This window comes from Dipodomys spectabilis, unplaced genomic scaffold (assembly GCF_019054845.1).
Source record: "Dipodomys spectabilis isolate Male_0828 unplaced genomic scaffold, ASM1905484v1 ptg000148l, whole genome shotgun sequence".
Taxonomy (NCBI): domain Eukaryota; kingdom Metazoa; phylum Chordata; class Mammalia; order Rodentia; family Heteromyidae; genus Dipodomys; species Dipodomys spectabilis.
The window spans coordinates 1,906,473-1,976,439 of NW_024870825.1; the positions used below are offsets into that span (position 1 = coordinate 1,906,473).

General features: G+C 55.4%; 1 protein-coding gene across 2 annotated transcripts; it reads right to left on the reverse strand.

Annotated features, from left to right (window-relative positions):
* Positions 1–11,680: 11,680 nt before the first annotated feature.
* Positions 11,681–38,157, reverse strand: Atp1a1 (ATPase Na+/K+ transporting subunit alpha 1). 2 transcript variants are annotated; one of them, XM_042692283.1, is made up of 23 exons: positions 37,925–38,157; positions 28,665–28,775; positions 27,848–27,907; positions 26,892–27,095; positions 26,442–26,555; positions 25,828–25,962; positions 25,631–25,748; positions 25,133–25,401; positions 24,456–24,654; positions 23,909–24,018; positions 22,231–22,365; positions 21,457–21,649; positions 19,607–19,782; positions 18,385–18,521; positions 17,676–17,826; positions 17,331–17,499; positions 17,066–17,220; positions 16,204–16,327; positions 14,917–15,062; positions 14,671–14,801; positions 14,146–14,247; positions 12,602–12,693; positions 11,681–12,023 (listed from the first exon to the last, which is right to left on the reverse strand). In XM_042692283.1, exons 1-23 carry the CDS (start codon positions 37,934–37,936, stop codon positions 11,995–11,997), a joined length of 3,072 nt encoding a protein of 1,023 aa, XP_042548217.1. In that variant the 5' UTR covers positions 37,937–38,157; the 3' UTR covers positions 11,681–11,994. The 2 variants fall into 2 exon arrangements, with proteins under 2 accessions (XP_042548217.1, XP_042548218.1); XM_042692284.1 differs by having other exon boundaries at positions 25,631–25,745; positions 25,825–25,962.
* Positions 38,158–69,967: the final 31,810 nt, after the last annotated feature.

The window sequence follows — 69,967 nt, forward strand, 5'->3', positions numbered from 1 at the left end:
CCCTGCTGGGGACGACACTGGATAGGCCAGAGCCGCTGGACATCACCTGTCCAGGCCCACATCCACCTTTGAGACTTAGCCTTCCACCACCAGCCTTTCAGTTCACGCTTCCTACTCAAACTGTAAGTGGGTCATTTGTGTTGTTTTTTTTTTGGGGGGGGGTCTGGTCGTGGGGCCTGAACTCTGGGCCTGGGCGCTGTCCCGAGCCACAGCACCACTTCCGGCTTTTTTCTTTTTGCTTATGTGGTGCTGAGGAATCAAACCCAGGGCCTCAGGCATGCAAAGCAAGCGCCCTACCACTGAGCCACCTTCCCAGTCCCGGTCATTTGTGTTTTTGTGCTGGTACTGGGACTTGAACTCAGCTCCCTTTGCTTTTTTGCTCTGCCACTGGAGCCACACCAGCACTTCCGGCTTTTTGCTGATAAACTGGAAACAAGACTCTCCCAGACTTCTCTGTCCAGGCTGGTTTCAAACCTCAATCCTCAGATCTCAGCCTCCTGAGTAGCTAGGATGACAGGCGTGAGCACGGATGCCTGACCTAAAGGCCTGAGAAGAGCAGACGGAGCTCTGGTGTCACCATGAGCTGCCCCAAGTTGGGCACCTGTGGGGTGACATCGGCAGGACTCGTGTCTGCTCACCTGGTGCCTTTCTGGGCTGGGGGCCGGCTGCGGGGCCACACAGGCACTGGCTCCTTCAGCATCTTATTCTCTTCTAAGCAAGCATCCCGCAGCTCACATCTTCTCCTCTGAGGCTGCCATGTGTGCACAGGTGAGATTGGAACCCTGTGTCTAGGAAGGGAGGGAGGGAGGGAGGGAGGGAAAAAGGGAGGGAAAGGAGGGAGGGAAGGACCCCATGAAGCTGGGATTGCAGGCATGCACCACTATACCCAGGCTGTTGGTTGAGATTGGGGTCCTATTGCTAACTTTCTGCTTAGAGCCAGGCCTTAAATCACACGCCTCCCGATCTTCCTTGTAGCTGGGATTCTAGGCACTAGAATTCCATGTAGCTGGGATTCTAGGACTACTGTGCTGGGCTTTCTTCTGCCTTTTGGTGTTGCCGGCCTTGTGCACGCTGCCTTCCTTGCCCTCTTTGGGTGGAGACATCCACGTGAAGGACACGTGTCTTGAGTGGTGGGAAGGGCATCCACACAGCCTCCTGAGGGCCAGGGAGGGGCACACGGCCCCGCCCAGCCTCAGCCCTTGCGGGTGAGGGCTGCACAGCTGACCCCTCCCACCCAGGTTCCGGCGGGCACTTGATTAGGCACAATCCCCTGGCAGGAGCGGCACACTCATGGTGGCCGAGGGGTGGGGGGGACCGGGCAGGCACCCAGGTGCAGGGCCCTGGCCCCACCTTTGACCTCTGGACCTGCCCCGCCCAGCCTCACCTACAAACTCCCTCCTGGCAGCTGTGGGGGGAGGGGAGGTGTGTTCCTGGGAGCTCGATCCCTGGGGAGCCAGCGCTCTGCTCTGCTCTGCTCTGCAGGGAGGGGCTGGGCCAGGGAGCCGGAGGACTTCATGATGCGGCAGAGGGGTGTAAACATGCTCTGGAACAACCTCCCCCGAAAACCCACACTTCTGAGAAAATGAGGGGCCTTTTTAATGGAAGAGTAAAGGCAGCAGACATAAAATCACCCAGCCACAGCCAAAACATATACACAGTAGAGAAGGTGGCCTGGAGGGAGGGCAGGGGTGGAAAGAACTCAGTACCCAGAACCTGATTCTCGCAACTGTCACTCCTCACTCCTGGGGATTGAACTCAGGGCCTGAGCACTGTCCCTGAGCTTCTTTTGCTCAAGGCTAGTGCTCTACTGCTTGAGCCACAGTGTCACTTTCTGTGTATGTGGTACTGAGGAATGGAACCCAGGGCTTCATGCATGCAAAGCAAACACTCTACCACTGAGCCACCTTCCCAGCCCTGTACATCACTTTTATAATAATACATTAAAAAAAAATTAAATTGGGGGAAAAAAAGATGGCCTCTTCAACAAATAGTTTTGGGAAACCTTTTATCTACATGCAGGAGACTAAAAAATGGGCACAGGAGGCTCATGTCCGTAATCCCAGCTACTAAGGAAGCTGAGATCTGAGAATCGAGGCTCAAAGCCAGCTGGGAGAGGAAAGCCTGTGAGACTCTTATCTCCAATTAATCACCAAAAAGCCAGAAGTGTTTGCCTGTAATCCTAGCGACTCAGGAGGCTGAGATCTGAGGATCATGGTTCAAAGCCATTCGGGGCAGGAAAGTCTGTGACCAAAAAAGCCAGAAGTGGAGCTGTGGCTCAAGTGGTAGAGCACTTGAGCCTTGAGCAAAAAGGCTCAGGGACAGCGATCAGGTCCTGAGTGCAAGCCCTAGGACCAGCACACACAACACACACACACACACACACACACATACACACACACACACACACCCCTCAACCTAAAAATAGAATGACCCAATGATCTAGCAATAATCAGGCAATTTCCCAAAGGACTGCAAGTCAGGATACAATAAAGGCACTGGAACACCCAGGTTCATTGAAGCACTCTAGCCCAGAACCAAGATCTGGAAACAGCCCAGGGGCCCCACACCTGATAAGAAAATGTCACACACACACACACACACACACACACACACACACACACACACACACACGGTAGAGTATTATTCAACCATAAAGAAGAATAAAACCATGCCCCATGCAGGGAAATAGATGATCTATAAAACATCCTCCAAAGTGAAGGAAGCCAGGCTCTGAAAGCAACTGACACATTTCCCCTCACCTGTGGGCGCCCGACCTAAAGTATAAACTCATGTAGCGCAGGGCACACGGCTCTGTTTTCACGGATGAGGTGCGCTTGCAGATTTTCTGCTCCTAGGCACTTTGCTGGCAAGGGGGAGAGGGGGGTCACTTGGGCACCTCAGCCTGACCCTTGCTAAGTTCCAGCAGCTTCCCTGGGGTCCTGGGAGTCAGGCCTGCCCCGCCTGGGGGGAGCTGGGAGCACCTGGAGGTGGGGAGGGGGTGCTGCACGGCTCCATTCCGAGGGCCACCAGCGGAGCTTCTCTGGGGCGGCAGCGCTGTCCTGCAAGGCATGCCCCGCAGAGGCGGCCATGCGGTGGCTGCAGGGATCTCTCCAGGGAGCCCTGCCTGTGTGCTTCTTGGAAGCTCTGTTGTCTTTGCACGCTGACTTTTCTTACGTTCTCAGTCCCAGTTTGTTTCCCAAATTTATAATAATGACCCAGCAGATGGAGGCCTCGCGGCCTTGAGTGGAGGTGGTGGTGGTGGTCCTGAGGTTGAACTCGGGGCCTGGGCGCTGTCCCTGAACTTCTTTTGCTCAAGGCCAGCGCTCTACCACTTGAGCCACAGCGTCACTTCAGGTTTTCTGGTGGTTTGTTGGAGATAAGAGTCTCATGGACTTTCCTGCATCAGGAAGGGCGGGTGGAGGTCATTTGTACCCGGCCTTCCGTCCCGCTGCGGGTGGGGGGGCCGTGTACTCGTTTGCACCGCTTCTGTAACAAACGCGCTCAGGGCTTACGGCTCCAGCTGGGATCTGACCCAGGGGCGGCGGCGGTCCGCGCAGCCCGGGGCCTCGCGGGCTGGGCCTCGGCGGCCGCCGTAGTGCAGACCCCTGGGGCGCCCCCGCGCACGCGCAGACCTGGGCTCGGTTCGCCCCGGCGCTCCGCCAGCGACCCTTGGCGGCGGCTGTGCGCGGGTCCCCGTACGGCCTGCTCCGGGGTCGTCCGCGCCCGCGCCGCCCGCCCCGCGGGCCGCCTGGTCCTTGATCACGGGGCCGGGGGAGGCCGGGGGAGGCCGGGGCCGCGAGGCCGGGGGAGGCCGGGGCCGCGAGGCCGGGGAGGCCGGGGGAGGCCGGGGAGGCCGGGGGAGGCCGGGGAGGCCGGGGGAGGCCGGGGCCGCGAGGCCGGGGGAGGCCAGGGGAGGCCGGGGCCGCGAGGCCGGGGAGGCCGGAGGAGGCCGGGGCCGCGAGGCCGGGGAGGCCGGGGGAGGCCGGGGGAGGCCGGGGAGGCCGGGGGAGGCCGGGGCCGCGAGGCCGGGGGAGGCCGGGGGAGGCCGGGGAGGCCGGGGGAGGCCGGGGAGGCCGGGGGAGGCCGGGGCCGCGAGGCCGGGGGAGGCCGGGGGAGGCCGGGGCCGCGAGGCCGGGGAGGCCGGAGGAGGCCGGGGCCGCGAGGCCGGGGAGGCCGGGGGAGGCCGGGGGAGGCCGGGGAGGCCGGGGGAGGCCGGGGCCGCGAGGCCGGGGGAGGCCGGGGGAGGCCGGGGAGGCCGGGGGAGGCCGGGGAGGCCGGGGGAGGCCGGGGCCGCGAGGCCGGGGGAGGCCGGGGGAGGCCGGGGAGGCCGGGGGAGGCCGGGGAGGCCGGGGGAGGCCGGGGCCGCGAGGCCGGGGGAGGCCGGGGGAGGCCGGGGCCGCGAGGCCGGGGGAGGCCGGGGCCGCGAGGCCGGGGAGGCGGGGGAGGCCGGGGCCGCGAGGCCGGGGAGGCCGGGGCCGCGAGGCCGGGGAGGCGGGGGAGGCCGGGGCCGCGAGGCCGGGGGAGGTCGGGGCCGCGAGGCCGGGGGAGGCCGGGTGCAGTCACCGGGAGGGGCGGGGATCGGCCGCGTCCACAGACAGCCTGACCTGACCAAGCAAAGCAGCACAACCCAGGCAGCTGCCTGCACCCTACACGCCCCGCCTGCACCTCACACGCCCCGCCTGCACCCCACACGCCCCGCCTGCACCCCACACGCCCCGCCTGCACCCCACAGCCCGGCCTGACCCCACAGCCCACCTGCACCCACAGCCCGCCTGCACCCCACAGCCCGCCTGCACCCCACAGCCCGCCTGCACCCCACAGCCCGCCTGCACCCACAGCCCGCCTGCACCCCACAGCCAGCCTGCACCCCACAGCCAGGCCTGACCCCACCGCCCGCCTGCACCCCACAGCCCGCATGCACCCTACAGCCAGCCTGCACCCCACAGCCCCGCCTGCACCCCACAGCCCCGCCTGCATCCCACAGCCCGGCCTGCACCCCACAGCCCCTCCTGCACCCCACCTGCCTGGCCTGCATCCCACAGCCCCGCCTGCACCCCACAGCCAGCCTGCACCCCCCCACACCCCGCCTGCACCCCACACGCTCCGCCTGCACCCCACAGCCCGCATGTACCCCACAGCCCCCTGCACCCCACACACCCCGCCTGCACCCCACAGCCCGGCCTGACCCCACAGCCCACCTGCACCCACAGCCCGCCTGCACCCCACAGCCAGCCTGCACCCCACAGCCAGGCCTGACCCCACCGCCCGCCTGCACCCCACAGCCCGCATGCACCCTACAGCCAGCCTGCACCCCACAGCCCCGCCTGCACCCCACAGCCCCGCCTGCATCCCACAGCCCGGCCTGCACCCCACAGCCCCTCCTGCACCCCACCTGCCTGGCCTGCATCCCACAGCCCCGCCTGCACCCCACACACCCCGCCTGCACCCCACAGCCAGCCTGCACCCCCCCACACCCCGCCTGCACCCCACACGCTCCGCCTGCACCCCACAGCCCGCATGTACCCCACAGCCCGCCTGCACCCCACACACCCCGCCTGCACCCCACAGCCCAGCCTGCACCCCACAGCCCACCTGCACCCACAGCCCCGCCTGCACCCCACCTGCCTGGCCTGCATCCCACAGCCCGCCTGCACCCCACACACCCCGCCTGCACCCCACAGCCAGCCTGCACCCCCCCACACCCCGCCTGCACCCCACCTGCCTGGCCTGCACCCCACAGCCAGCCTGCACCCCCCACACACCCCGCCTGCACCCCACACACCCTGCCTGCACCCCACAGCCCACCTGCACCCACAGCCCCGCCTGCACCCCACAGCCCCGCCTGCACCCACAGCCCGCCTGCACCCCACAGCCAAGCCTGACCCCACAGCCCGCCTGCACCCCACAGCCAAGCCTGACCCCACAGCCCGCCTGCACCCCACAGCCAGCCTGCACCCCACAGCCAGGCCTGACCCCACTGCCCGCCTGCACCCCACCGCCCGCCTGCATCCCACAGCCCGCATGCACCCTACAGCCAGCCTGCACCCCACAGCCCGCCTGCACCCACAGCCGGCCTGCACCCTACAGCCCGCCTGCACCCACAGCCCGCCTGTACCCCACAGCCCGCCTGCACCCCACAGCCCCGCCTGCACCCCACAGCCCCGCCTGCACCCCACAGCCCGCCTGCACCCCACAGCCCTGCCTGCACCCCACACACCCCGCCTGCACCCCCCACACACTCCGCCTGTACCCCACAGCCCTGCCTGCACCCCACACACCCCGCCTGCACCTCACCTGCCCGGTCTGCAGCCCTGTGCACCCCACATGCCCAGCCTGCTGGCAGGTGAAGGTGTCAGGACTTCCTGGGCCCCGCCACGCTGAGCTGGCCCAGTCCCTCCTGTCCAGTCACTGGACTTCGCACTTGGAATTCCGTCAGCGGCCTTGGGCAAGCCTGCCTCGGCAGCCCTGGTGCTGAGTGCTCAGCCCCCTCACTCCATCCTTAGTGCGCCTGCAGTGCTCCTGCAGTCTTCATTTTGGAGGAGGAGGACTGGGAGGCGCGAGCACTGCCGGAGGCAGCTCAGCTCCACGTGACCCCGGGTTGATGTGACTGAGCAGCGCGCTCTCACGGATGCCTGTGTGCTCCCCGTGTTTGCTTCTTTGGGGACAATCACTGATTTGCAGTCTCTAACGACACATTTTTGGAGCCAGAGGCCTGTGGCTCGTGTCTGCCTTCCCAACTACTTGGGAGGCGGAAAACTGAGGATCATGGTTCAAAGCCAGTCTGGCAGACAAGCCTGAGAGACTTACTTCCAATTAACCACTCAAAAGCTGAAAGTAGAATTGAGCCTCAAGCGGTAAAGTGCCAGCCTTGAGAGAGAAAGCTAAGCAAGAGTGTGAGGCCAAGTTGAAGCCCCAGGACTGACACCCATGTGCACACACACACCCTTTCTGGGGAGCGTATTTTCTAGATACCCCAGCGTCCATCCCTTCAGTGCCAGCCTCACCGCCGGGGCAGAAGACTCAGCCCCGACCCACAGGAAATGCCCGCTCCTGTCCTTGGCCGGTGACTGGGGTGGGAAACGTCACATGCTGTGGCCCTTATGTGACTCCAGATGCAGTGAAATAGTGAAGCAGAAATGTCACCAGCTGGTGTGTGTGTGTGCATGTGTGCACGCACAGCTGCAAACGGGCTGCAGTCTGCCTGTGCCTGGAATCCAGGGTGCCATATGCCCACGTTTCCAGGGGCTCCTGACGTTATGTAACCGCCCCAAGGCCTGGGGCAGCAGGAGAGACCTTTCCAAAGATGAATGCTGAGGTCAGGCTGACCTGGAGAAGCTGGGGTGTGCCAGGCTGTAGACCACGTCCAGCCTCGCTAAGCCTTAACACACAGACACCGCACCAGAAAGCAAGGGGTCTGGGTGTCCACTCCATCTGGGGGCTCAGCCGGTTGAGCCCTCAGCCTGAGAGGCATGGGATGTTGAGTATAGAGCCAGCCCCGCTGCCAGGCCAGGACATGTAATCCTCCCGGCCATCTCTCATTAGCAGACTCGAGGCCCATGGCCTCCCCAGGGCCGTGTGGTATGAGCTCACAGGTCTGGTCTCCTGGGCACCGAACAGGGCAGCAGAAAGGCATCTTGGGAGAGCTGTGGGAGGAGGCCACAAAGGCTTATCAAAGCTTGCTCTGTGCTGGTCCCCGGGGGAGGGAGGTATCTGATGGGCCCAGACCCACCACCGAGGGCCCTTGTGCGCTTCCAGCCTAGACGGCCTCTCCTGGCTGGCCTCCGCTCCTTCCTGGGCTGAAGCAAGGCTGGTGCTTCCTCCGCCCGCTTCCCACATTGCAGACTTAAAGGAGCACTTTCCAAACCGTGCTCCTGACTGTCAGCAGCTGGTGGAATTAATGTAGTGGGTATTAAAAAGCCAGGTGCTGTTTGGGCCCATGTGAATCCAAGAGCCTCGCCTCTCCAATTTAAAATAAAGCTGGAAGTGGAGGTGTGGCTCAAGTGGTAGAGCACCAGACTTGAGCAAGCCCCAATACCAGCACACACATGCATAACCACACACACACACACACACACACACACACACACTCAAACACAAAACAATACCCATGCTGCAAAGAGCATGTGGAACAGGACTATGGTTATTTTGCTTTCTGTTAGAGCTTTGGAATGTCTGGGGACAACGTCCACTGTCACAACTTGGAGAAGGGCTGAACTCCTCTGTTGTCCACCTGAGTGGGTGAGAGGCAGCTGGATTAGTACAGTGGGGTTTCAGTGTGTCTCTGAAGCTGTTGTGTGCACATGCGTGTGCACATGTGCATGTGAAGAGCCACGTTGAATGTGAATGGCACCGTCTCATAGGCTGGGGGCCAGTGGAATAGAAGGGAAGACGCAAGAGGAGGAGGAGGCGGAGGAGGCCACACCAGCCCTAGGGCAGCTCTGCTGCTTCCTGGCCTCCATGAAGGGAGCAGCTTCCTCCGAGACCTCCTCCCGCCATGATGTTCAACCTCCCCACAGATCCACACACGGAAGGGGCCTGCCTTGGACTGGACCCTCTGCCACTTTCCTCCCATGGGGGTGTTGGTCTCAGTTGATTCACACAGGTGATGGGCTTCTGCCAGGGCTGCCACCACACAGCCTGCAAATAGGACTCGATCCACCCTGACAAAGAATCATGCTCTGGACCTCATGACCCACAGGACTCCTCCCCCGCCCCTCTCCCCATCCTCCTCCCTTTCCCTCTGCCCCTCAGACCCTGGCTTGAAACATCAGGGGCCTGTGGAGGCCCACTAGATGCCGGCGATTGTGTGGTGAACCTGAGGCCGCCGCCCCTGTGCACCATGCTGCCTGTCGGCAATCCCCCTGGTGTTCTCCACGGGTGTGTGAGGGATGGCGGCTCCTGTGGCATGCCTCCCTGGCCTCTCCCAATTTCACACTACCAAAGCAGAGTTAGTGGGCTTGCAAGATCCCTACATTATTCAGCCCGGAGCCGGCACACGGGCACTGGCTGCCGCCCCGCCCGGCCTGGCATCTGCCTTCCTCGTCCTCTCGGGCTGCATGGGGAGCCCCTTGCCACGCCCCAGTGTGGCACGCATGGAGTCCCAGCAGGATTCCCTGGCTCTGCTCCACGCAGTCTCACGGCCCAGGCCCTTCCGCTCCCTTCCCTCGAGGGACAGGGTCCTCGGACTTCGTGTGCCACGCGGTCCCTGCAGTCTCCCCAGGGCCTGGGATGCAGCCTGGAGTGTTTTCTGGCAGGTTCCTTCCTCGCAGGCGGCGGGGCAACCTTGTGTCCCTTGCTGAGGGGGTGGCTGACCTGCCGATCCCAAGCCGGACAGCGCTTCTCCGGAGTCTGCGGCGTGGGGATGCTAGGGTCCTTGTGATTTCAGCACACACCGAGGGGGCCCCTCCCCAGGCTGGCTCACCAGGCCCCCATGGCCTGCACCTCCCCAAGGGAGGCGCATGCATACCTTTGCACCCTGAGGCTTCGAGGGAGGCAGCTCCATGTGGAGGAAAGACCAAGGCTTTCCCATCTCAGATGAGGGCTTCTGCAACCACTCTACCCCACACCGCCTTTTTTTTTGGACGCCATTACTAGGGCTTCAACTCAGGGCCTGGGCGCTGTTCCTGAGCTTTTTCACTCAAGGATAGTGTCTACCACTTGAAACACATTTCCACTTCTTTTTGCTGGCTGATTGGAGATAAAGAGTCTCCCAGACTTTCCCACCCAGGCTGGTTTCGACCTGTGATCCTCAGATCTCAGCCTCCTGAGTAGCTAGGATGACATGAATGAGCCACTGGTGTCCAGTGTCCAGCAATTGTGCATACTAAAGAGGATTCTATTTCTAGTCCGTTCACTACTGAAATCTCTTTAAAAAAAAATTCTACTTTCAGTGGCACTGTGGGTCAAAACGAGAGAGTACTGGCTCTGAGCAAAAGAGCTGTGCCTAAGCCGTTAGTTCAAATCCTAAGATCATCAACAACAAGCTGTACTTTTCTAAGTACAAATGAACTCTATTGGGTGCCTTAGATTCAGGAAGAGGAGGGAAGATGAGGGGAGGGGAAAGGGTAGGGGAGGAGGGAGGAGGAAGAGGAAGGAAAGGGAAGAGGGGCTGGGAGGGGGAGAGGGATCTTTGCTGTTTGAAGGCAGGTCTGAGGACAGCCCTGAGACATCTGAGCACAGTGCAGGTTTCCCTGTGCCCACCTTGCCAGCTGTGCCGGCGGCCCTGGCACTGATGGGCGTGTGGCCGCTGCCCTAGGCTGACACGGTGCTGGCTTTGCAGCCTGGGACCGGCTGGCTTCCTTGTTCTACAAGTTGCAGCCTGACAGTCCCAGGCTCCGGAGGGCAAACTCATCTGCATAGCTGTCCAATGGCTTGTGCTTCGCTTCCAGGAAACTTTCCATGATCTTCTGTCTGAACACCAGCCTCAACCTCCGCCATTGTTCGGCACAAACCCGTCACCCTTCTCCAGGTCCTGGCCCAGCTCTCGCCGTCCGCCTGCCTGCCCGCACTGCCTCTGCAGCACTGTAGTCACCCCTACCACTGATGAGCTGGGACATCAAGCCCCTCCACTGTGCGTGTGTGTGTGCACGCCAGTACTGGCTTCAACTCAGGCCTGGGTGCTTTCCTGTAGTCTTTGCTCACGGCTGGTACTCTTTCACTGAAAGGCACAGTTCCACATCTAGCTTTTTGGTGATTAACTGGAGTCTTGGGTTTGACTGACCGGGCTGGCTTTGAACCATGATCCTCAGAGTGCAGCCTTCTGAATCGCTAGGATTACAGGCGTGGGATCTGCCTGACTACAATCCTCCTCTCCCCCCAAGATAAATGATCATCAAACAGAAAAGGGCAGAAATGTCCTGGTAGACAAGGGCTGGAGGTTCCATCTCCCCACTGTGGTTTCCTAGCCCAGGGCTTCTTAGAACATTCCAGAAGGGCAGCTCTCTTAACAGTCCCCCCCCAGGGTTCAAGGCCTCAGGCTTCAGATCCTCACACCAGAACTGTGACCACCCTGACAGCACTTGTCAGCTCTCTAGGTGTGGGAGGCGGAGGCTGGGCTGGGTAGGAGGCCTGTGGCCTCTAGCACACAGCCTCCCTCCTGTCCGGTCAGGTCAGTCTCAGCCCCTACAGCCCCGAAGTCTTCCTTCTGTCGCCTCCTTCCTTGGCACGGCCGCCACAGCACTGGAGGCTGCTGCCTTCTGCGAGTGCCCATCACAGCAGAGCGCGGAGGGAGACGACAGGAAGTGGGCGGAGGCAGAAGAGGAGGGCGCCGCGTGACGGCCCCGCTGTGCCTGAGGGCTGACTGGCATTTTTGGAGAAAACACAGGTGCCCGTGGAGCACGCGGTGGGCACTGTCTTGGGAGAAGCCGGCAGAAGAGCAGGAAGCATGGCTTAGGGACAAGAGCTAACCTAGAACCTGGGCCTCCTCAGTGCAGGTGCGGGGTCCCCACGGTAGGAAGCGGGGAAGGAAGAGGGACACCAGCCCGCCCCGGGGACTGGACTGGAAGGTGGCGTGCAGGTGAGTCCCTCCCCGGGGGCTGATTAAGCTTAGGGCCGAGGCTCTCGGGGCAGGGCTGGCGTCCCTAACAGGCCACTAGAGGATGCGGGTGAGGGGTTGCCTTAACGACCGCACCCTGGGAGACAGAGGCCTCCCACCCACAAATCCACCGCACCACAGACCAACTCCACTGATACCATCTTTATTGTAAAAATCCAGATATAAAATGTATTCTTTCAGCCTTCCCAGGTTTTCCTTTTTTACAAAAACAAAAAGGCACGTGAGATCCTTCCCTGCTCTCGTCGCTCCCGGCTCCGGTGTTTTATTTGTTTTTCAGGCACCCTCCCCCCGCCCCCCATTGCGGTGACATGCTGCATTCCCGGACGTCCAGCTCCCACATGCTCCGGTGCTCCGACCGGGTGATCCCGAGTTCCCAGACTGAGCGCACAGGGGTTGCGGATGCAGAGGGCGGCCCGGCGCTCCGGGCGTGCAGGACAAGACTAGTAGTAGGTTTCTTTCTCCACCCAGCCTGTAGGCAGCAGAGAAGAGGCATGGATCAGGGTCCAGTCCCAGTGCCCCCGGGGGGGGGGGGGAACATGGGGAGAAGGCAGGGTGGGGCGGGTGCTACCCCAAACTCAACACGGGACCCCTCTCTTTTAATCTGGGAAGATGGTCTGTGTTTGTCTTTTTGGTGCTAGTGTGGGGCCTTGAACTCAGCCCTCTCACTGTCCCTTAGGCTTTTGACACAAGGCCAGTGCTCTACTACTGGAGCCACAGCTCCACTTCCAGCGTTCGGCTGGAGATCAGAGTCTCCTGGACTTTTCTTTGCCCAGGCTGGCCTGGAAGCACAGCCCTTCCGGCAGCTAGGATTACAGGCGAGAGCCGCCTCTCTGAGATGGTTAAGGTGCTGATGAGGCTCAACACTGTCCGGTCTGAATACTAAAATCTACAATATGACCTGTAACTCAACCTGTGCAATGCTCCACCCTGGGTAAGGCCGGCAGTCTGACTCACACCAGCCTCGGACACCAAGAGCAAAGCCAACCAAAGCCCAGAGAGCCCAGGTTCCGCACCCCCTCCTCCCCCCTCCAGCCCCAACCCAATTACCCCCGGGGCGACGTCTGATGATGAGCTTCCGGACTTCATCGTACACGAAGATGAGGAGGGAGTAGGGGAAGGCACAAAACCACCAGGTGGGCCTGCAGGGAGAGGTGGGCACCGATTCAGATCCACGAAGCCCACCCAGAGAAAGACATGCTGTGGGGAGCTCACCACCCATCACAGTCCACGCTGGGTCTAGGGGCAGATGGTTGCCTCTCGGGCTGGCAGGCCTGGGATGGGTGATCCATCCTGTCTGGCTTGCAAGGGAGGAGGGCACATTACACGTGCCAACTGTGGACTGCCTGCACATTTCCTTTCTTCCCTTTCTCAAGTGCTTAAGATCTTTCTCTTTTTTTGGGACTGGTACTGGGTTGACCACAGGCCTGGTGCTCTACCGCTTGAGCCATACTTCCACTTCCAGCTCTGTGACCTTTCCTGCCCCTGTTGGTTTCAAACCCATGTCCTCAGTTATCAGCTTCCTGAGTAGCTAGGATTACAGGCCGCAGCGCCAGCACTTGGCCTGAAAGTGCTTCGGCTTTTCGGTGCCTGTCTCACGTCCTGGCACAGTTCCCGGTGGGAGTACCGCCAGGGTGGGTCCAGGCTGGCCATGCAGCACTTGAGCTTAGTTTCTGGCAATGGAGTTTGGGGCAGCCTGCTGTGCATTCCAAGTCCCAGACCCGGGAACTGAAAAAAGCGGAGCCCCAACTGTCAGCCGAGGCCTGCATGAGCCCCGAGGCCCCAGCCTGGAGACAGGCTCCCTGGCGGAAGGGCGTGTACCTGGTGACAGCTCCCAGGGCTCCGTGAGGACTGGCCGTGCTCCTCCTATTTCTACACCATTATGTCCCCACTCAACCTCCTCCCCACACAGCAGAGGAGCAGAGGTCAGGAGCTGAGCCCTGTGCGACTTTGTGACCCCTTGATAAGCAAGGTCAACGATATTCAACTCAGTCACATCTTCTGTGTGGTGCAAACCTGCTCTGCAGGGGGCACTGGGGACAGAGACGCATGGCCATGCCACGCCGGCCTGCCATGGAGACAGGGAGGTGCCTGAGACGCCCAGGCAGCACGGCAGGACAGCCGGGCGGGAGGGGGTCCGGCACCCAGAAAGGAATGTGTCCTCACGTCCACAGGCAGAGGAATACTGCTGGACCCGTACACTGCTGTGGAAGGCACTCGGTGAGGCTCATGGACAACTTGGGGTACGGAGTGTGGACGCCACCCTAACCACACTCAATGACCCAAGGGCTCCCAGTAAGTCCCACTAAACTAGCAAAGAAAAGGGGCCCTGGAGCGACCTCACACCCTTCCTCCTTTGGGAAGGGAATCGGAGCCTGGGACGGTGGAGGCTGACACAGCAGTCCAAACACACAGTCTGGTCTGAACCAGACCCTGACTCCAGGACAGCTGGGCACTGGCTGTGAGTGCTAGCGCTCGCCCGGCCACCTCCCTCACAAGCCAACTTCCCTCCCGTTCCTGGCCACGGGATCCCTGCACACACCACCCAGAAAGCACAGCGTGTGCGCCCACGCCACAGCCCGAGGACCACTCACTTGAGGGGGTACATCCTGAGCGCCACACCCATGCCGGGACAGTAGGACAGGAAGGCCGCCAGGGCCGTCTCCTCAAAGAGGCCAAATATCAAGATCTTGTTCCTGAAACACAACGGGGAAAGGAGCTTACAACGCACAAATAGAGGTTTAGCTTTTCTTCTTTTGTGCCAGTCATGGAGCTTGAACTCCAGGCCTGGCACTGTTCCTGAGCTTTCTGCTCAAAGCTAGCGCTCAACCACCTGAGCCACAACACCACTTCCGGATTTTTGGTGGATTCACTGGAGCTAAGAGTCTCACAGACTTTCCTGCCCCGACTGGTTTTGAGCCTCGATCCTCAGATCTCAGCTTCCTGAGTAGTTTGGATGACAGGCAAGACCAACACCTGACTGTAAATGCTATTTTTTCCAATCAAATTTCTAATTATGGAAACCTGGCCTTGTGTGTGACATTTTTTGGGGGTGGTGGTGGTGGCAGAGTGTTGCTTAACCATCTCTGCAGCTCCCTAGGTGCGGCGCCAGCCCTTACTTCATGCCCTGCTGGAAGACGGAGTTCCTCCGTGTCTTGCAGATGACCAGGTCAGCCCACTGCACCACCACAATGCTCACGAAGAACGCCGTGTGGCAGGTGAACTCCACGATCTTTCTCTGCTCGTAGGTCTGAAAGGCAAGGCAGACGTGGCTGGGGGCGGGGCGGCCAAGGTCTTGGGGTGGGGGCAACTGGAGGGGCAGCTTGGGCCTGGGTCACAGGTCATGGGGTCAGGCCATCACTCACCCACTGCTGCCCATAGCTGTCCTCCACGTCGTTGATCCATCGGTCATCCCAGTCCACCCGGATGCCCAGCAGGTGAATCGGGAGAAACCCGTTCTCAGCCAAAATCACGAAATAGGTGAAGAAGCCGCCCAGGGCCTGGATCATGCCTAGAAAGATGGGGGCTTCCTGAGTGGGACCTGGCAAGGCCTGCCAAGCCCTGTCACCTGATTGGTGGCTGCGGCGCTGGCGCTGGCGCTGGCGCTGGCGCTGGTTGGGGAAGGCTGGGGGATGGGGGGAGAGGAGGGAGGCGTGGAGACTCCCAGGCAGGCTCTACTTCTTGAGTTCCTTTTTAAGAGCTTAAAAGAAGACAGAAGCACCTTGCTCTTAGAACACACCGTTTCCCATACTTCATCAGGCCACGAGCCTTCTGAGAAATCAGCCTGCCTGATTTTGTGTCTGTGCTGGTCCTGGGGCTTGAACCCAGTCAGCGCCTCACACTTATGGCCTGGCATTTTGTTCAAGGCTGGTGCTCCACCCCTGAGCCTCAGCACAGCTCCAATTCCAGCTCTTTGCTGATTTGTCGGAGACAACAAAGGCTTTTCTGCCCCAGCTACCGTTGAATCCTCAGATCTCAGCCTCCTAAGCAGCTATGATGGAGGTGTGGGCTGCACGCCTCCAGCAGTGGGCTACCTTCTCTCCTTTTAATCTAAAAAACTCCAAGCTCTGGTCTCAGAGTTTTCGCATGCTGCCATCTTGCTCCTCCCCAAGGCACTGGTGCTTCCCCCACAGTTTCAGGATCCCTGCCCCTCTGGCATCCAATGTGAGGGGAACACCCCGAGTTCCCAGAGACAAGATCTCATCTACACAACCGAGAGGTCTCCCTGGAGGTCACCCGAGGCCACCAGCGATGACTGCAGACGGCAACCCTGTGCTGAGTCACCTCAGCAACTGCGGCTGCCCCTCGCTGCCACAGCGGCAGTACCTTATCTGCCCACAGCACTGCTCCTGGCAGGAGTCCAGCCCAGGACCCAGGCATGGGCAAGGCTGCATGCAGGACTGTGCTTTGGTGGGCACCAAATGCCAATTGCTAAAGCCTCAAGTTTCCTAATGCTCTAATCCTGGGGTTCGGCAGGACAGCGTGAGACAAAAGACGCGGAGCTGCACGCAAAAGCCAGTGGGCAGGCAGCCGCACTAGCTGGCTTCTCACAGGGCGGAGAACTTGGATCTGTGCCAGCAGCACCCCCCCCCCCCAAGCCAGGCGTGTCCACGCGCGCCCCTTGAAGCTGCCTGCATGGGGCTGCGGCTCACCGATCTGCCCGTAGGCCATGCTGATCAGCCGCTCGTTCACAAGCTTGTCAGTCTTGGGATTTCTGGGCTGTCTCTTCATGATGTCGCTCTCGGCTTGCTCGTAAGCAAGGGAGATGGCGGGAACCTGGGGGCGGGGAGGAAATGGTATTTATTGAGATTTTTTTGGTAGTTGTTCAGTAATGGACTTTCCTGCCCAGACTGGCTTTGAACTACAATCCTGAGATCTCAGCCTGAGTAGGGAGGATTACTTGTGTGAATGAACCTTCTGATAATTCCCACCTCTTCCCCTTTAAACTGGTCTTATCTCATGAGACTGTGTTATAGACACCATTTAAAAAAGAAGAACTGCAGAACGTGCGATTCGGAGGTGGTAAGCGGGCATGCGCTGCTGCCTGGCATGCCAGCATGCTCTTTTTATTTTGGTCCAGTTGTGAGGCCTGAACTCTGGGCCTGTCCCTCAGAGCTGTCCCTCAGCTCTTCAGCTCAAGGCTAGCTCTCTACCACTTAAGCCACAGCACCACTTCCGGCTTTTTTTTTTTCCTGCTTATGTGGTGCTGAGGAATCGAACCCAGGGCCTCATGCATGCAAGGCAAGCACTCTACTACTGAGCCACCTTCCCAGCCCCATGCCAGCATGTTCTTGTGTTGTGTGTCAGTCCCAAGCTGGAACTCGGGGCCTGGGCCCTGTACCTTAGCTCCTCTACTCAAGGCTGGTGCTCTACCGCTTGAGCTACACTTCTACTTCCCGTGTTTTGGTGGTTAATGGGAGGTAAGAGTCTCACAGACTTTTCTACCTGGGCTGGCTTTGAACTGTGACCCTGGGAGACCGGCCCGGCCCGGCCTGGCGCGAGGGGTCTGCTCACCATGTCGGTGCCCAAGTCGATGCACAGGATGGTGACCGTTCCCAGCGGCAGTGGAATGTTGGCAATAATAAATATCAGGAAGGGGGTGATTTCTGGAATGTTGCTGGTCAGGGTGTACGCGATGGATTTCTTCAAGTTATCAAAGATCAGACGGCCTAGGAAAGCAAGATTTGGCTGCTGGGTGTGGAGACAGGCACCCCCGAAACAGCAGGGCCGCCACGGATGGACTGCCAGCGGCAAGGATGCCTCCCCACGTGGCGCTCACCTTCCTCCACCCCCGTCACGATGGACGCGAAGTTGTCGTCCAGCAGGATCATGTCCGCGGCCTGCTTGGACACGTCAGAGCCGGCAATGCCCATGGCTACCCCAATGTCCGCTTTCTTCAAAGCCGGAGAATCGTTGACGCCGTCTCCCGTCACGGCCACAATGGCACCCTATGGGGAAGGAGGGAGGCGGGCTCTCATAACCTTGCCTTTTCCCCTTTGGTTGGTACTGGGGCTTGAACTCAGGTTCAAGCTCTCAGGTTTTTCACACTAAGGCTGGTGCATTACCGGGTGAGCCACACCTCCACTTCCAGTGGAGACAGCCTCCTCGCCTCTTGCTCACTGACCTGGCGCTGGCAGCCTTCCACGATGATGAGCTTCTGTTGGGGCGAGGTCCTGGCAAACACGATCTCTGTGTGGTACTTCAAGATGTCGTCCAGCTGCTCAGAGGTCATGTCCTTCAGATCGCTGCCATGAACCACGCAGGCCTTGGCGTCTCTGAAGTCAGGAACCAAGAAGAAAATGAACAGGCGGCCATCCGCCACGCCACCAGCATGCTGTCACTTCAAGGGGGTGCGCGACACAGGACACTGGAAGCTGGGGGCCGTGGCTCACACCCACTATCCCAGCTACTCAGGAGGCTGAGAGCTAAGAACAGCAGTTCAAAGCCAGCCTGGGCAAGAAAAGTTGGTGAGAGTCTTATCTCCAATTAATCAGCAAAAAGCCGCATGTGGAGGTGTGGCTCAAGTGGCAGAGTACAATGTTGAGTGAAAAAGTTCAAGGGCAGCTGCCAGATCTGAGTGCAAGCCCCAGTAGCAGCACACACACACAGAAGACCCCCAGATCACTGCCTCAAGAGTGCCTCCTGACTTTCACTGGCTCTGGGGCACCTGAGCCTCTGTAAACCCCAGCTTCCCAGAAACAAACCAGAATCACCCCCATTTCTGCTCCTCCACAAGCCCACAAGGCAGGTGTGTTCTGGCCTGGGGAGTAGGCCCAGAACGAATCCATCCCAGAACCTGTGATTCTGCCACCAGAGCTCCCAGCCGGCCGTACCTGGGGTTCACCTGGTTCACTGGGATGTTGAGGCGCGCAGCGATGTCTTCCACCGTCTCATTGCCCTCTGAAATGATGCCCACACCTTTGGCGATGGCTTTGGCTGTGATTGGATGGTCTCCTGTCACCATGATGACCTGTTGGGAGGGATGATATTGAGGCGGCCTCCAAGCCAATGGCCGCACACAAGACGATCACATGCACATACCGGGCTCTCCAGCCCGGAACACCAGAGGAAAAGAACACTAGTAGTAATGAGAAGCATCTGCTTGTGAAATCAAATGCCCATACCAGCAACACTCAGATTTTATCCTTATTCATGAGAACAGTAAGTGGCAGACATAAGTGTCTATTTTTCTTTTATCAATACATATACTTAGTAAAATTGACAAAGAAAAAAAAGGTCTGATTATGGTGGACTGTATGGACATTTCATACTGTGGTTGGTTTTTCTATACTGGCCTGATCTTTAGGGACCGTGATGTGAAGTCAAAACGCAAATCTGTTACACAAGATTTTTTTGGTGCTGGTCACTGGTCATGGGGGTTTGAACTCAGGGCCTGGGCACCGACCCTTGAACCTCTCTGTGCTCAAGGCTAGTGCTCTACCACTTGAGCCACAGCGCCACTTCTGGCTTTTTCTGTGTATATAGTGCTAAGGAATCGAACCCAGGGCTTCATGCATGCTAGGCAAGCACTCTGCCACTGAGCCACCTTCCCAGCCATACTTTATATTTCTTTAGTTAAAAAGTAGAGATGCGGGGCTAGGAAGGTGGCTCAGTGGTAGAATGCTTGCCTAGCATGCATGAAGCCCTGGGTTCGATTCCTCAGCACCACATAAGCAAAAAGAAAAAAGTCGGAAATACTGCTGTGGCTCAAGTGGTAGAGCACTTGCCTTGCATGCCTGAGGCTCTGGGTTCAATTCCTTAGCATCACATAAGCAAAAAGAAAAAAGCCAGAAGTGGCACTGTGGCTCAAGTGGTAGAGCGCTAGCCTTGAGCTGAAGAGCTGAGGGACAGCGCCCAGGCCCAGAGTTCAGACCCCATGACCGCGCCCCCTCCCCCCAAAAAAGTAGAGATGCTCCTTCCCCATTAGCTATTCAATTCCTAGTACTAACTGATCAAGTAAAGCAAGAAATGAGAGAGTGAGCCAGAACCCGGACCTGGGTGCCACCCCATATCCCTGCAAGATGAATCCAGCAATGGAGACTGCGGGCGCCTTACCTTAATCCCAGCGCTCCGGCACTTGCCCACGGCATCAGGAACAGCTGCCCGGGGAGGGTCGATCATAGAGATGAGCCCCACAAAGCAGAGATTATCCACGGGGAAATTCACTTCATCCGTGTCAAACTGGAACCCCTCGGGAAACTGCTCATCTGGCAGAAGAAGGTGGCAGAAACCTGGGAGGAGGAGGGTGGGGCCACGTGAGCCGGCAGAGCCCGCTCGCCACCTGGCTCCACGTGCCACTTTCATCTGGAATATTCTTTTACAAGTGTATAGTTTTGACAGCCAGGCACTGGTGGCTCATGCCTAATAATCCTAGTTACTCGGGAGGCTGAGATCTGAGGATCACAGTTCCAAGCAAGCCTGGGCAGCAAAGTGAGATGGAGGTGTGGTTCAAGTGGTAGAGTGCTGGCCTCCAGGTAAAGTCAAGCAAGAGCATGAGGCCCCGAGCTCAAGCCTGAGTACTAACACATGTCTCACAAGTCTAGTTTTGTGAACAGGTTGTGATCCAGCCTCCAGGAGGCTGAGGCTCAAGGATTGTCCAGTTCTAGGCCAGCCTTGGTCCTAACAAGACCCTGGGTCTCAAGGTAAGTGGCATCTGAAAGACAGAATTCATTTCCTCGCCTGACCAAGGAGCAAGAAGTGTGCAGTGTAATCGCGATGTGGCCGGAGCAGCGCCTGCCATGCGTGTCTGCCCGGAGCTGCACTTCATGCGAGGCCAGGCCTCTGCAATTCTGCATTTTCTATAAGCAAATGCCTCCTCAGAGGCAAGCGCAGACCACAGACGCTCTGCGGAGCGCCTGTCACCGCTCCCCCCCCCCCCCAACACTCAGGACGGTCAGGCCACTCCTTCCACGTGCCCTGAGGTCACTTAAGGCTTGGCTGGGTGCTCTCCCTTAGCCCTCACTCAAGGGCGATGCTCTACCAGTTGAGCCAGGTCTATTTCTGGCTTTTCACTGGCTCACTGGAGATGAAGTGTCCTACAGATTTGACTGCCTGAGCTGGCTTTGAACCATGACCCTCAGATCTCGACCTCCTGAGCAGTCAAAGTTACAGGCACAAGCTATTAACATCTGCCAAGAGGCCACTTTAACGTGGGTGGAGAAGGCAGCATGACTGCAGGGGGGCAGCGGCCTCTGGCGGACAGATGGATGGATGGACAGACAGAGGCTTGGGGTCAGATGTTGGGGAAAGCTGTGACTCAGTCTGGGAACAACCGGTTCTGACTGCCTTCAGCTAACGGGAATAGGAAGAACCATCCATGATTTGTATTCAACCCACAACATATTACACAAAGGCCAAATTCCCAAGTGCACTGGACAGTGGAAGATGAACTTTCAAGTAGGTGAAGTGGCGGAGAGGAGGCGCGCTCCTCCCTCGAGGCTGGGTGAGCAGAGCTCTGGCTCTAAGGACAGCAGAGGAAAGGCGTGGCTCCAGACACACCAAGAGTTAGCTGGGTTAAGAGGCAGGGCAGGCTGTGGCCTGAACAACAGGTGTCTGCAGGGGCTGGAACTCAATCAAGGCCTTGTACTTGGGCTTTTCCCCCTCAAGGCTAGTACTTGACCACATGAAACACAACCCTGATAGCTTCCTGCTGGCTAACTGCAGGTAAGCCTCACAGACTCTTCTTCCTGAAGTGACTCTGAACCATGATCCCACTGGTGGCCCCCACAGAGGACCCTGGGTCTAAGAAGTCTGAATCAAAATCTCCAGGATGGCTTCCCAGGGCCCAGGGCACAAACATTTCTCCAGCACTGATTTCAAAATAGGCAGCAAAGAAAGCATTTCCCCTGCAGGCGAAAGGAAGGCCCATGGGACCAGGCGCGACCCCACCACGGGGCCCAGCGTACCCAGCACGCGCTCCCCAAGGCCGCCCAGCTCCAGGTAGGCATTCTGGAAGGCATCCTTCAGCTCCTCATCCAGGGGCTGCTCCTTGCCCTGGAGGAGGATGGTGCTGCAGCGGTCCAAGATCCTTTCCGGGGCACCTTTCATCACCAGCAGGTGCCGTGGCTCGGCTGTATTGGCGTTCTTGTGGATGGACAGCTGGAAGAGTCACAGGAGGGGGTCACTGGGCGGCTGCACCCACTGGTCACCTGGCACCGCACATGCCAGGACTGCCTGCCTTGCTGGATATGAACGCTACGATGAGCTGACAAAACACACGGAGAGGCCTGGGAACGCACCCTCGAAGCTCCCCAGTGAACCCCAACGATTTATTTTTGGGTGCCAGTTACTGGGGCTTGAACTTGGGGCCTGGACGCTGTCCTTTAGCTTTCTCACTCAAGCCCTGGTGCTCTACCACTTGAGCCACTGCTCCACTTGGAGCTGTTTTCATGTGCAGGTTAATTGGAGATGAGTCTCATCTCAGACTTTTCTGTCTGAACCGTGATCCTCAGATCTCAGCTTCCTATGTAGCTAGGATGACAGGCAGGAGCCACCAGCGCCCGCCTTCCCATATAGCTGTGTGTGCAGTGGGTCCCGCAGGAAATGTGTGAACAAGGGATGGGCTCACACTTGTACATGTGTGTCCCCCACCCCCAAACCATTTACAAGGGTCGAGCACTGTTCAGAAGAGACTCATCTTGAGAGTGGCAGCCGCCACCGTGGGGGAAGGCGCCGCACACCTGGTACTTGTTGGTGGAGTTGAAGGGGATCTCCACGATCTTGGTGTACCTCTCCCGCATCTCCTTCACCGAGCCGCAGCACACCTCGATGCACTTGAGGAGCGCCGACTCCGAGGCGTCCCCTGCCACCGCACGCTGGGGACAGACACACCAGCTGTTGGTCACGGACACCCCACCCCAGGTACTGCCGAGGGAGGGATCCATTCCAACATCACCAGACAGCCCAGCTTCCTCCGGTACCCTCTGCCCTAGGCGGTGCCCACCTCCCACCCACCTCCTCCGGCTGCTATCCCCCCAGAATCACTTCTCCAAACCAAAGGGGATTCTCGGCTGCACACTTGGCTGGCTGAGACCCCACCACAGAGTAAACTCTGTAGTCTCCTGTGCTCACTGCCTAAGAATGGGAAGAGAGCGGCTCAGGGCCCCGGGACTGGGCAAAGCAGAGCAGCTACTAGACAAAGCAGCCGGGACTGAGGACGTCATTGGTGTGAAGCGGGGGCAGCCTGAGATCGCGGCCGGTGCACACGTGTGTGCAGTCTGCATACTAGGCCACCCCTGCAAGGACACACACCAGACAGCAACCCACGAAATAAATGGAGTTGTGTAAGCCAGTATTAGGACTTGAACCCAGGGCCAGGGCACCGTCCTGTTTATAGTCTTTTAGCTCAAGGCTGGGGCTCCTAAAACTTGAGCCACAACTCTGGATTTTTGGCGAGAAAAGTCACATGGATTTTCCTGCCTGAGCTGGCTTCGAACCATGATCCTTAGATACCAGTCTCCCGAGCTGTGAGGGTTACAGGCGTGAGCTCCCAGTGCCTGGTAAAGTCTCAAAGATTGGAAAACTTCCATTTTGAGGTAAGGAGAAACATGGAGCAGACACGTCATATCTAACCCCTTCCCCCCACCCAAGATAAACAACATCATCTTTAAATCAACACTGATCCGAGGCCAAGACAACCATGTGTGAGATCAAGCAAGCTGGCATCTCCATGACCACCTGTCCGCACGTGCCCTGGCAATTTGGTATGAGCCGAGTACCAGGTCAGTAGGCCTGGCAGGGCGGGAGTGGGGCCCAATAGGGGCTCAGAGCTCAGTGGGCCTACATTACTCTGTCCTTCTGGAACGTTCTACGTTCCATCTGGAAGAACCACTCCACTTGGGCAATGCAGCCAAATCACAGTCATTTCAGACTGTGGGAGGATTCCAAGAGGCTGCGATGCTTTCTGCTACAATCTTATTTTCACATCATTAATAAACAAGCTAGAGACAAATAAGAGAAACTTCTGGGCTGTTTTAAGAAAACCAGTGGCCTGAGAGTATAGCCTGACATGCAAATGTGATCATGCAGCCAAGCAGCCCTGTCTGGCCACTGTGTTTATTGATGCCTAGGAGGGCAGCTGAGTAAAACCGGTCTGACCAGTCTGTCCCCCACACAAGAACTGTCACTTCTCTGGCCTGGACCTGGCTTGGGACAAATTTCTCCTTCATCTCCCATGGCACACTGAAAGATGTAGGCAAGACAATTCTACACACAGGGAACCTGTCACGCAAGCAGGGTGCTATCTGAAGCAAAGCTCGGTGGGGCTGGGGGTAGGGGGGGGCAGTGTGGCCTAAGTGGAGAGATCCTGAGTTCAAATCCCAGTCCTGATGGCAGTGTTTGAGGGGCTCTGGAGCGTACCTTAAGGATGGGGAGGTTTTCCTGGTTAGCCTGGAACACAGCTCTGTTACAAAGACCTGCAATTCTGGACAGAGCAAGCCAGGTGGCTGAGGTCTTGTCGAAAGAGACACCTGGAGGCGACAGAACAAGACAGACAAGGACGCATTAACTCAACACGACGCTGCGTTCCTAGCTCTTCTAGTCCCACCACAAGCTCCAATGTTATTCATGTATTTGTTCGTTTAATTTATTGTGACAGTACCAAGTCTTGAACTCAGGGCCTGGGTGCTGTCCCTTAGCTTTCTGTTCAAGACTAGTACTCTACTACTACTTAAACCACAGCTCTACTGTCTTTGTCCAGCCTGAATTTGAATCATGATCCTCAGAGATGAGCCTCCTGAGCAGCTAGGATTACAGGTGTGAGCCACCAGCACCCGCTGGTATCTTGCTTAATAAAACTAATTCCAGTCCATATGTACAAGATGGATTTCTCTATTAACTTCAGCATTTTTTAACAAATGGTGGAAATTAAGAGAGCCTCTGAGGTGGGTGGGTAGGTGGTGCTTACCGCTCTGGTTCTCAGTTGTGTCAGCCTCGTGGATCTGATTGTCGAACCACATGTGGGCCACTGTCATCCGGTTCTGGGTCAGGGTTCCGGTCTTGTCGGAGCAGATGGTGGAGGTGGAGCCCAGAGTCTCCACGGCCTCCAGGTTCTTCACTAAGCAGTTCTTTCGAGCCATGCGCTTGGCGGTCAGCGTCAGACAGACCTGGAACCCCATGGTGCCACTCAGCCAGATTGCCATTCCCCCAAATCCTGCTAAACCTGACCCTAACTCTCCCTCTGTCCAGCCTTCTCTGAGATCTGAGTATAAATGAGGGCCACAGACATGGGGCTCCTGCACCTCCAGTGGGTGCTACCAAGAAAAATAACACTAGCCACGACTCTGCCCATTCTATCCCCTGCCCGTTCTGCTGCATGACCCGCCACCTTCTGAGCCAGGCTTTTATTTGGTGTCCATCCTGAGGTTTGAGCTCAGGGCCTCATGCTTTCTCTTGGCTTTTTCAGGCAAGGCCAGTGCTCTACCACTTGAGTCACAGCTCTAAGTCCAGCTTGTGGTTGATTGCAGATAGTCTCCCAGACATACCCGCTGAGCTGGCTTCCAACTTGGAGCCTCCCACCTCAGCCTCAAGCAGCTAGGATCACAGGTGTGAGCCACTGCGCCCGGCTCCTCCCAAGCCGCTCACCGTGACAGTAGCCAGCAGGCCTTCTGGCACATTGGCCACGATGATGCCGATGAGGAAGATGACGGCCTCCAGCCAGGTGTACTCGAGGATGAGGGACAGGATGAAGAAGGACACCCCCAGGAACACGGCCACACCCGTAATGAGGTGGATGAAGTGCTCGATTTCAGCGGCGATGGGGGTCTGGCCGCCTTCCAGTCCCGAAGCCAGTGTGGCGATCCTCCCCATCACCGTGCGGTCCCCGGTATACACCACAATGCCGCGGGCGGTGCCTGGGGGCACAGCAGGGCATGGCTGCCATGTGCAGTCTCATACCAGCAAAGGGACGCCCGCACGTGTGTGCAGTGGCAGGCCAGCCCCACAATGCTGGGCAGGCCTGGCGTGGGAGGGGAGAGTGGATGGACAGCCGGGCCGCGCCCACCTCCATGCTGCGCAGAGGAAACAGCCACATGGCCCATGAGAAGGGCCAGGCCCCGCCGGGAGTGCCCTCGAGTGGCCTACCTTCCACGCAGTTGGTGGAAAAGAAGGCGATGTTCCTCGTCTCCAGGGGGTTCTCGTTGGTGAAGTCCGGAGACCTCGTCTGCGGCTCCGACTCGCCGGTGAGGGAGGAGTTGTCCACCTGTGGGGATCAGCAGGGAGGTAAGGCTGTGGCACCTCCAGCACTGCCTGGGCCTCGAGCGGCTCTGCTCAAAATCTACCTTGCAGCCGTTTGCAGATATGATTCTGAGGTCTGCAGGGATGCGGTCTCCGCCCTTCACCTCCACTAGGTCCCCAACGACAACCTCTTCCGCATTGATGCTCATTTTCTCCCCATTGCGAATCACCAGGGCTTGCTGTGGAAGGAGAAGCGTTTTACACCATTTAATGGTGCCGAGGAAAGCGTGCAGCTCAAGAGAACCAGAGGACCGGTGACCTACTAGTTATAAAGAGTACACAGATAAGACAGTGCTCAGCTTCTGACCAGACATAAAAGGCTGCTCAACTTAATTAAGTTACTTTTCTTACTGTGCTTGCTCTGTGGCTGGCACATTTCTTTTCCGGTGCGGTACCGGTTCTTGACCTCAGGGCCTCAAGCTCACTTGGCTTTTCAAAAGCTCAAGGCTGGAGCTCTACCACTTCTAGCCTTTTGCTGGTCAACTGGAGCCTCACAGACTTCCCTGCCCAGGTTAGCTCTGAACCACAATCCTCCAGATCTTAGTGCCCTGAGTAGCTGAGATTACACTGGTGCCCAGACTAAAATTTAGAAAACTGCAACCCCACATTATTTCCCATTTTGAGAGTGGGAAGGAAGGAGAACCACTGTGACAAGTACCTGAGGAACCATGTTTTTGAAGGACTCCATGATCTTTGAGCTTTTGGCTTCTTGGTAGTAGGAGAAGCAACCGGTTATGATGACCACCGCAGAGAGTACCACGCCAAGATACAGCTGTGGGGGAAGGACAGTTAGAATACAGCCAGGAGAAGGGAGAGTTAGTGATACAGCTGGGGGCTGGGGGAGGAAAGGCGGGGGGGGGGGGGGGGGTGAGGGGGAGTTACACAGAGATAGAGCTGGGGGAGGGGAGAGCTAGGCCTCAGGACAGAGACAGAGCATTCAGGTGCTTCCTGGCTGAGAAAAACCAGGTATGCAAGCAAGATCAAAGCTTCCAAAAAGGAGACTGACCAGAAGAGAAGAGGAAAAGACACCCCGTGTGGAGGAGAAGCAGGGGCAGAGGCTGAGGGGCCCTACGCGCCCACCAACCCATGCCACCACGACGTGGCTCACGTTATCATTCTGAGGCTCCTCTTCCGTAGCAGCCTGGATGCCGTAAGCCAAGAAACAAAGGATCGCCCCGATCCACAGCAACATGGAGAAGCCCCCAAAGAGCTGCCGGCAAAACTTAACCCACTCGGGGGTGGTGGGTGGGGGGGTGAGGGCGTTGGGGCCATCCCTGGCCAGAATCTCAGCGGCGCGTGCAGTTGTTAAGCCCTGAGGAAAATACACAAGGCCGAGGCTGGCTGTGTTCACAAGCTACTACTCAGCAATTACAACCAAACAAAACCAGTGATAAAAGGTGTCCCGAGCTGTAGAGCCAAGGAAGCACCAGTGGGTTCCTAGGCGCACAACTCCCATGATGCTCTGCCTCCACAGGTCCCATAAGCTCAAACTCCCCCACAAATAAACTCAGGGCCTGGGTGCTGCCCCTGAGCTTTTCTGTTCAAGGCTAACGCTCTACCACTTTGAGCCACAGGCACCACTTGTGGTTATCTGGTGGTTAGTTGGCGTCTCGGACTCTCCTGTCCGGGCTGGCTTTGAAGCCTATCCCCCATCTCTCCTGGGTTGCTAGGGTTACAGGTGCGAGCCGCCAGCATCCAGCACCTCTGGATTTTACACAAAGGTTTTAAGTAGATGATTCAACCACCAACGTTCCGACACACAGCAGTGAGCCAGGCCGGGAAACATATGAAGAAATGACTGCTGAAGACTCAACCGACTAAAGGGGGCGCCTCCATTATCCCCAGAGGAGACAGGTGATCTTGGAGACAATTGGGCTGCCTCAGAGACGTGACAGGGAGACGCCTGCTCGGGAGCCCCTGTGAAAGCCCAGGCCAGGTGCACTGTCCCTGGTAAGACACTCAGATGGTGGCTGTCTCTAGGGCCCCCCAGAGGCCCCCAGGGCAGATCTGAGGGGGCATGGAGGCAACGTGAGATCGGGTGCAGAGTTTCAAAGGAGAACATACTCGGCTCAAGTCTGTTCCATACTTCCGGTGGAGCTCATCCAGGCTAAGTTTATGGTCATCCTAAGGGGCAACAGAAACAATGAAATACTATAACATTAAAAAGAACAAAAACTCCATCCACACCAGGTGTCCTGTCCTGACTGGTCTGTTCTCCACAGTTGTCCAACAGCTCACACCATTTCCCGGAGTTTTCTGTCAGGGGTGGCTAATGGGTGCTGCCACACTAAGTCATAGAAACCCCAGGCACTTAGTGACCTCAGTCAGGATGGAGGGGCCTCTCTGCCCAGGTAGGTTTTTTGGTTATGGAGCTTGAACTCAGGGCCTGGGCACTGTCCCTGAACTCTTTTTGCTCAAGGTTGGTGCTCTACCACTTCTGTTTTTTGAGTGGTTAACTGGAGATAAGAGTCACAGACTTTCTGGCCCTGCTGGCTTTGAATTGCAGTCCTCAGATCTCAGCCTCCTAGGATGTCAGGTGGGAGCCGCCAGCACCTGGCTTGCCCAGGTGATTTTAATCCAGAGAACATCAGCCTCAGCTCTTTCTGCAAGCCTCTGGTGAAGCCAGTGCAAACAAAAAACTAACAACTCTCTAGCACCACTGTGTGTCAATCCTGGGACTTGAACTCTGGGCTTTGGGATCTTGCTTGGCTTTTTTGCTCAACGCTGGTGCTCTACCACTTGAATCACAGCTCACTTCTGCATGTTGCTTGTTATTTGGAATTAAAGAATCCCTCGGGTTTTCTGCAATTATTTTTTAAAGCAAAATCTCTCCCTCCCTCTCTCTCTCCCCCCCCCCCCTCCCACACACTGCAGTACGTACCATAGAAACTTCCTTCTTAAGTTCATCCATGTCCCTGTCTTTCTTGGCCTTTTTCCCCTTTTTGTCTCCATGTTCAGAAATGGCAGCGGGTTCATATTTATCACGTCCAGCCTACGAGAGAACATGGGAAACAAAGGCCATGAGCTCTGCACAGCTACAGAAACTGAAGGTTTTCTGGGGTCAAGGTGGCTTTAGGGACAGCAGCTATCTGGAAGGGTCACAGAGTGTAATACGGGGACAGCCCTTATGCACACGTTCACATTTATGCCACACACCACACCAAGCTGTGAGCATAGATCCCGCCCTGGGTAGAGGCAGGCCTCAGCCGGCCTCACTCCCATGAGCAGAGCACGGGACAAGCCGTGCAGGCACAGATCCCTGTCCCGTACCCTCCCATGTTCACACCAAGAGGATCAAACCATCCTTGCCAGGCGCAGACTTGTTCTTCCCCTGTGCCCCCTGCTCACACAGCTTGCACATCTTGGCTCCAACACAGGCCAGCGTTCCTCCAGTAAGTCAGTAACTCTCAAGTTTGTTTCCCCTTCAGAAGCACACAGATACAAACTCTGCACTTTGGGGAAGGAGTAAATGCTCATTGCAAGCACATCATGTGTTGTTGCAATGACACTAACCAGTTCATCTTCTTGGATGAGCTTAGAGACCCTAAAATTCTTCAAGAACCACCCCCCACCACACACACCACGCAAAAAATGGGAGTCCCTAAAATCTTTCCAAATGAAAGTCACTGGAAATGTTTTGACTTAGGCAAGATGTCAGAAGAGCATGTGCCTCGCTGTGCAATTCACAGGATCCACCCACGCCTCTCCAGAGCCACAAGAATTTTGAGAGCATTTTTAGAGCAAATGTTGCCTCCTTACTTTAAATTTAGATAACTCCACTCCCCCAGCCTGATTTAAGACGCCTGAGCTTATCTCCATGAAGCCGAACTCGGTCCCAAAGTCAAGTCGGGAGACCAGGCCCCTGATGCCAGGCTCCTCCCCCAGCTAGCTTGGAGGGATACAAGGTGGCATCAGCAATTGTCTTCATATGTGGCTCTCAGCCATTTCTGGCTTCCAGAGGTACATCAAGAATGCCTACAGCAATGCTTAGGAACGTGTGTCCAGACGGCACTGTGCGGTGCTGACGTGCAAACCTGCCCCCAAAGCGACATGCAACAGTCACAACCCCTGCAGCTGCAAGACAACATTGATTTGAACTCAAGACTCCCAGAGAAAACCCTCCTCTCACTGGTCACTCGGAGATGGGACGCTATTCGTGTTGGAGGTGAGCGTTGACCATACCACTCAGCTCTGTGGCTGCTGGCACTGGGACGGGTGCTGTCTCATGGGAGAGTAAGGTGGGGGTTTTCCTCTTATCTGTCCAGAAAGGAGCAGGCCTAAAGATAGTCCACATTCCTGATGTTCTCCCCGCCATGATGCAACCGCACTGGCAAACGTCCTAACTGTGCCGCTCTTGGGGTTCAAGTGAAAATGAAAAGCAATCAATACGCAACACAATAAAAGCAAGGAGAATTAGAAAAAACCCTAAGCTAAACAGGGCTCTTCCTAAAGAGAAACCACCGTCTCCTGCGCGATGTCTTCCACACACTTCGTGGGGAAGCACAATTACTTAGAATCGCTATGAAAACACGTGCCAGTTTCTATTGATTTTTCTTTGTACTAGTATTGGGGCTTGAACTCAGGATTCAGGTTTTTTCGTTCAAAGCTGGCATTCTACCACGTGAGCCACACCTCCACTTCCAGCTTTTTGGCTGGTTAATTAAGAGTCTCAAGGACTTTTCTGTGCAGGCTAGCTTCAAACAGTGAGCCTCCGATTTCAACTTCCCGAGTAGCTAAGAGTATATAAGAGTATGTGGGTGAACCACCAGTGCTTCGTTAAAATATAGCTTCACAAGTTTTTAAGTAAGGTCACCGTTAAATGAAAATCAGAGGTAAGACCTCTGTCTCTCCATCTGTACATTCTGAATGCTTTTGTTCAGAAAGGGGGGAGGAGAGGGAGAGAAGGGTAAAGGGAAATAGGGAGGGAGAGAAAGAGACAGACAGACAGACAGACAGAAAGACTGTATTACTGAGCAGCTAAGACTTGCACAGTCAAACATTATCACCACTTGTTAAATATGTGCCTGGTGGCTTTGCAGCTACCACTGGTCAGGTTAGCTGGGAATCCAGGACCCCTAACAAACTTTTCAGTAACTCCTGCTAGGGAAGGCAGACGAGAGGGATAGAGGAGGCATCACCGTGAGAGAGACTTCCTTTTCTTCACATCAGTTTTCTCACTAGGCAATGATTGTCCAGAAATAGGCTGCTCACGCGGCTCAGTCCTCCACTAATGAAACGGTAACATCATACTAATTTATCTGGATGTGCATGGGGTGGGGGCGGTGCAGTGATATTTAAGTTCCCATCAGATTCTACTAGACTCCCTGGTGCAAGTCTTGCGTCTGTGTGAGGAGAGGACAGGGTGCGGGATGGGGAGCTGGTAAGATCGGGTCATACAACTGTTTCTATTTGCTTTAAAGATACTCAGGGATGTTCATCCATGGCAAAAGGACACCAAAAATGGGGCTTCCTTGATTTCCATGACCTCCAGTGACCTTCCCACTCATTGGTGCCCGTCACGCCTGCGCTGGCCACTAGGAGCGACCAGGGGGCCAGGGTCCCACCCTCCACAGCACCAGGGGTGAAGTCGCAGGAGGCCTGGTCCTGGGTCATCACTGGATTTTCCATTCTAATTTAAGAACAGGGAAGTCACAGCCCGGCGGCAGGGTGGTGGCTGGTCCTGGGTGGCCGCTCCACTCAGGCCCCCACCGTGACCTCATCGGGCTTCCTGGGGATTCCACAGCCTAGAACTCTGCTATCACTGCACCGGAGTGAGGCAAGAGGCCCCACAGATGGAAAGTTCTGGGCAGGAGGAAGGGAAAGACATGTAAAGGCCCGCATTCAAACGTTCCTGAGAGCATCCAGAGGGGAACTCGCTGCTTCCTCTTCCTCGGTAATGAATCCTCTACAAGAGGAATGGTGAGTGACAGCTAAGTTCCCCCAAAACAGCAGCTAAGATGGTGGGCACACGGGCTTTGTGGGGAGAAGAGGTTCCATGCCACCCTGGATGGAGTCTTGTCAACCGCCTGAGACCCATGGATCAACGCACCCCTGGCCCTGGTGGGGCAGGGGGCAGGCTTGGAAGGGGTTGGGGCCCTTAGGGAGGGAGAGGCGTATCCTCACCCCTCCTTACCACGCCTGCTCAAATCCATCCCTGGGGATGGCGCTAAGGCAGCTGGCGCGCCTCTGCCTCAGTCTCCCCTTCCTAACACCGCATCCACTCCTGGCACAATCACCAAAGCACCCACAGAGGCCCTGTGAGAGTCTGGTTGTCAAAAAAACTGACAGTGTGCAAAAACCTAAAACCAAAGCTTTAGGCTAGCTGGCGTGGGTGAGGGGTGGGTGGAAGAACTGCCCCATGAGGCAGCGCACGACAGCCCAGAGCATCTCGGAACTCAATTTGGCAAGCACCACCCGGCAGGAAGCTGGGCTCACAGGTTGCCTAGGAGCCTGTTCTGGGTGCTGTCAGCATAGCCATGGGGCCCAGGAGTTCTGCACAGTCCCAGCACCCAAGGCAGGAGTGCGGGCAAAGCCCTCACTCCTCCTATTGAACATTTGCAACGCTGCCATTCCTACTGCCAGTGGAAAGAAAGCCTTTCACCCTTAAAGCAACACACAAAACCAAACAAAACAAAAACCCCTAAGGGTGGGTATTTTCTACCGGCTCAGTGACAGAGCACAGCCCAATCCCCAACCTCCAGCACCGCAGAAAACAAACAAGCAGGCACCGGTGCTCACTCGTGTAATCCCAGATACTCGAGGCTCAAATCTAGCCTGCGCAGAAAAGTCTGACATTCTTATCTACAACTAGCTAGAAAAAAGCTGGAAGTCGAGCTATGGCTCAAAGGGTAGAGCACCAGCCTTCAGCAAAAAAAGCTAAAGGACAGTGCCCAGGCCCTGAGATCCCTGTTCCCTCCCCCCTGCAAAAAAAAAAATCAACTGAAAATGAAACGAAACAATGCCAATTGAGAAAAGATACAGCTGTATACAGTTTATGACAGTAATAAAATATTCCATTTCCAATTGCTCCTAAAACACCGTTTATGAGCCAGGTGGTTTCTTTCCAGCCAGGGATCTGTGGGCTGCAGCGACCTGGGCAGAGCTGTAACTGTGCTCCAGCCCAGGGGAGGGGGTGGAAACCCAGGGAGCACCAGGTCTTGCGCTCTGCTCTGCTCCTCTCCTCTCCCAGATGCACTCGCTGCTGGAGGACAGACTGGCCCCGCCCTGCCGTGTGCCTGGGTCAGTATCTCTAAACTTGGGCTGCAGCCAGCAGGGACAAAGAACAGAGCTCAGACCCTGCCTGGGGTTTGCTCCCTCGGCCTACTGTCCTGCATGCAGTCTATCACCAGCCCACACCCCCCATCTATGCTGCAAAGCCCCCCACTGGAGGCCCGTGCCTGTAATCCTCAGAAGGCTAGAATTTGGTGGAGGATCAGGGTTCAAGATTCTTATCTCTGATTAACCAGCAAAAATCCAAAGGTGGGGCTGTGGCTCAAGTGGTAGAGTGCTATTCTTGAGCAGAAAAGTTCAAGGGGTACAAGTCTCATGGACTTTCCTGCCCCGGCTGGCTTTGTACCTCGATCCTCAGACCTCAGCCTTCTGAGTAGCTAGGATGACAGGCGTGAGCCACCAGTGCCCGGCTTCTGAGGGCTTCTTTAACTGGTATCCTGAAGCTCAAACTAGGAAAATGATGGCTGGGCTGCAGGGAACAAAGGCATCCAGGCCTAAAGAAACATAATGTTTAGTTGGAATGGTAAAACAAACACAGTGCCAGGAAAGCATGGCATTGGAGGATAAAGGAAAAAAAAACACCAGAGGGAAAGCTGGAAAGTGCCCTAGGGCCACCGACAACACCAAGACTTCAGACTGCAGAGTCAACACGGGGGGAGGGGGGGGGGCAGCTCACAGGACCCAAGCACCCACATGAAGACAAAGCTGAGCCACAGAGCTCTCAGGGTTGAGTTCAGCCAAATAGACAATGCCCAGATACATGTCATTGCTTAGTTAAGAAGGGACCCAGTCTTCTACTAGATAAGAAAAAATTCCTCGGCTCAAGAACCAAATGAAACCAAAACAGAGACATGAAGGCTGAGGGCAGCCCTCTGCCTCCACACATCAAATAAATGCCAGGAACCCGTGCACTCCCACGAGTCACACACAGAGAACACGTCTCTCCCCAGACAGAGACCACACTCCCCTCACATGCTCAATTCATAGCCTACCCCAGAAACACAAAAAAGGAATCTAAGCAGAGCCAGGTGCTGGTGGCTCACGCCTGTAATCCTACCTGCTCAGGAGGTTGAGATCTGGGGATCTGGGCTTGAAGCCAGCCTGGGCAGGAAAGCCTGTGACACTCTGATCTCCAATTAACCACCAAAAAGAAAAAGAAAAGCTGAAAGTGGAGCTGTAGCTCAAGTGATAGAGTACCAGCCTTGAGAAAAACAGCTCAGGAACAGCTCCCAGGCAGAATTCAAGCCCTAGGACACCCACCCTCCCCCTCTCCATAGAAAGCATCGTGGATTTGAACACTGTTTCCTGTACTTAACTGGACCGTTCTCCTGGTGTAATGCAGACCTGCACAGGGCTGGCAGGGCTAAGGAAACATTTTGCCAGTGTTTTGCTGTCCAAACCCAGCCGCTCTGATTACTAGGAGAGAGCAGGAGCCCATCTGATCTGACACTTGAGCTTCACCCCTGGCCTGCGGCCTGGCCAGCTCCCTCCGTCCTGTCCTTCCCCCCCCCCCCCACACACACACAGAAAGGGGGGAGGGGGAGCTGAGAAAAGCTCCCTCTGCTTTGTGTAAAACAGAACTAAAAACGGACGGTGGGTTCTGGTTCATCCTTCCTTTGAAAAGTGGAAAAGTGAAAGTAGAAAGCAGAGCGCACCGGACGGCTGGACGCTGGCTGTTCACACACTGCCAGCTCTCCTCTCCTCTGAGAGGCAATTAGTGCTATCTCCCATTATTTTCCATCCTTAATGATTTTTAATCTTTTTCGGGAGGGGCTGTTCCGTTCAAGAGGAGAGCTCAGCTCTCAGGCCTGATTACCTGGTAAGCTCAGACACAATGGTGACTTTGCAAAGGGGATTTTGAATCGCTTTATAAACAGAGCCCAGATTACTCCACTAGATCCTGGGCCTGGGCAGGGCTTTGGGCTTTTCTTTTTATAAATCTCTTTGCTCTCAAAGGATGCAACCATTTTATTACTTTTCCATATCTCCAAAAAAAAAAAAAAAAAGATACACAAAAGCTAGAATTGAGAAGTCAGTCTGTCTTGTGTACTTGTTACTAATCAACAGCAATGACTTGTACAGGCATACAATGGGGCAGGTAGGAAGCACAACCAAGTCTCCCATGCTTACAATGTTGAACCCACTTTTTATTTTTAAACGTGATCACAAAATAACAATCCTAGGGAACTTTTTATCTTAAGGTTTAGTCCTCACCTGGATAGACACTACAGTATTAAAAAAAAATGTCCCAGTAACTGGACCTTGAACTCAGGGCCTGGGGGCTGGTCGTCCCTAGCTAGGCCTTTTTGCTCAAGGCTGAGGGCTGGTTCTCTACCACTTGAGCCACACCTTCATTCCCTTTGGACACTGCTGGCTAACTGGTGATAAGACTCTAGTGGGTTACATAGGCTGGCTCTGAACTCCTCAGATCTCACTTTTTGAGTGGCTGGGATGACAAACACAAGTCTCCCTCTGGGAGTGGGTTTTCTAAGTCATCTTTGGGGCTGATTTCCACATCTCCTCGGGTTTAGGGTGCAGGCCTCCCCCTTTCCTACTCTCCCACTTGAAGGTGATTCACTCAAGTGCTACAAACTTACTAGCAGAGACACCATAAATCAACAAATAGTTACCAAGAGAGGTTGAAGTTTAAAACAGTACAAGAGACCCCAATACACTCCTGCTGAGCCAGCACCTGCACCTCTCTCCTCACCCCACCCGGCTGGTCACCCATGCCTCCTGTGACTGGCCCATTGGTCCATCCGCCCTGGCCAGCTCTAGCAACTCCCCACTGGGAAGACCGCCTTACAGTGTTTTTCAGTCTAAAGCACTAGCTTTATAGCAGCCAGAGGATATTTAGTCACACTCCGTCAAGCTGAGCTTCCAAAGGGCAGCTGCTATTGTTACATCCAAGCAGGAGTTCTGCTGAGTCCATCTCTGTACACTCCGTACCTGAACCTCTGTACATCACAACCCAGAAGCTATGACTTATTTTCCAGGTACCCAAGTTAATCTTCAAACTCAAGCTGGGAAGAGCAGTGAATAGCTAGCTCCCCAACCATCTTCTATGAACCTAAGAAAACCATCTTGGGGCTCCTGAACAGTTATGCTGTGGGTGGTAGGCCTGAGGCCTTAAGCCAAGTCATTGGCAATAAAAACAACAAAACACCCAATGAGGGGGAAATAAGGGGTGGGGAGCAAATCCTATTTCACCAAGCAATGATTCAGCATTTGTTCCTTTACTTTCTTTCCAGGAGCTTGGGAACCTAGATTATTTAAGGACAAACACCTGAAACCCCACCAAAACCCCAGTCCTGAAGGGCATTGAGAAAAGGGAGGGGAGGCAAGAGAAAAATAACAATGACTTTAAAAATTAGCTGCCAACAGGCTTCCTGGCTAACGATTCTCAGCGGTTTGGTCATACCCCACCCACACTGTAACCCCATGTGGAAAAATCCCAACCCTTTAGTATGCAATATTCTCTGGAGCACTTGGATTACAGTCAGTCACCAGCAAGCCCCCACCCCCCATAGCAACTGAACATTCAGTGCAGCACAACCCCCCCCCCTCCAAGAGTGAGGGCGCCGTGCCATCTTGTGCCAAACACAACCGGGAGCCTGCTGGCCCCTGGACATTTGGTCAGGATCCCATCAGGCTGCTGGGGTGACCCTGCCGGGGGCCCATCTGGGTGTGACTGAAGCACCGTGTACCTCACTGGAAGGGGGGCTAGACATCCTCGAGTAACTTCAGCTTCTTCTCTGCTTAACTGACCATTGAAGCTAGATCACAAATACACCAGGTTCATCCAAAGAACCACCTGAGGACTTCCATGATCACAGACAAGGAGTGACCCGGTAAGTTTAGGCAGAGAACCACAGGTACCTCAGGCTTGGTGGCCACTCGCCAACCATTTGACCTTGAGGAAGTCTCTACTTGACCTTGGGCAAAGTGTGACCTTTCCACGGCTCCTGCACGCCAGAGATCTCTGCCCTTCCTCCCCGACAACGCTCCCTTCTCCAAGGAAATTAACTTTCGGAAGATTTTTCTTTTTTTTTTAAGAGGGGACAAAGGAGTTGTGAATCAAGAACGGATTACCAGGCCGGTCCCAGGTTCGAGGGGTGGGGCCCGGTTCCAGGGTGGGAGCAGGTCCTGGGGTGCAGACCGGCCCTCCACAGCGGACCCCCCTCCCTACCCACCACACGGCGCGCCCCTGGGGTCCCCACGCACCGCCCAGGCCTACACCTCGCCAAGAAGCCCCAGCCACCCGCTCGGGATCACACCTGTGCTCCTCAGGAGGAGGCAGAAAGCGAGGTGGCTCAGCTCCAACGAACGACCGAGGCGCAGGAACCAGCCGAGAACGGCCTCTGAGCCCCGACTTCAAGTCCCGGGAACAACTCACACGCGCACGCGCGCACACTCACACTCCGGGGCGCACACGAAGAGGTCCCAACCCCGCGCCCTTCCTCGGGAGCCTCGGGCCGCCCGGGGGTCGGGGTCTGGGGAGGCGCCGGTCGCCGCCGCCTGCGCCCGGCCTCGGGTCCCCGCCGACCCCGCCAGGGCGCGGGAGGCCCGCACGTCCGGAAGGCCCGGGGCTGCGAGGCGGGCCCCGCGCGGGGCGGGGACGTCACGCCCGCCGGCCGTCGGCGGGGCCCGCGCTGCCTCCGGGGCCCGCGGCGCCCCAGAGCCCCCGGGGCCGCCCGCCGGCGCCGGCCGCGGCAGGACCGGCTGCTCGGGGCAGGGCGGGCGCGGGGCGGGGCCCGGGGCCCGGAAGGGGGAGCGGGGCTGCGCTCGGGCCGCTCCCGGCGGGGCCCGACCCGCGTCCCCCGCCCTCCTCCTCCCCCGCCGCCGGGCCCGCCCGCCCGCCCGCCAGGCTGCCGCCGACTTCCTTCCCGCCCGCCGCAGCCCGACACTCACCCCCTTCCCCATGGCGGCGCAGCGCGGCGCCCGCGCGCCCGGCCGGTCGGCTACAGGAGGGAGAGACGCGAAGAGCGGCGCCCGGCCGGCCGGGGGCCCGCGGGGCCGAGGAGCGGGCGCGGGGGCCGCCGCCGGGAGGCAGGCACGGAGGGAGGGGAGGAGGGCGGCCCGCGGCTGCCCGGTCTGCTACCGCCGCTGCTGCCACGTGTCCGCTCCGCCGCTCCGCGCCCGGCCCGCCGCAGCTCAGCTCGGCTCGCGCCGCCCGCTCGCTCCCTGAAATATGCAACCTGCGCGCTGGCCCCGCCCCCACCGCGCGCGTCACGGTTACCCCGGCAACCCTGGCCGGGCCGGGGCCCGCCCCCGCCGGGCCCCGCCCCCGCCGCGGCCCCACGCCAGGCCCTGCCCACCGCGGCCGCGCGGGCGCAGAGCGGGCCGCCGGTGGCCGGGTCCCAGGAGCCCTCGGCGTCCGCGCTCTCCTCCCGCCGCTGGTGTGCGCGCGCGCGGGAGGCCGGCGGCGGACCCCGCGGAGTCGAGGGCCTTCGGCCCCGGGGGCCGGCGCTGGGCGGCGCTCGCCCAGGCCGGGCCTCCGAACCACGCCGCCCGCCGGCCTTGGCCCCTGGGCCCGACAGGTGCGCCGGGCCTGGGGCACCGAGCGCCCCGCACCCCAGCTCCCCCCAGACCCTCGGGCCGGCCGGCCACCGTCACTCCTCGTACGGGGCTGGAGGCCGAGGCCGGGGGACCGGGGTTGTACCCAATAAGCCCAGGTCTCCACCGAGGGCCGGCGCCTAGGCCGAGGGTTCAAAGCCGGCCGGGGAAGCATTGCCCGGCTGCGCTGAGGAGGAACTGCGCCGGGGCCGGGCCTGGTGTGGATCTATGCCCGGGGCCTGGTGTGGAGGCCCGGGATCTATGCCTGGGGGTCTGTGCCCCGAGGCCCGGTGTCCCGGCCGGAGGACGGTGACTGGTAATAATGATAGGGGAGCCAGATGGTGCACAAGGCCCGTCCTCCCTGCCCCAGGTCTGCGTGGCGCAGGGACAGACAGACGGACAGATCGCCCGGCCAGGCCGCGCAAAGCAGAGGAACTGTGAGCACAACTCCAACTCCTGACTGCTGGGAATGAACCTCCCGTGTCCAGAACAGAGTGGGTGCAGGGCCGATGAGTTTGCTCCCCAAGACCGGAGTGGAAGATGGATTACCCCAGGTGCCCGTGGCTCTGACCTGTAACCCCTGCTTCTCAGGAGGCTGAGCTGTGAGGATCTAGGTTCCTGAGATCCTTATCGCCAATAAGCCAACAAAAAGCCAGAAGTGGATGTGTGGTTCAAGGGGTGCAATGCCAACCGTTAGGGAAAAGCTAAGGGACAGCACCGAGGTCCTGGGTTCTACACCCAGTACAGACATACCAGAAAAAAAGTAAGGCGGAGAGACTAAGAGCTAGAAAGTGATCAGCACTAGAGGATTTTCAGGCCCCTTTTTCAAACCCCCATATTTGCGCAGGGGACAAATGCAGGTATGCAATCCAGACACCCCTGCCTCCTTCCTGCTCTGCATCCTCAGATTGTGTGTGTGTGTGTACGCGCGTGCCTGCGTGCTGGGCCTATGCACTGTCCCTTAGCTTTCTTCACACAAGGCTAGTGTTCTACCACTTGAGTCACGGCTCCACTTCCAGTTTTTGGTGATTAATTGGAGAAAAGAATCTCATGGACTTTTCTGCCTAGGCTGGCTTTGAACCTCTATCCTCAGCTCTCAGCCTCCGGAGTAGGCTGACAGGCCAGAGCTGCGTGATGCCTAGGTCCCCAGCTGGGGGTACAGTTAACCCGGTGAGTGAGTGTACTGGGAGAGTATACAGCCCAGTGAGGAGGGGGTGCCGGAGAGCTGGGGACCCAGCCCAGTGAGGAGTCAGCAGATGTCTGAGAAATGTGACTCAGGTCGGTTTTGGAAGCCAAAAAGGTTAGCACTTAGAGTAAGTGCTCCCTTGTACAACTGGACAGGCACGACCCAAATATGAGTTGGAATCCACAGCAAATTTGTATTTTCCATAGGAAGCAAAAATTGGGAAGATTGGTGAGCTTGGAATCTAGAACCAAGGCTTCTCTTGGCCCAGCTTGACCCAGACTCAGTACAGGGGCAATCCTAAGTGTACCCCTCTTTATCTTGTACTTGTCCCCCAAGACCTCTCAAAAGCCTCCCTTCTGCCTTAAAACCCACTTGCTCCTCAGCTCAAAGATCTTCCTGGACCATTTCTGCCCATTTCTGGCAATCTCTCTCCTCTCTCTCCTGTCCAGCTTAAAAATGTCGCCTCTGGCTCTGAAATACAGTTCTTGGCTCACAGCTTAATGCCTAATCATCCACTCAATAATTCAAATTCCATTTTCTGGTCAGCTCCTAATTCACTTTGAAAGCTATTTGATATTCTTTGCAATGTATTTCTTCCTGTTAATGGTTACTGAAGTGTAGCCTCTGGAAATTATAGTCCCCATTGTCACATGTTAATTATCAACCATGGTGGACTCAAGTCCTAGGTCTCTTATTCAACATCCCCTTAATGCAAAGGTTGCCTAAATAATTTGCTCCTGTTAAGAGAGGTGTTTATAAATAACTAATAAAGGATTCTACGGTTGTTTACAATGCATTTTTATACTAGATCCTGAAACTAAGAAGATTCGTAGCTGGGCAGCAACGCTCATGCTTCTAATCCCGAGTCTCATATCTGGAGGCTCTCTGTTTAAAGCCAGTCTGTGCAGAATAATCTGAGATACTCTGTCTCTAATTAACCATCAAAAAGCAAGGCTGGGGATGTGGATCAAGTGACAGAGCCCCAGCCATGAGCAAATAAGTTGAGGAAGCTCAAGATCCTGAGTTCACACCCTAATACTGGCAAAACAAAATAAAGGGCTGGGAAGGTGGCTTAGTGGTAGAGTGCTTGCCTAGCATGTGTGAAGCCCTTGGTTCAATTCCTCAGTACCACATACACAGAAAAAGCCAGAAGTGGTGCTGTGGCTCAAGTGGTAAGAGTGCTAGCTTTGAGCAAAAGAAGCTCAGGGACAGTGTCCAGACCCTGAGTTCAAACCCCAGGACTGGCAAAAAAAAAAAAACAAAAAACAAAAAAACAAGCCAAAACAGAAAGCAAAAAATCAGGATTCTTCTAGCACTCTACCCCATTTGACCCCCCTCATTCCAGCTTAAAGCCCTATAAGATGTTATAATATCCTAGCCTTATGAAACTCACTACTTTCAACAAATCAATGGTCTCAGGCACGCGGCCAGCAAAAATCAAATGGCAATGAAAAAGGAGTTTGGATGGAAAATGCTCAGCTCTTCCCCATCCGTCCAGAGACCAGGCTTCAGGCAGGCCTGCAATGCAGCATGGTATGCCCAGGGCCAAGAGGGAGCAGAGGCCGGCCCCTCTTCCATGGAGAAACTGGAGAATGTTCTGTAGAAAGGCCCTATGAGAGGGCCTTGCTCCCCCTGTGTGCTTCCCTCCGCCCACCCGATCTCCTTCACCCAGGGAAGAGTCAGCTCCGGAGAGAACGGTTGGCCAGAGACAAGCGGCTTGGTTCATTTAGAAAAGCCTGAAAGTTTTTTTTTTTTTTTTTTGCAACCACCATACAAGTAACCAAAAAGCAGGCCAAGTACAAAAATATAACCAGTCAATTCATTTGCTAACAGTCGTGTTTTCACTCAGGATCTGCCATCTCAGTGATGGCCGACCTCATCTGAACTCTTCTTACATCGATGCCTGAGAAGAGGCTACTGGTTCTCTTGCCTCATAAAACTCCCCGAGGCCCCGAACTCCAGGACTCGTCCCATCTGGTTTGTTCACCCTCACTGACCACCATGCTGTCCTGGTAATCATCCACGAGGACCACGGGAGGCGTCAGAGCTCACCCTCTGGCATAAGTGGGGTGTTGGTATTGGTCTGTGTGTCTGTGTGTCTGTGTGTGTGTACTGGAGCTTGAACTCAGTGGCTAGTGCTCTGGCTTAGCTTTCATGCTCAAGGCTAGTGTTCAACCACTTGAGCCACAGTTCCATTTCCAGCATCTTGCTGATTAATCAGAGATAAGACTCTCTTGAATTTGTCTCCGCTGGCTGGCTTTGAACCTTGATCCTCAGATCTTAGCCTCCTGAGTAGCTAGGATTATAGGCATGAGCCCCCAAGGATGCCTGGCTGAAGCCTTTTGTCTCTAAAAACAAACATGGTGTGGTTCAGTCATTAGATCACAGTTGTGCTAGGAGGACTGAGTTCAAGAACAAGTACAGCTCTTCTAAGAATTATCTTGACTCCAAATCCTGCCATGGTTGGGGGGGTGAAGGGGGAACATGGAGTAGGAAGGATGAAGATGCCCATAAACTGTGATTTAGAAGATGAAGGATGGGCTGGGAAGGTGGCTCCATGGTAGAGTGCCTGCCTTGCATGCATGAGGCCCTAGGTTCGATTCCTCAGTACCACATAAGCAGAAAAAGCCAGAAGTGGCGCTGTGGCTCAAGTGGTAGAGCGCTAGCCTTGAGCCGAAGAGCTAAGGGACAGCACCCAGGCCCAGAGTTCAGGCCCCATGACCACCACCAACAACAACAAAAAGAAGATGAGGAAGGGGAACACTGCCTCTCCTCTCCCTCCCCCCATTTCTCACCCACCACAGAGCCCCGTGTTGGGAAGCACAGCCAGCTGCTGCATGCCAAGCTCAGGGGAGCTGTCAGGGAACACTTTACCTGCCTGAACTGGCCCAGTTATTACCCAGCCCCAGGAGAGGACTGAGATAAGCACTCATTAAATCTCCTTCAGGATAAGAAAGCTGAAAATTTCAGGTGTGGCCTGCAGGCTGGTGCCGAACTACCTAGAGAGGAAAAGGAGAAGCCTTGTCTCCGAGTGCCATTGAAAATGCCACTTCTTTTTTTTTTTCCCCTCCTTTTTCTTGGGAGGGGGGACGCTCTCTTCGAATGCATTTGCTAAGTGGCTGGGGAGAGCTATGCAGGCTTGCTAAGGACAGACCCAAGAGGATACTGAGTTCTCTGGCTGATCAGCTCTATTCCTGGAAAAGCAGCCTGGTGGCTGGGCTTGAGGCAGGCCTGGGCCTGGCGCTGAGGGCTGGAGCCTCAAGGAGCCACCTCCCACCCCTGACACTAATCTCATCAAACAGACATCCTCCACCTCCGGGTATTCTCTTCTCCCCTCTCATTTCTCATAATGGAAAAGAAAGACGCCATTCAAGTTCTGTCATCTGGGTAATTGAATTGTGTCCGGGACGGGCACCTGGTCCCTGTCAGTGGCTCTCTGTCGGCACAGAAGTGTCAGCTGAGGTCCTGAGTTGACCTCTCCACGCAGGCTCGCACCCACCATGAGCCCTGGGAAAACCTCTGTCCTGAGCCATCACACAATGCCCCCAAGTGCGCACGGACATTTCTTAGGCTGCTAAGAATTCCAGCAAGTCTGATCCATTCCTGAGCACAAACTGCCTTCCACACAAACCCCCAAAGCCCGTTCTCCTTGGCTTCCTGTTTGGACATCCCTGTCAAGGAAATATGCGAGACTTGAATCACCTTGTGCTACAAGAACTAGCAGGTTCAGGATTTGCAGCCGGGGGCCAGCCACTCGTGGGCCTCCGGGCTCAGTGCACAGTGTGAAGGGCATGCTGTTCCCAGCCTCAGACCCCCGCATCCCTGGAGAACGGCCGGAGCTGATGTCAGGAGGAAGGGTTTGATTAGCCCCTGGATCCATCATTACTCTGCAGGAGAATGCAAATGCCTGTCATCCCTACTACTCAGGAGGTAGAGATCTGAGGATCTCAGTTCAAAGCCGGCTGGGGCAAGAAAATCTGGGAGACTCTTATTAACAATTAAGCACCACAAAGCCAGAGGTGGAAGTGGGCTGAAGTGGTAAGCAAAAAAAGCCGTAAGCAAAAAAAGCCAAGTGAGAGTGTCAGGTCCTGAGTTCAAGCCCCAGGACTGGCACAAAAACAAAGTAACTACACTGAGGTTTTCCTTCACTCCCCGTGGAATGGTTATCACCAAGAAAACAAGTAGATGCTGGTAAGGAGGGGGGAAGGAGAGAACCCTTACACACTGTTGGTGTAAATGAGTGCAGCCACTACGGAAATCCGCGTGGAGATTTCTGATAAAAGGAAAACTAGCTGGGCGCTGATGGCTCACGCCTGTAATCCTAGCTACTCAGGAGGCTGAGATCTGAGGATCGCGGTTCAAAGCCAGCCCGGGCAGGAGAGACCGTGAGACTCCTATCTCCAATAAACCACCAGAAAACTGAAAGTGGCGCTGTGGCTCAAGTGGTAGAGCACTCGCCTTGAGCTGAAGAGCTGAGGGACAGCGCCCAGGCCCAGAGTTCAGGCCCCATGACCGGACCCAAAAAAAAAACAAAAACAAAAAGAGCTGAGGGACAGTGCCCAGGCCCAGAGTTCAAGTCCCATGACCGACAAAAAAAAAAAAAAGGAAAACTAGATGATGTGGCTATACCATTGCTGAGTGCTCCGGAACGGGGTAGGGGTGTGTGTGGGGGGGGTAGTCAGCCCCCCACAGAGACGCCCCCACCTCCCAGCAGTATGGAAGCAGCCTCAAAGTCCACCAAAGTTGGAATGGATAAATAAAGTGTTATAAACCCGCACAGTGGAATACCACTCAGGCTTGTTTAAAAAAAAAAAGAAAGAAAGAAAGAAAAGAAATTATGTCATTTACAGGAAACGGAGGAGCTGGAGATTCTCATGGTCAGTGGCAGAAGCCAGATACAGAAAGACACACGGCCCACCATCTCTCATATGCAGAATCTAAATTTAAGAAGAAAAGATGCAAGGGGGAGGGGCTACCGGAGAGTGGGAAGGGGACAGAGGAGGGAGGAGGGGCGAGAGGGTGAAGGTCAGAGGTTGTGATAGTTATGGGAGAACGTGCCATACGGTTCATAAATGCTAGTTAAAATGAATGGAAAAATGAAAAGAGGAGCCTCTGTTCCAGAGGTGCTCTGAGTCTGGTGGTCTGCTTTCTTTGGGTTCATTTTCTCCATGTTGGAAACTCTCCGAACAGGAGCTAGCACTGAGGAACATGCTCCTGACGCTGGGGCGGGGTGGGTGTGCAGAGCTCCGCTCACGGGGAGCTTCTGTTGCTCCACGCAGCCTGGATTGTACACAGAACACGGAGCCTGCGGCAGGAGAGTCCACAGCCCCGCCCCGCCACCCCGCTGCACAGGTGGGGTGGAGGCTGAGAGCGCAAAGGCTTTCCTAGGGTTCTGGCTGCGGCTGCGGCCAGGTCCCTACGCTTTCTCTTCCTCCTGGGCTGTCCCCAACTTCAGGCAACTAGAAAAGAATCACCCCCGAGAACAGAAATAGGCGCTATCCCTGAGCTTTTTTGCTCAAAGATGGCACTCTGCCATGTGAGACACAGCTCCACTTCTGGCTTTTTGCTGGTTGATTGGAGATAAGTCTCACGTGTTAGGTCTGCCTGGGGAAAATGGCCCTTCCCTTTGTTTCTCTCCCCCTCCCCCCCACCTGTGACCCCTTCCCAGCATCCCTAACCAGGAGGGGGCCTTGGGAAGGGCCCCATCGGAGGCCCTTGCGGTGGCCACACCTCCTCCCTGCCCTTCACTGTGGCCACACTTCCTCCCTCTCCCCCTACATAATTGGTCTCCCTGCCCCCTGACACCCCTCCATCTGGTGCAGGCTGGCATTTTGCTCCCCACTCCCACAACAAACTCTTTAAGCCACGTGGCAGTCTCTTTTTGGTGAACCTTACATCTCGGACTTTCCTGCCTAGGGTGGTTTTGAGCTGAGATCCTCAGATCTCAGCTTCCAGAATAGCTAGGATTACAGGACTGTGCACTGGTGCCTGGCCTCATTACTGTTTTCAACATTTGAGGATTCAGGGCTCATCGTGCTTCTTTAGGAGGAGCACCAGGAGCCCTCCCCCGCAGGAGAATGTGGAAAATGGGGGTGTGGGCAGGCGGGCCATGGAGGCACGGAAGCTCCTGGAGCTGGGTAGAGGAGCTGGGGGAGGGTGGAGGAGCTGGGATGGGGAGCTGAGGGAGGTGGAGAAGCTGGGGGAGGGTGGAGGAGCTGGGATGGAGGAGCTGGGGGAGGGTGGAGGAGCTGGGGGAGGTGGAGGAGCTGGGGGAGCTGGGGGAAGGTGGAGGAGCTGGGGAAGGGTGGAGGAGCTGGGGGAGGGTGGAGGAGCTGGGGAGCTAGGGGAAGGTGGAGGAGCTGGAGGAGGGTGGAGGAGCTGGGGGAAGGTGGAGGAGCTGGGGGAAGGTGGAGGAGCTGGGGGAGGTGGGGGAGCTGGCGGAGGGTGAAGGGGCTGGCGGAGGGTGGAGGGGCTGGTGGAGGGTGGAGGAGCTGGGGCAGGGTGGAGGAGCTGGGGGAGGTGGAGGAGCTGGGGGAGGGTGGAGGAGCTGGGGGAGGGTGGGGGAGCTGGGGCATGTGGAGGAGCTGGGGGAGGTGGGGGAGCTGGTGGAGGGTGGAGGGGCTGGGTGGAGGGTGGAGGGGCTGGCAGAGGGTGGAGGGGCTGGGGGAGGTGGGGGAGCTGGGGGAGAGTGGGGGGGCTAGGGGAGAGTGGAGGAGCTGGGGGAGGTGGAGAAGCTGGCGGAGGTGGAGAAGCTGGGGGAGGGGCTGGGGGAGGGTGGAGGGGCTGGGGGAGGGTGGAGGAGCTGGGGGAGCTGGGAGAAGGTGGAGGAGCTGGGGGAGGGTGGAGGAGCTGGGGGAGGTGAGGGAGCTGGTGGAGGGTGGAGGGGCTGGGTGGAGGGTGGAGGGGCTGGCAGAGGGTGGAGGGGCTGGGTGGAGGGTGGAGGGGCTGGCGGAGGGTGGAGGGGCTGGGGGAGGGTGGAGGGGCTGGGGGAGGGTGGAGGGGCTGGGGGAGAGTGGAGGAGCTGGGGGAGGTGGAGAAGCTGGCGGAGGTGGAGAAGCTGGGGGAGGGGCTGGGGGAGGGTGGAGGGGCTGGGGGAGAGTGGAGGAGCTGGGGGAGGTGGAGGAGCTGGGGGAGGGTGGGGGAGCTGGGGGGAGGGTGGCATTGGGCAGGGTGGAGTGCTGGGCCTGGCCAATGACCTCCTTGTGGCCAGTGCTGGCTCCCTGCAGCTCACTTAGACAAATGAGAGCCTCAAGATCTCTTTCTCCAATCCACTAAATGGCTGCAGTTTGAACACATGCCACCGTATTATTCACTCCCGACATCCTGTCCTCAAGCCTTGAAGTTCATGAATTCCCTTCTCAAAAGGAACTCCTGGCCAGTAGAGCTCTTTCCTGCGGATCTAGAATGGCTCCCTTTTCTGGTCTTGGAGACACCGAGGTCTCTTTGCCACCCTTCCACTTGCTTCCACTCTCCCTTCCCATGCTGTCCTCCTTTCTCTGTGTGCCCAGCCTCCCCCTGTCCCACCCCCCCCAACCTGTGAAGCCAGCCCCCTGCTCTGGCTCTGAGTGGACAGGGCTGCATCTTCTGGGCAGCTCTGCTTAGTGCAGAAAATCAGATCCTGGCGCTCTGAAGTGGGGTCGAGATGCTCAAAGTCCAGCGGGGCCTGAGGGGACAGGCCTCAGCATGCTTCCCCTCCCCCAGCAACAGGTGGGGTCTTTATTGGGGTGATGGCAGTAGTGCTGGAACTCAGTCTTCACATTCTCACTTCTTTTTTTCTAATCAAGGCTGATACTCTACACTTGAGCCACACCTCCACTTCTGGCTTTTTGCTGGTTAATTGGAGACAAGAGTCTCATGGGCTTCTCTTCCCTGGCTGATATCAATGCATAATACTCAGATCTCAGACTCCTGAGCAGCTGGGATTACAGGTGTGAGTACCAGTGCCAGCATCTGGCCTTCTTAAGGATGCCTTGCTTTAGCACCACCAATAAGAAAAGGTTAGATTCTGTAACTGTCCCTAAAAACCCAGGAAAACAGGTTTCTCCTAGGTACTTCTTGGGGCATTGGGAGTTTGGAAAATATAATGTCCAACATGCCCTGATGCGCTCTGGCGTGCATTTCTGGAAACCACATGGAAAAATCTAAAACTGACCTTCCCCGTGGGAGCCACATTATAATTGGATGTTGCATTCCTGACTGGAGACTTGGCACCAGAAAACTCACATACACTAAATATGTCCTAGAGGCAAAGATTCACAATGAAACTTGCTGAGCAGAGAGCGCCATCCAAGAGGAATGTTACAAAATGGATAGGCCTGGGGCCTGCCTTCCTTCCTTCCTTCCTTCCTTCCTTCCTTCCTTCCTTCCTTCCTTCCTTCCTTCTCCTCCTTTTCCTTCCCTCCCCTCCCTTTCTTTCCTTTCCTTGTCTCTCTCTTTCCCTCCATCTTCTTTCCATCTAATGCTGTAGTTTATCATAAACCAAGATCAATTGTCTCCTAGCACTTGGAAAACTTGGAAGATCCACTGGTGATTCTATGGAAGACATTTTGATCCTTCCGATGGAAGTTTCGAGATGCCCACTGTGATGCACAGTCATCCTACGTAGGGAGACGTAGCTTGGTCCCCACCCTGTGCGCCGTGTCTGGATTTGAACTTGCTGATGACTGGAGATCAGGACCAGGGGGCTCATGAGTGTTCCTCAGGCAGCATCGGGGAAAGAACGGGCATGGTTCTGTTCTCAGGACTCCTTCAAAGAAGGGCTGCGTCAGGGTGAGGTGGGGTGGGGCAGGGTGAGGCAGTACAGGGCCTGCTTAGCAAGGACCAGGTTCTGAGTTCAAATCCTAGTGCTGCTAGGATAAAAAAGTATTCAAGGAGAGAAGAGCCTGATGATGCAAAAGAGAGACTTCTAGAAATCTACTAAGTCAGGCATGTTGGCTTCTGCAACAGCAGTGTTTGTGCGTGAATGGTCACACGATTGACGTCAGCACTTGGCAATTAGGATGATGCAGAAACATGTCAGGATCCCCTCTTTCCTGGCAGCGTGGCCTGGCTGAGGGTTCCCAGCCACAGGCTCTGCCTCCCGGGGGCTGTCCCAGAAATCGGCCACCGGGGACCAGATCTGCTGAGCCCATCCCAGGTGTGTGCGTGGGGTGCCAGACAGCACTCTCAGCCCAAGAGGGTGTGCTGCCCTATGACTCCATTCTGTGCTGAGGACCATTTGAGCAGAGGCAGGGGTGTGTGAGCAGGGGCAAGGATGAGTATGTGTGTGTTTGTGTGTGTGTGTGTGTGTGTGTGTGTGTGAGAGAGAGAGAGAGAGAGAGAGAGAGAGAGCAGGGGCAGGGCTATGTGAACAGGGGCAGGGGCGTGTGAGCAGGGGCAGGGGTGTGTCAGCAGAGGCAGGAGTGTGTGAGCAGCGGCAGGGGTGTGTGAGCAGGGGCAGGGGCGTGTGAGCAGGGGCAGGGGCGTGTCAGCAGAGGCAGGGCTATGTGAGCAGGGGCAGGGCTGTGTGAACAGGGGCAGGGGCGTGTGAGCAGGGGCAGGGGCGTGTGAGCAGGGGCAGGGGCGTGTCAGCAGAGGCAGGGCTATGTGAGCAGGGGCAGGGCTGTGTGAACAGGGGCAGGGGCGTGTCAGCAGAGGCAGGGCTATGTGAGCAGAGGCAGGGCTGTGTGAGCAGGGGCAGGGACGTGTGAGCAGGGGCAGGGGTGTGTGAGCAGGGGCAGGGGTGTGTGAACAGGGGCACGTGAGCAGGGGCAGGGGTGTGGTCATCAGAAGCAGGGGTGTGTGAGCAGGGACAGGGTACTTTACTGCATTTCATGATAGCCCAGAGATTCTATCTTAAAGTAGAAAGTAAAAACAATGTTGATTCCCAGCCTACTTTGACAAGGTACTTGAAGGCAAATTCAGCCCTCTTGAAAAGACACTTTTTAGGGATTTTATTCTTGACTTAAGAGCAATATATTTGTTGCAAAGGATTCAGAATTCACAGAGGAATCATTCTACAATGTAAGGAAGAAAATAAAACTCAGCCATAATCATACTTGCAATCCTATAATCCTTATTTTAAACATAACAGACACGAACAACCTTCTTCTTATGTCATTTACATCCTGGCTTTTATGTATATATATATATATATATGTATATATATATATATATATGTATGTATATATATATATATATATATATATATATATAATCCTATCATGAGTAGGTGCCGTGGCTCACACCTTTAGGCTGAGAACCGAGGCTCATAGTTCAAAGGTAGCCCGGGCAGAAACATCTGATTCTTTTCTCCAATTTGCCAGCAAAAAGCTGAAAGTAGAGGTGTGGCTCAAGTGGTAGTGTGCCAGCCTTGAGAGGAAAAAGCCAAGTAAGAACACAAGGTCCTGGGCTGGGAAGGTGGCTCAGTGGTAGAGCGCTTGCCTTGCATGCCTGAGGCCCTGGGTTCAATTCCTCAGCACCACATAAGCAAAAAAAGAAAAAAGTCAGAAGTGGTGCTGTGGCTCAAGAGGTAGAGCGCTAGCCTTGAGCTGAAGAGCTGAGGGACAGCACCCAGGCCCAGAGTTCAGGCCATGACTGGATCCAAAAAAAAAAAAAGAACACAAGGTCCTGAATTCAAGTCTTGGTACTGGCACAAAAAGAAAAATAAATCAGATAATAAACAGCTCCACCTATTTTTAATTAAGCATCCTTTAAAACACACTATGTCAGGACTGCCTGAATTCAACTCGATGCTATTATGACTTGTTTATTCGTGTTAAGGAATAGCATAAATACGAATATTTAAAATACATAGGGCAGTCAATCATGCAAAAAATTTTGTTTCATATTATTTACGATGATACAGCTGGAGATATTTTTTTAAGTGTACAGACAAGAGTTGGAAACAATCTTAGAGGCACAGAAAATGAGACCTGAAAACCAATCAAGAGCAATTTTCTTTTTAAAGGTCAATTCACTTACAAGGGAAACAGAGAGCATGACATAATTGCAGGTAATCACATTTCCACTGACTTATAAGCGGGGATTTTATATTGCACACCCCCTACTGGTTTGCATTTTGGTTTTAGGCAATTTATCATTTTATTTTATTATTTTTTAAATCATGATTTCATTTGAACTCTGCCACCTTTCCCCATTCTGTCCTCCTCACCAAAAATTAAAGTGAGAAAGCTAAGTGCTGCTGGCTCATGCCTGTCATCCTAGCTACTCAGGAGGCTGAGATCTGAGGATCACAGTTTGAAGCCAGCCTGGGCAGGAAAGTCTGTGGGTTCCATAGCTCTCATTAAATACCAAAATGCTGGAAATGGAGCTATGGCTCAAGTAGAAGAGTACTGCTTGGAGAGTGAAGGGCCAATACCCAGGCCCTGGATTCAAGCCCCTGTAGCAGTGCGTGTGTGCACACAGGACACACACACGACACACACACACACACACACACACACACACACACACACACACGACTATAACACAATAAAATAATGCAAGCAGATATGGACGCAACCTGGATTACATGTATATGCGTATCAGCATGATCCTAGAATAGGACTTTTTTCTTTCTTTGTAGAAGAAGCAGATCATGAAGGTAAAAATGCCCAGAGTTGTGGAAATGGCGCTGCAGTCCTGAACATCCACATAGCATCTGCCTCTCCCTGGGAATCAGAGCCTGGACTTACTAGGGGTCCCATGGCTGCTGTACCCTTTTATCTATGTCTGAAGAACTCGGGCACCATTCCTCTCCAGTCCTGTCTGGCGTCTCTCAGAGACTCTGACAAGAATAGCCCCAAGGTCTTTCTGGCGTGTGGAACTAAAGATAGGTTTCCATTTAGGAGGCTGAAACTTCAAACACGGAAGATAAGAGGAGGTCGGTGGATGCAGGCGTCTGCTTTCATTCCACTCCAATCACACAGTTATTCCAAAGAGCTATTTAAAGCACACAACATATGGGGAAAGTAAAACCCTTGTGCCCGTGTTGAGACTTGAACTCAGACCCTGGGCACTGTCCCTTACCTTTTTCAATCCAGGGCAGTGCTTTCCCACTTGAACCACAGCTCCACTTTTGGCTTTTTGCTGGTTCATTGGAGATAAGAGTCATAACTTTCTTACCTAGGCTGGCTTTGAACCGTGATCCTCAGATCTCAGCCTCCTGAGTAGCTAAGATGACAGGTGTGAGCCACCGGTGCCTGGTGTAAATCCCCAGTCATTTTTTTTAACCCTTCAAGAATATGACAACTCAAGTGGAGGTGTTTTGTTTGAAGCTATCTTTTCCTATCCTCCTCCTCCCTCTCCTCTTTGTCCAGAATACTGACCTGCGCTGGAGCCCTTCCTCCTCACCCTGGGGTCCCGGCGAGGGCAGAGGAGGGCGCGGTGTGGAGAGCCCTGGCGTCTGGGGGGGGGGCGGCACAGATCTCGGAGGAGCGCTGTGGAAGGAGAATGCTTTACTCCAGCGTTCTGATGCTCAAGATCTGTAGTCATAAAACTGGGCCTAAAACGGGCACTGGTAGCTCACACCTGAAATCCTAGCCACTCAGGAGGCTGAGATCTGAGGATCACGGTCCAAAGCCAGTCCTAGCAATGAAGCCCAATTAGACACCAAAAAGCTGGAAATGGAGGTGTGGTTCAAGTGGTAGACTGCCTAGCTTGAGCAAAATATGCCCAGGGTTAGCACCAGAGCTGAGTTCAAGCCCCATTCCTGTCACACACACAACAAAGGTTCAAAACGGCACGTGGCGCGTAGTAAGGCCTAGTCCGTGTCAGCAGCTCCTTGGAGGCACCCACGGGGCTCGGTGTGTCCATACCACAGCGAATGGGGGGACAGGTCGGCTTGCCCAAGGTGGTGTTCCACAGACTTCCGTTCTGTGGCCAACCAGGAGCTCCAGTGGAGTCTGGGTTCTTCCAGGAACTTTATGACTGTAGACTCTTGCAGCTACTGGAGGGTGTGTACGCACACCCCGGTGTAACTAGGCGCCTCCTTGCTGCAAACGGTGGGTCTGGATAACAGGCTGGGTCTGCCGATCCCACCTGAGGCGCTGGGTTCAATTCCAGGCTCACTAGTGTAACTGGGGGATTACTTTTCTTATGGTTGTGGGCCAAGAGCTGGGCTTCCTGGCAGGGCCTTGGGTAGCAGCCTCAGCTCAGCTGTGCCTGCAGCCCCCGCAGCGGGACTCCCCCCCACCCCGGACCCTCTCCTCCCCCAAGTCTGTGAAACAGGGCCTGGGATCTTTCCCTCCCTGTCTCCTCTCTCCCCCTTTCCTTCTCTGTCTCTCTGTCTCTGTCTCTCTCCCTCTTTCCTCATGCTTTGGTTCAGTACTGAGGTTTGAACTCAGGACCCTTGCATACTCTCTTAGTTTTTTGTTTTTGCTTATGGCTGGCACTTTACACATGAACCACGCCTCCAGTCTGGCGTTTTGCTGACTACTTAGAGATGCAATCTTGCAGACTTTTCTGCCTTGGCTATCTTGGAACCTTGATTCCCCCAGGTCTCAGCTGAGGGGAGTAACTGAGTAGCTGGGGCTACAGGCGGGAGCCACTGGCAGCTGGCTTCCCTTCTCTAGCTTACGGTCAGCTGATATCAAACCCCAGTGCCACCGACAAAATCCATTTGCAGAAGTGGTGACACTGGTGCCTGGGAGGAAGCTCAGGACTGGGAGGAGGGCCACTGGGAAGGCCCTGCCTGCAGCCGCCCCGGCTCTCAGGAAATGCCTGAGGCTGGGTGGTTTATACCCCGCAGGTTTCTAGTCCTCAGCTGTGGACGCCAGGAGGTCCCAACCTCCCAAGGCAAGGCTCCCGCAGACTGGCATCGAGGGGCCTCGCTCCTGACCTCAGAGATGGCTCCTTCCTGCCCAGCCTCCTCGCTGCGAAAAGAATAAACTGACAAACCCCTGTGAGCCTTAGCCAGGGGAGCTGATTCACTGGTACGGCCCTCGAACAGATCTGAGGTATGGACTCAGACAGAACACAGCCTATCACGGCCTCGATCCCTGCCGCAGTGTCTGGACCCAGTATCGGTCGCTCCCACATGCCATGCTACCAGCAGAACGCCTGGCCAACGCTTCCTCCTAATAAATACTGCGGGAACTAAAAAAAAAAAAAAGACAAAATTCTTGTTGTGTTTTCTTTCCTCCCCCTAGCCCCCCCTTTTGGTAGTACTGGGGTTTGAACTTGGGAACCTTGTGCTCTTGATTAGCTATTTTTGTCCAAGGCTGGCACTCTGCATGTGAGCCACAGCTCCACTTCCAACTTTTGCTGGTTAATTCGAGGTAAGAGTGCCTTGGATGTGTCTGCCCAGGCTGGCTTTGAACTAGAATCTTCAGCTGTCAGCACCAGAGTAGCTGTGGTTACAGGCGTGAGCCACGGCACCTGATGTCACTGGGCATGGGTCGTGCGGCATCGGCTCCCTGCCCAGGTCCTGTGTGTCCGTTTTAGGCTCCATGGCATTGCTGGAGTCACAGACACCACCATCTCCAGCCTTTCTCCATGGAACGAGGTTTTGGGATTTTTCTACCCAGGCTGGCCTCCACCCACCGTCCCCCTGAGCCCAGCCTCCCATGCAGCTACAATCACAGATGCCACCAACACCCTGCTCTGTGCCTTTCTTCCTGGATAGGATTACTAGATTATTCTCTAAGAAAGATGTCCAAAGCAGAGACCAGTGTTATCTTAGGCCTAAAGAAGGCTCCCCTACCCCACAGCCCCTACCACCTACCACCTCTGCTTTACAGAGCAGACTCTCCAGACCTGATCTCCAGCACCCCCAGCACCGTGTTCATCACAACTAACTTTCCTGTATGGCTTTCCTGGCTGTGGAGGTAAAAGGCTGGCTCGTTCCAGATTTGTCCTGAGCTTTTCCACAGGCAGCTGGATTGCACAGGGCCTCTGGGTGGGGCCTGGGCGGGATCTCATGGTGTTTCTTCCTCCTTGTTGGGGGTCCTGACCCCACCCCCCTCCAGCTGTCTGGGGACGGTCAGCAAGGTCTGATTTTATAATTCAGTTTCTTTGTTTTCACCTCTGAAGAGGCAGTCTTGGAAAACGTCACCCGTCCATGGTCTTTGTCTTTCTCCCAGTAGCCCTTAAAGAACCCGGAAGGGGCAGGCGGCCGCAAAGCCCCTGGATACCTCACCTCCCTCAAGCTGCCAAGGATGAGTCACTCGGCGCTTTATATAGGGATTGCACAATCTGTGCTGAATCAACTCTTACTTTTACTTCTTCCTATTTCAACAAGGTTGTTATGAAAGACTTAATGAATCCCCATCCCATTTGATAGCGTGTAGCTTCTCCATCCATATCATTTTCGATGAGGTCCCTCTGGATGCTGGGAGGCTGGAGGGCTCTGGCCTACAGTCTCTCCTGCTGCATGAGTACAGAGACACAGAAGTGCGGGAGCCCTGTTGCCTTTTCCATTGCCCCAGGTACCAGGTCATGCAAGGAGCCGAGACTGCTGGTGGGCAGCACACAGGCACTTCCTCCTCCTGATCTCCACAGCCAAGGTGGTTTCCACCGCAGTGAGGAGCTTGCGCTGACTTGTACGGATTAAAGGCTGGCTGTAGCTCCCCGCCCCTCCCCTCCTCCCCTGCTCCTCAAATTCTCCCATGAAACAGAAAAGGACGGAATGCTGCTTACTGAGCGTACTCTATGAAGCAAGCCTTGTACTCATTCCAAACCAAACAGATACAATTAAAAGAGAGAGAACAATAGACCACAAATCTCACTGATGAACACTGATGCAAAAATTCTCAGTAAATCCTTGCAAATAAAATTCAATGACTTCTAAAAAAAAATCATATACCATGATTAAGTTGGTTTCATCTCAGGAATGCAAGGATGGTTCAACACACACCAATCAATACATGTAAGACCTTCCATTACCAGGACCAAAAATTTAAAAAAAAAAAAAAAAAAACCAACAAAAACAACCTCATCTGATTATCTCAATTGACAAAATCTGTGAAGAAAGGGATTATATCTGGACTTAATGAACACTATAGATGACAACTGGAAACCATTTTCCCTACAGTCAGGAGGAAGGAGACAAAGCTGTGCACTCTCCCCTCTCTTATGTGATGTTGTGCTGGAATTGCCAGCCAGAGCAATGAGGCTGGAGGAAGAATCAAAAAGGAAAGAAGGAGAAAAAGCAGGAAGAGGAGGAGGAGGAGGAGGAGGAGGAGCAAGGAGGAACCACGACTGATTGGTTGCAGGCATGAGCCACTGGCACCCAGCTTTTGTTCTCTTATTGGTTGATTATCAGGAACATGGTGTTGTCACTCCAACTTTGCTGGTGGCTCACACCTGTAATCCCACCTACTCAGGAGGCTAAGATCTGAGGATCATGATTCAAAGCCATTCCAGGCAGGAAAGTCTGTGAGACTCTTATCTCCAATGAACCACCAGAAAACTGGAAGTGGCGCTGTGGCTCAAGTGGTAGAACACTTGCCTTGAGCTGAAGAGCTGAAGTGCCCAGGCCCAGAGTTCAAGCCCCACAATTGACCCCTCCCCCAAAAAAATCTAGCTTCTGTTAAATATAATTTGTGTCCTGAGAGTCCTTCACACTTTAGTAAAAATAGGTGCACACTTGGATGGCTCATGTGCTTGCTGGGTGCTGGGGAAAGGCCCAGGGGGAACAGGGAGCCATACTGCCCATTTAAATGCTCTAGACAACAGGTCCTGATGGCTTGCGCCTGTAGTCTCAGTACTCAGGAGGCTGAGATCTAGAGGCTCACAGTGTAAAACCAGCAGAAAAGCCCATGAGACTCCATCTCCAAAACAAGCAGCAAAAAGTAGGGCTGGATGCTTGGCTCAGGTGGTAGAGCACCAGCTGAGCAAGCAAGCTGAGCAAGGGTGGGATCCTGAGTTCAAACTCTGGTACCAGCAAAAACAGATAAATAATAAATAAATAAAAGCTTAGACTATTGGGCTTGGGGGTATTGCTCGGTGGTAGAACACTGGCTCTGCATGCCCAAGGCTTTTGCATGTCCCAGGGAAAGGGGGATTTACCCCTTCTAGGAGACCCCCAACCTACCCACCTAGGAAGGGTCTGGGTCTCCAGGTTAGGCTGCTGATTGACAGATGAGGGCCACGCCCCCTGGGCTTTTAAAGGGCCAGAACACAACCTCTGCTAAGGAGAAGCCAAGACCTGGCCTGAGTGCTAGGCCACCACCTCCTGTCCCCAGGTCTCGGCAGCCCCAGTCCAGTTCCTGCCGCTCCCTTTTTATGGAACACTGGCTGGGGAGACGTGGGGCGCTTGGGCCCAGGTCTGAAAGCTTCCACATTCCTACGAGTAATCAAAACGAGGACACATTCTTCTAGAGAGTTCACGGGGGCTGCCAGGGTGGGAAGAGTATGTTCTAGCTGCAGGGACTTAGGAGCTGGAATTCCACAGCGCCGGGCCAGCCCGGGCAGCCGTGTCTGGGTAGGCCTGGCCCGTGCCTGTCGGCTGGGTGGAGACCTGTCCCCCCTGCCCGGTTCAGATTTCCATCCGTCCATCTGTATGCCTCGTGTCCCTTCCTCAGCTGGGCATAGCCCCTGTGTGCCCGGCCCCAGACCTCACTGAGCCACACACACATTGGAGCCCACATTCTCTGCCTGAGGAAACCCTTTCGAGGGGACCAAAGCCTGAGCACCAGGTATGGGGGGTGAGTTCACCTTTACATAGCATATTGTCCAAAATGAGGGAGGATTTGAAATCAGGGGCCCAGGCTTGGATTCCTTCCTCAGGGGAGGGAAAGACATGGCCATTGCTTTCTAATTTATCTTCGGGTTGGCTCTGTATGAACTGTGGACTTCCCCAAAGGGGTTCCTTGCCTGTGTCCCCCTGATTTCCATACACGGGTGGGGGGTCTGGGTCTGCACTGTAGAGCCCAGACGCCTTCCTAACTCCCCACCGGCCCACACCTCACCCTTGGACTATGCAAAAGTCCAGGGCCAAGCCTGGTGGCTCACACCTGTCATCCTAGCTACTCAGGAGGCTGAGATCTGAGGATCACGGTTCAAAGCCAGTGTAGGCAGGAAAACCTGTGAGACTTGTCTCTAATTAACCAGCAAAAAAAAAAAAAAAAAATCCCTAGAAGTGGAGCTGTGCCTCAGTTGTAGAGAACCAGCCCTAAGGGAAAAAAAACCTCATGGGCAGCACCCAGGCCCAGAGTTCAAGCTCCAGGACTGACACAAACAAGTCATCTACAAGGCAGCCTCCGGAAGGAAAGGCAAAGGCTCTGGCTGCCGGGTCCGGATCCTGCTTGCTTGGGGTGGTTTGGGCAGGCCCGGGACAGCAGGGCTGTGTTCTGGAATGAGATGTGCACTGGTGTCCCACTTGCCCGGAGCAGGATAAAGGTGGATACGGTGACTTCTGGCGGTGACTCATGGGTCGCGGTGTCTCTCTCTCTCTCTCTGGGGACAATTTCTGAGCCATGACACATTCAGAACACACATGCACAACTTCCTGGAGAGGAGCTGTCCCTGGAGCAGGGCCAGGTTGGGGCAGCAAGTCCTCCCGCTCCCCACACTGAGCTGCTGGCCCCGGGGTGAGGAGAGGAGGTGGAGAGTGGAGATCCGGGTAGCCTCTTAGTTGTTCTCACAGAAACCCAGGGGGCAGGGAGCAGGCGCCGTTTCCACATCTTTCTTTGTTGTCTTTTTGTTCTTTTTTCTCTGTGTGTGTGTGTGCTGGTATTCTTGTTTGGCTCAAAGCCAGCACTCTCCCACTTGGACCACCACTACTGTTTAATTTTGCTGGCTAATTGAAGGTAAGAGTCTCACAAACTTTCCTGCCTGGTTTAGCTTCAAACTATGATCCTCAGATCTCAGCCTCCTGAGTAGCTGGGATTATAGACAGAGGGCCCCCTGCCCACCGTTGTTAAACTGGACGAGCTCTAGAGGAGCTGTAGAATGTTTCCAGATTCTTCTGTGTCCTTAGAGCTTTCTCCTCTGGGCTGTTTCTTCAACTCCTTTTGCTTAACTTCCACTTTCATCTCATGAGCTAGGACTTTGTGTTTCAGGATTTCTTTTTTCTTTTTTTTTGTCTCACGGACTTTCCTGCCCAGATCTCAGCCTCCTGAGTAGCTAGGATGACAGGTGTGAGCCCCTGGAACCTGGCATGGTTCAGGATTTTTCTAGCACATTCTTGTTCATTGTCTTTTTTTTTTTTTTTTTTTGGTTGGTCGTGGGGCTTGAACTCTGGGCCTGGGCGCTGTCCCTCAGCTCTTCAGCTCAAGGCGAGCGCTCTACCACTTGAGCTATAGCGCCACTTACGGATTTCTGGTGGTTTATTGGAGATAGGAGTCTCACGGTCTCTCCTGCCCGGGGCTGGCTTTGAACTGCGATCCTCAGATCTCATCCTCCTGAGTAGCTAGGATTACAGGTGTGAGCCACCAGCGCCTGGCTTGTTCATTGTCTTATAGGTACCCCAGAGTTAGCATATCCAGTGTGCTCATCACCTTCTTCTAATCTGCTCAATAATCCAGAATGTGTGTGTTACGTGTTGGCCCTGGGCCCGCGGGGGTAAGTTAAGCTAGGACTCATTAGAAGTGCTCCTTCCAGGCCAGCTCCCTGGCCGGCAGGGTCCCTGAGGTCCAGCCATCTGTGTTGTCATGGTTACCCGAGCAGCAGAGAGATGGCGGAGACGGCCAGCCCCGGAGAGTCGGCCACCACACAGGTCTGAGCAGACTGAGCTTGGGAAAAGCTTCTGGCAATTCATGTTTTTAAAGTGCCCCTGGGACATGGCCTATGGGGACAGATTGGTGCCAGTGGGTGTCCCCCCCCTTCCCTCCCTCCTACCTTCCCTCTCCCCCCTCCTTCCCATCCCTCTCCATCTTCCTCATCCTCACTGTCTCTCCCCCTCCCCCCACGTTTCAGCACCACATTTTCTTTTTTTCCCCATGTCCAAAAATGTTTATTAGAGCACAGAATCAGCTTATGAAGATAGGGGGACTGTCCAGGTTTTCCAAGACACTTTCCAATGTGATTCAAGGCACAAAATGTACGTCATGGTGAATATACACGTTCCAGACTTCGTGCCTCCGATCGAAGATTTGGCTTCATGACTTATAAAACTAAATGTACCGTGTGAGGTTCTGTATGAGTGGAAAACCGCAGACCTGTGAACATCATGTAGGTAACAGCTCCAGACTATGGAGAATACAAACACAGCACTTTTAAAAAGCAAACACAAAAGAACGGCGTAAATCCAAAAGTGAAAAGTGTTCAAAAAATGTTTCGTTCCGTCCTGGGTAATTAAGAACCTATACAAGTCTGTTCCCTGAAGCTAATGAACGCATCACTAGTCTCTACTAAGGAAAACAAATTCTAAAAATTAACATGGTTTTCAGTATTTCAAATTTCACTAAATACAAACCGAGAGAGACCAACAATATCCAATAGCTTTAAAAGATAGCTAAAGACTTTGTCGTCATCAACTTTACCAATGTGTGTCCAGGTCTGTTTTATACACAAGGAAAATGCGAAGAAGAATGGAACCCATGAATCTAATAGAAACAAGGGATCCAATGCCCAAACAGGGGTTAATATTAGTGGATTTGAGAACAAATTTGCTATATAGTGCAAAGCTGAAAGGAATATGAGGAGAAGTAGTTGCTTTTTTGATGATTCTGAAGTGAAAATTGCAGAAGAGAAGGCCTGCATGGGTTCTCTCCCCGCATCGACACCTCCTCCATCTACTCCTTACATGCTATCTTATTAGGAATCTTAGAGCACCATGTTTTCTCCTGGCCAGTGCTGTCTCCCCGGTGGATGGTCTGCAGAGGCCGAGGCCGACTGGCAGGACGGAGGGCTGGCTGCATCCCTGTGTCCATGCCCGCCTCAGCCTCTCACCGTCAGAGTGCGCCCACATGAAATCTGACATTTCCCTCACGCGTGAACTCCAGCCCCCCACCGCGTCTGTCACCAAGAGAAATCACAGCCATTTTGTTACGTGACAGTTGTACTATTCCCCCCCCCCCCCCCACACACACAAAGTTTTTCATTAGGAAAAATTGTGGTACTTATAAAGTCTGGGGTACTTATAAAAATGTGGTGTTCGCCGGGCGCTGGTGGCTCACACCTGTCATCCTAGCTACTCAGGAGGCTGAGATCTGAGGATCACGGTTCAAAGCCAGCCTGGGCAGGAAACACCGTGAGACTCTTATCTCCAACGTACCACCGGAAAACAGGAAGTGGCACAGTGGCTCAAGTGGTAGAGCGCCAGCCTTGAGCTGAAGAGCTGAAGGACAGTGCCCAGGCCCAGAGTTCAAGACCCATGACCAACAAAAAAAAAGTGTTTATAAAGTCTGTGTGTAGGGGAAGGTGGCTCAGTGGTAGAGCACTTGCCTTGCATGCATGAGACCCTGGGTTCGATTCCTCAGCACCACATAAGCAAAAAGAAAAAAGCCGGAAGTGGCGCTGTGGCTCAAGTGGTAGAGTGCTAGCCTTGAGCTGAAGAGCTGAGGGACAGCGCCCAGGCCCAGAGCTCAGGCCCCACGACCGGACCCCCCCCCCCAAAAAAAAAAAGTCTGTGTGTAGATGCAAGCTACACACGCTTCTTCTCATAAAGAAGCAGGAATATTATGCAGCACAGGTTTTACATTTGAGACTGTTTGGGTTGGTTGGAGGGCTTGAACTAAAGGCTTCCTCACCTTACTTGCTTGACTGGTGTGTACCACATGAGCCACACCTCCAGCCTTGATTTTACTGGTTATTTTAAATATGGAATCTTGAGAGCTTTGCTGCACAGAATGGTTTGAAACTGGGATCCTTTGCAGCCCAGCCTTCTGAGGAATGAGGTTACAGGGGTGAGTCCAGGTAGCTGGCAGGATTTGAAAACTTTTGACATGCTTTTACTTGGGTTTCTATGAAATTTGTTTCCTCTGTATTCTTTTTTTTTTGTCGATCATGGGGCTTGAACTCTGGGCCTGGGTGCTGTCCCTCAACTCTTCAGCTCCAAGCGAGCGCTCTACCACTTGAGCCACAGCGCCACTTTTGGTTTTCTAGTGGTTTATTGGAGATAGGAGTCTCATGGTCTTTCCTGCCCGGGCTAGCTTTGAACCGCGGTCCTCAGATCTCAACCTCCTGAATAGATATGATTATAGGTGTGAGCCACCGGCGTCCGGCTCCTCTGTATTCTTACAGAGTTTATCTTATGCATTGAGGAGCTTTGTATTGGAGGCCAGTGCTGGCAGTTCATGCCTGTAATCCTGGCCACCTGGGAGGCTGAGATTGAGGATCACCGTTCCAGGCAAGCCTGGAAGGAAAAGTTGATGAGACCCATCTCATCAGAAATGGCTGGGTATATTGTAGTGTGCGCCTGGCATCCCAGCTACCACAGGAGACATAAAACAGGCAGATCACAGTCCAGGCACAGGACTGGGCAAGATGTGAGCTCTCTCAAAAAGAACCAGAGAGCTAGAGGCATGCCTCGAGGGGTAAAGCAAGTATGAGGCCCTGTGTTCAAACCTCAGCACTTCAGCACAAAAGCAAAACCTCCCAAACCAGTTCATTGTGCTGAGATCGGGTCCGTAGGCTTAAGAGATTTGGGATGCTGAGAGGAAAAGGAGGGAAGGTAGAGGCGTGGGTGGCGGGCTGGACGTCAGGCCAGGCTTTCCTCGCACGCCTCCTCCCGTGCTCCTGACCAGCTGGTCTACTTGGCCCCAGCAAGCGGTCGATGGGCAGTGCTCTTGGTTGGTGCTTGGTGCTCGGAGCTGTGGCCAGCTGGGCCATTAAGCATGGAGGCCGAGTGGGGGGGGGCAGGGGGAGGATGGAGAAGGAGGAGGAGTGGGGGGGGGAGGAAATGGATCTTCTGGTTTGAAGTCAAACCCCAGCCTGGACTTTTCACGGATCCAAATGCGTAGGTGGGCCGAGAATCAATCCAGGAGTTCCTGCTCCAATTTCCCCAGACCGAGGGGCCTGGCCTCCATTATCAGCATCTGCAATACTCAGTGCAAGCCGATCCTGCTGGCGTCTCTCCAGGCACCTTCTCAGAAGCTCAGTAAATATTCATGGAGCGCCCGTAATGCGGAGCTCCCCCTCCGGCCCCCCCCCCCTCCTGGCCAGGGATGCTCTGCCTCAGCAAGTCCAAACCCACACTCAGGCCTTGGGCTAGGACGGAGCAGTCAGTTCTCATAGTTGGGCTGGGAGACCCAAGGGTCAGGAGGAATGGGCCAGGACAAAGCTGGGAAGGCAGGTGGTAGCTTAGCTCAAAGGAAAAGCAGAATGGTTTTGGAAGAACTCTGGTTCTGTATGTAAACATCACACTCTGCGGGGCACCCAGGTCCCCATACCGCGCACCCCCCCCCCCCCCGCCCGCCGTCGGCTCTCCTGTTCTGGCTCACCCCTGTCCCACTACTGTTCTTGAAACGTACCGGAGCTTCACCTACCCCAGGGCCTTTGCATGTGCTGATTCTTCTACCCCCAAACCCTCTTGTCTTGGATTTCTTGAAGGCCAGTTCACCATTGTCTTTTTGCTGATGCTCAAGGCCTCACCCTCTCCCTGGCTTTTTCTGCTCAGGCTGGAGCCCTACCACTGGAGCCATAGCTCCACTTCTGGCTTTTTGGTGGTTCATTGGAGATGAGTCTCATAGACTTTCTTACCCCAGCTGGCTTTGAACCCTGATCCTCAGATCTCAGCCTCTTGAGTAGCTAGGATGACAGGTGTGAGTCACTCGTGCCTGGCTTGTTCAGGTTATTTTAAAAGTGAGGAGCAAGGCAGAGATGCAGGTAGGGTTCAGAACTAGTGACGAAGGGCTTCTGGCCTTTTGGCTGAGATCGCGTGCATAATTCATGGGGCCTCCAAAGGAGAAGAGAGCGCGTTTACCTCCGTCCTGCCACAGAAAAGGATTTATTGAATAATTGAACAGCGTGAAATAACAGATAAGGGATCTGCCAAGCTGCTTACGGGAATGGTTAGGTCCCCAAACTCAGCCGCCGTTGTTTCCAGACCGGACACTCTCGGGTCCTCATCCAGCAGTGTGCTCAGCCAGGCACAGCCAAGTCCCCACTTAGCAATGAGGATCTGGCCTGGCAGGGCTCAGGGGTGGGCACTCACCCCACATACATGCCCTTCCCCAGGTTCCAGCCCCATCCCTGCCAACACCAAGCCAAAAGGAGACATCATCTTTGTGGCTCCTAATCTTTCTAGTTGGCATGCTTCGTCCTGGTTTTGTTTGCAGGGACTTTAGAATTGTTTTAAACTTTTATTTATTATTTATTCTTTCTTTCTTTGGGGGGGGCAGTACCAGTGCTCGAACTCAGGACCTTAAGCTCGTGCACAGCTGGTGTAATCCATTGTGAGCCATGCCCCCAGCCCAACTTTTCCCCAGTTACTTTGTAGATGAGTCTCACAGGCCTGTGTGTGCCTCAGCTGGATTTGAACCCAAATCACCTGGTTGTCAGTGTCATATGTGTGGCCCAAGCAGAATGAAAGGAAGACCAGTGTGTGTGTGTGTGTGTGTGTGTGTGTGTGTGTGTGGGTGGGTGGGTGGGTGTATGGGTGTGCATGTGTGTATGTGTACGTGTGTGTGTGCTGGTCCTGGGGCTTGAACTCAGGGCCCAGACGCTCTCTGAGCTTTTGTGCTCAAGGCTGTCTCTCTACCACTTGAGCCACAGCTCCACTTCCACTGTTTTGCTGGTTCCTTGGAGGTAATTCTCACCTATTATCTTGCCCGGCCTGGCTTTGAACTGTGGTTCTCAGATCCAACCTCCTGAGTAACCACTTGTAACCATCTACTTTAGGGCATTTCTTCATCATTAGGCTTTATCTCATGTCCATCACCCCTCCGATTGGATGATTCAGATGCTCCCACGGCTGCTCAGACAGGGCAGGGGAGGAGGATGGGGAAGGGCGGCTATGGGTGGGGGAGGGCCAGATCCTTTTACAACTGTGTTCTGGGACCTTTGTGGGGGAGGAATGGGGGGGGGTTAGGTGGGAACGGGGGCCTGTGTGAGAGGAGGGGGAAGTGAAGTCAGGGCAGGCCTCCCGGAGGAAGCAGCCTGTGAAGTGGGACCAGGGCCAGCCGGGCACCCGTGGTGCAGAGCTCAGGATTCCCTTGGTTGAGAGGAAGCTGAGAAAACGGAAGATTACGAGGCAGACCGTGTTGTCAGTAACCAGGGCAGGAACAACCTCGAGTGTGAACCAGGAAGAACTGGATGGCTGTGAGGGGACCAGGGCTCCGCCATGGGGGGGGGGGGGGGGTGGGAGCGGGCTCCTCCACGCTGGGCCTCACAGCCTGAGCACCAGGCGCTGCTTGGGAGCCTGCGGCCCATGCACAGTCTAGGAGAGGGGAAGGGAAGGGAGGGAGGCCCAGTTCCGCCCTTCTTGGTTGGGCTGGTGCTTTAAGAAACACAATATTGGCAAAACGGGATTCTGGGAACTGGTGGGACCAGTTGGGCAGGCAGGAAGCTGCCCTTCTGGGGCCAGGCCCCCAGCCCCCCTCCCCCTTGCTCCAGCCAGGTGGGGTCACAGAGGGAGAAGTGCCCCGGTCTGGGCCGGCTAGCAGGGGTTTTAATAACGCAGTAATGCCCGCTGCAGACAAAGGCCACTCTGTCCTGCTCTGGCTGGGCTCCTGGCCAGGCACAGGTGGCACAGGTGTTCCCACGGGCATAGCCGGGCACCAGGCCCCCTCAGCACCCCTCCCTGCCCCCCACTGTGGCCCTGCCAGGCCTGGGCGCCGGCACACCCAGCGGTGCCACAGTAAGAAACACTGCCTGGCGCCCATGGTCACGCCGGTAACCCAGCTATTCAGGAGACTGAGAGCTGGAGGACTGAGGTTTGAATCCAGCCTGGGCAGGAAAATCTGAGCCATCCTATCTCCAAAATAACCAGTAAAAAGAAAAGCTGGGCTAGCAGGGCACCGGTGGCTCACACCTGTCATCCTAGCTACTCAGGAGGCTGAGATCTGAGGATCATGGTTCAAAGCCAGCCTGGACAGGAAAGTCTGTGAGACTCTTATCGCCAATAAAACCACCAGAAAACCAAAAGTGGCACTGTGGCTCAAGTGGTAGAGCACTGGCCTGGAGCTAAAGAGCTGAGGGACAGCTCCCAGCTCCAGAGTTCAAGTCCAACAACCAACAAAAAAAAGTCAGGCTGGAGGTATAGCTCAAGGGGTAAAGCACCCACTGAGTAAGCCAAGCAAGCATGAAGCCCAGAGTTCAAACCCCAGTTCCAGCCCAAAAGGAGGAATATGAAGTCCTCCTTCCTCTCTTCCCTGAAGGGCCCACGAGAGACCCCATCTTGGCCGCCATCGACACTGACATAGGCTCCTGGAATTCCTTCCTCTCCACTAGGCCTCAGTGATGGTTTCCCTATGGCTCTGGCTTGCAAGGAGCAGAATTAAAACAATCGGCAGGTGAAGGGGGGCCGGGGGCCCCTGGGAGGCCACAGGTGAACTTGGCGAAACACCAAGTTCCAGGCAGAGGAGAACGGGCTGCTCCGTGTGTCTCGCTTGAGCAGCCTCTTTTTCATATGCATCGCGTGCGCTCAGCCTTCTTCCCACCCCCGCCAGCGGACTCCTGCTCCTGTGTCCAGTTTCACCTGGCCTCCAGGACCACATGACTTTGGCTTGCCCTAGACACGACAGTCCCACCTTCATCTCAAGGTAAAACATAGGACAAGTCTGTCCGCACCTGCTTGTAGTGCCAGCTCTCTCATTCTGGCCTCCCAAGTTCAGATTCCAGGAGGGAATATGACTGACACAGCTCCTGTTTCCATGCTGGTCCTCATCAGCACTCTTGGGCTGTCTGACGTGGCTCTGTGCTACTCTTAGTATTTAGCTTTTTTCCAGACAAGGAGGGTCTCACTATGTAGCCTAGGCTGGCTTAGAACTTGAGATCCTCCCACCTCAGCCTCCTGAGTAGGAGGTGCACGTGGGGGACCTTCTTCCCTGCTCCCAGACCAGGTGTGGACGCCCCAGGCACGTGTGGCTGTAGGTCACATGAAGCCTCCAAGGCCACATGGGCACGATTTTGATTTCTCTGCCCTCCTTTCATGGTTGAGCCCTAGGTAGCTTCACCGGGTCCAGGAATGGCAGAATCCACTGCCTCCCTTCCATGCCCATGGCAGACATTACTAATCCATCATGCCTCCCTTCTATCCCTCTGACAGACATTACTGATCTACCTTGCCTCCCTTCTGTGCCTGAGGCAGACATTACTAATCCACCCTGCCTCCCTTCCATCCCCATGGCAGACATTACTAATCCACCCTGCCTCCCTTCTATGCCCCTGGCAGACATTACTAATCCACCCTGCCTCCCTTCTGTGCCCATGGCAGACATTACTAATCTATCCTGCCTCCCTTCTGTGCCTCTGGCAGACATTACTGATCAACCCTGCATGTTGGTGTGTGGTGATACTGTCTGGTGGAGGTGGCTAAGGTAACTGAGAGGGGGAGGCCAGGCCAGACTTTGGGCTAGCAGCTTTCCCGGCCCTGCTCCCCCTGGGCTGCTGTTTGGGATGGGGTGGGGCTGGTAGGCTACACTGAAGGGATGGCACTTTAGGCCTCTGCCCCAGGCAGGCAGGCAGGCAGGAGTAGGGCTCTCTGCCCAGGGTGTCTGGCTTATACCGGGCATACCCAGCATCCTCAGCTGGGAAGGGTCAGCCAGAAGGGCAGGGAGAGGAAGGAGAGAACGAGGGAGTGTGTTCAGAGGGAAATGTCTGCAGACAGGCAGCAGCACGGGTAGGGGTGCATACTGATCCTTATCGAATGCTGCTTGATTGGACATGAGTCTCACGGACTTTCTTGCTTAGGCTGGCATCAAATTGTGATCCTCAGATCTCAGCCCCCTATGTAGCTAGGATGACAGGCGTGAGCCACCACTGCCAGTCATTTTGTGAACATTTTCCACCCTCTTGTGCAAAGTGTCACCTTTGTGGGGTTGCAGCAGTCTCTCTCCAGGTCGTTTGTTGCACCCGGGGCTTTGCGCAGTCTGTGTCACCGGTGCAGGTAGTAGTGACAGGTGGTGGCTGTCCCTGCCAGCACTTAGCCAGTCCCTGCCAGATGGCAAACACACACACATACACACACATATATGGTGATCTCGGAGCGCTTCCTTTCCTGCATGCCAGCTCTTGGGCCAGCAGCGGGGGTGAGGAGGTGGCAGGTGCACCTGCGTGGACGTGGCTCAGTTGAGGCTCAGCCGGCCTTCCTTGGCTCAGTCTGGCAGCCCCTGGGTGAATGGGGTGGGAGACCCCTTCTGGGTCTGCATTGGGCTCAGCCCCTTTGCTGCCCTGGGAAGCCAGATGGCTGGGCCACGGGAGAGGGGTTGGGGACTGTGACCTGAGGGCCTTGTGCCAGCCTGTCCTGTTAGCAGCGCTGGGGACATATGGACGCCCCACTGGCGGGAACCTGAGGAGCCCCCTCTGCCCCTCTGATCCATAATTTCCAAGAATTCCTTCTGTTCTGCTTCCCCCGCCTCTTCCTGGCCAGGCGCTGTGTTTTCTAAAGCCAGAGGACCAGAGGGAAACAGCAGTTCAGGTGGAGGGCGGAGGCCGAGGTCTCAGGCCGCCCCTCCACCCAGCCGTCCGGCCCGTGCCTCCTTTTCGTCCCGCAGCCCCTGTGGACCGGGCGCATGGCCAGCTCACCTCCTAGCCTGGCCGGCAGGGTGACTGGGGCCCCGGTGCACGTGGAGACCTTCCAGCCGCACCGCTCTGCTGGGCAGTCCCAAAGCAAGGCTTGCCACCCCAGAACCCCAAAGCTCCCAGGCCTTCTCTACCCCGCGTGGACCCTGAGGGAGGCCCACCCAGGCCCCATGCCCAGCAGGGCAGGGGCCTTCGTGGGGCGGCCGTCCTCTGTTGGCCTGGCCGGCTGGCTTGGGGCCCTGGGATTACCCTGACACGTAGAGTGGAGCCTCTAGCACCCCAGCTCCTGCCCAACCATTACAAAGTCAACTGTCCTACCTGTATTCCCATCCCCCCCCCAGCAGGAAGCAGCTAGCCAGGTGGTCACCCTCCTGGCTGACCCTAGGGTACCACCCAAGAGGGGCACAGATGGGGAGGGAGGCCTCCCCAGTTAGGTAGAAAGGGGTAAAAAATGGCAGACACAGCATGTGACAGACAGCTTGTGCCTGACACAAGGCTGCTTCTTCCCACAATGCACTGGGCTCCTCCCTCACATGCATCTTCCTCCCACAATGCACCGGGCTCCTCCCTCACATGCATCTTCTTCCCACAATGCACTGGGCTCCTCCCTCACATGCATCTTCCTCCCACAATGCACTGGGCTCCTCCCTCACATGCATCTTCCTCCCACAATGCACTGGGCTCCTCCCTCACATGCATCTTCCTCCCACAATGCACCGGGCTCCTCCCTCACATGCATCTTCCTCCCACAATGCACTGAGCTCCTCCCTCACATGCATCTTCCTCCCGCAATGTTTTGGGATGCCCAAGGTGTCTGGTCTATCTGCTTTAAGCGTTTTAAAAATCCAGGCAATACAATTCTTCGCACACAGACAGTTCCACGGGTGGATGCCCTTACTCTTCTGCCATTGGCTCTCCTCCCTCCCATGGCCAGCGTGACTGCACAGGCTGAGGGGGACAGATGGGGTGGGTGTGGGGCCTGACGGGGATGGAGTGGGGGTTTAGGGAGCAGTGGGACCTAGTGCAGACTTGATCCCAGTCTCTCTGACCGGTAGAGAGGACAGGAAGGCTTGAAGTATGCGCCCCAAAGCCAGCAGGGGCCAGGCTGAGTGAGTCTCGCTGGGAAGCCGGCCGGGCCAGCTCACCTGCCCTGTAAGCACCTGCGTGGAATTCCTCATGGAGGACGGCAGAATCTGGATTGGAGATCAACAGAACCCTTAGAGATTTCCTCTCTAACATTCCCATTTTATCCCTCAAACCAAAGGAATGACCCAATGACACTTGAAAATGAATGAAAAAATGATACAAGTCACCTGTGACAGGAGACCAAACTGTTCCTAGCCCTCCCCCCCCCCCAAAAAAAGATGGAGACTTAGAATGAATTACACTCCTAATGTAAGAGTGACAGGCTTCTAGAATTTTCCTGTGATATCAGTCTTAGCAAGAAGGCTAACATTGAAACCTAAGGGGTGATGCTTGGTATTTATGAGTTACTTTGGTTTGTTGCAACTCAACTATGGCATTGAGAGGGAGAGCAGCTTGTGCCTAGGAGCCAGGACAGGCTGGTGTGGACCTATTCGACAGAGCCCACTGTCTGGCTCACCACCCCCGTCTACCGCCCGGCTTTGGTGGACCAAAACCACCACCCACCGATCCCTAGGTAT

What these genes read in the sequence shown, in the direction of transcription:
- Atp1a1 (XM_042692283.1), bottom strand. An exon ending in TTAAGAAGGAAGTTTCTATG is followed by an intron (nt 27,908 to 28,664) that starts GTACGTACTGCA and finishes GTTGCCCCTTAG; the next exon opens with GATGACCATAAACTTAGCCT. An exon ending in TCAAAAACATGGTTCCTCAG is followed by an intron (nt 25,963 to 26,441) that starts GTACTTGTCACA and finishes CTCCTTCCACAG; the next exon opens with CAAGCCCTGGTGATTCGCAA.